Source organism: Struthio camelus, chromosome 10 (genome assembly GCF_040807025.1).
Source record: "Struthio camelus isolate bStrCam1 chromosome 10, bStrCam1.hap1, whole genome shotgun sequence".
Taxonomy (NCBI): domain Eukaryota; kingdom Metazoa; phylum Chordata; class Aves; order Struthioniformes; family Struthionidae; genus Struthio; species Struthio camelus.
Window position 1 is genome coordinate 20,581,166 of NC_090951.1, and position 71,889 is coordinate 20,653,054.

Genomic DNA, 71,889 nt, shown 5'->3' on the forward strand with positions numbered 1-71,889 from the left:
GCTGGTTCCAACACTTTGCCTCCCAGCCCTGCCCAAGCTCTCACTCCAGCAACTGCTGTTCGATCCATCCCCTTCGATAAGAACTTGCTTTTGTTCTCCTCCTCCTCCCGGCGAGCACCAGGCTGGGACACAGCTCATCGGGGCTTCTCGTCCAGAAGGCTCAGGTCCTGCAGAGCGCCTGCTCTCGCTGCCACAGCTCGGAGCAGAGCTGGGAAAGCAGGGGCGACAGCCGCAGCTCCAGGGACGGATGTGGGAGGGCAGCTGGAGAGGAGGGGCGTTGGAAGCTGGGCTGTAGCCGTTTTGCCTCTGCTCCAAGCTCCCAGCGCAGCTTCGTCCTCAGCCTTTCTGGCAAGGACTCTCCTCTGCCACAAGAGCTCCTCCAACAGCGACTGCAGCTGCCAAACCTGCGGTTACATCTTGGGCAAGACAAATTCCCCAGAACCCTTTTTCCCAGCTCCTGGAAAACCTGCACAAGTCATCCTGCAAGGGACAGACAGCGCCTGCGAGAGCTTGGAAGGATTACCCAAAAAAAAAAAAAGCGCTCCCTAAAGCGAAGGCACAGAGCATCAGAAGACCCAAACATTCAGCCTCTGGCCACCACCAACACAGACCTGTCCCATAGCAATCAGGGCCACAACGACCGGTCCCTGCCTTCCAGGCAGCCTGGCTCCATGGAGGAGCAAGAAGATGACTTGGTGCTTTCCCTTGGAGCCAACACCCACAAGTGCAGCCTTCAGACTAACCAAACAGGGTCCCCACCGTGCTGGTCAGGAGCGACCAGCAGTGGCCCTGAAGTGGTGATTGTACCAGTGCTTTTTGGGCTGATCTTCTTCCTGGGAATGGTGGGGAATACACTGGTGCTGGTTGTTCTGGGACGCCTCTGGCCTGGGGGACGCCCATCGCGCAGTGCCACCAACATCTTCATCCTGAACTTAAGCATTGCAGACTTCTCCTTTCTGCTCTTCTGCGTCCCCTTCCAGGCCACCATCTACTCCCTGCCAGAGTGGATCTTTGGTGCCTTCTTTTGCAAGTGGGTGCACTACTTGGCCATGGCGACAATGCTGGTCAGCATCTTTACTCTGGTGGCTATGTCCGTGGACAGGTACATTGCTGTGGTTCATGCCAAACGTTCATCTTGCATCCGCAGCAAGCGCAACGCTGCCCTTGGCGTGGGCGTCATTTGGCTACTGTCTCTCCTCATTGCCATCCCTGTGGCCCAGCACCAGGCTCTGGTGAGCGGCCATCAGCAAGCACCCAACAGCTCCTTCTGCTGGGAGCACTGGGCAGATGGTTCAACAGCCAAGCAGACATACAAGGTTACCATCTTGGTGGTGGGATACCTCCTGCCCCTGGTGCTCATCACCTGCTGCTATGCCAAGGTGGGTGAAAAGGCTGTCAGTAGCGTTCAGAGGAAAAGGGCATCCCCAGACTCTTGGTGGCTCAGATTTACACACTCAAGCTACTCAGCCAACACAGAATAGATCCAATCCTTTTGTATCTCCTTCTGGGAGAGATTCCTTCTCTGGGGCAGGGGGAGGGAGACTAAAGAAAAGAGAGAAGGGAGGGAGGGAGGGAGGGAGGGAACAAGAGAAAGAAGAAAAAAACACACCCAAAAACCTAGTTCCCAAAAAGGATTTGCAGCTACTTCTATTCAGGCACAAACTGCTGAACTGCTGCAAGTTCACCCCCAGCCTGCCACCTGAGTCCCTTTAAGGCTCTTGTTGTTTTTCCTACCAGTTTGTCCTCTCTTAATAACAAATGCTTGTTCCTGGTAGGATAACTAGGTGGGAGAAACTGTGCAGAGAGCATACAGAAATAGTATTAAAGACAGCTTCCCCCCCCCCTTTTTTTTTGTGATGTAAAGCTCAGTAAACTGGCGAAGAGATCTCAGCATCAGAGTTTTATTTGACAAGGGATCTTTTTCTTTCTTCTTGTGGATTGCTGTCATTGAAGTTTTTGGTCTTGCTTTACTGATCTTAAGTGCATTTGAGACTGACAGTAGGAGTGTATGAATTGTGCTGGCATACAGAGTAAATTTTCTGCAAATTTTCTATTAATCTCCTATTGGATATTGCTTTGGGACTGCCAGGGGTGGACTTCCAGGACAAGGCACTTACATTTAAGCTAAAAAACTCTAAGCCTCAGGCCTTGCTTGCCATGGGAGGATAAAGCCATGTGTCCTGCGTTGGAGGGCGTAACTCCCACTGCCGCAGCCTGAGCTGGCTCTGTGCCCCCCTGCCTTTAGGGAGCACGCCGGCAACCCCAAGGGGAGCCACATCTAACAGAGGCATTTTTTGTTAATTAATTACTTGAGGTAACTTAGACTTTTAGCTCCAAAGGTCCAAGTGTAATCTTTGTCGGGTTACAGCAATGCTGTAACCCGGTTCTGAAAGGTTTAACATAAACATTGCTAATGGAGAATTTCCCAGCAGCACTCTAGCATTTCTTATGACTCTCTCAGACATGCTGAGAAGTTCAAATCCTAACATATGCATATTCAGTTTCCCATTCAGTATATTGCTCCTTTTTCTTTTTTAGGTTTTATATCATCTCCATACAAAAGTAAAGAACATTTCCAAGAAGTCAGAGAGATCAAAGAAGAAGGTAAATATCTTTGATTTATTTCATCTGTGTACCAACTACAACGTAATAGACACGTCAGGTCTCTGGAACAACTTGATTGCCATCTATTGCTCTCTATAGACATGCCTGCTGGGCTGCCTTTGTCATTTATTGGGCTATAGACTGCAAAAAGATCTGGGTTTTTGTGTACACTTCAACGAGAAAAAAGGCAAATAGGTGAAGAACCCTGGAAGTGAAGTACCTCCGTTTTGATGCAGTTTGCATTTAAGATCTTTACTAAGGTCTGGTTCTAAGCGCATGGTGGATTCAGGACCTGCTCAGTATTTTTGATCCTTTTGTCAGCGAAACCTCAGGGTTATCCCTGCTCAAGCTGTCTGAAATCAGTAGAATTTCAAGTATTTACTGGGGAAAATATTAATCACAGATTTTTTTCCTTTTAAGAACAGAGTAGAAATTCAGAATATATGAATAAAAATTTATAATAATTTACTTTTGAGTAAATAAGCCATAATTAATAGAAGTTTTCAGGTAGCAAAACTCACCAACTTCAGTGATACAATATCAGATTTACCTGACATGAAAGTGCAAACTGTTATTCCAGTCAGTCATGTTCTCATTATCGTGCTTACAGTGATGAGTGAAACCACAGATTATCTGGCCAGCCAAAGACAGCAAGTAATGGGGCACTATCACTAGCTGCTGCTGGTGCAGCTCAGTCACAGCATGCTGGTGGCGCAACAACCGCACGTCCCGAGCACGCATGGCCATGATCCTGCCCATGACCAAAAGGAGGATCATTACAGCAAACACCGCCATTTGACCAAAAAAGGATGTGAGACATGGAAAGCATTGCAAGGCTTTGGTTGGGCTCCTGCAAAACCAGACACGGCCCCCACAGCTGCAATGAGCTGCGCAGGCATGGAGCCCCGAGCTGCCTCTGGGCACGATGGGCTGCAGCCAGGGATTATCCGCCAGTGGCGGAGGACTCCCCTGCGGAGCCAGGTCACTCACGAGATGTGGGGTTCAAGATGCTAGATTTGAGCATGCTGCAGCTAACCCTGCCTAACAACCTAACCCTGCACTTCTAGTGATTCTCAAGTCTCCAAAGAGACCTGGGTAACAAAGGCAGAAAAATTATACCCCTGAACAAATCACAACCACCTGTTTGCCTCGGAGAGCAACCAGTCTTAGTAACTTCACGTTTTGTATGTGGCTATGGTACCACAAAAGACATTTACAGTGCTCATCAACACAGACACCTTCGTGATCAACCTATTTAGGAAAAAGCATGTGTATTTTAGAATGATTCACTTTGCAATTTAGATGCTATGGTAACATTTCAGACAAAAAACCTTACACTTTTTTAATACTAAAACAATATTATCTTCCAGGTGTATCTGCTCTGTAACATTGCTCTACAGTTTTATGATCTGGTCTGCAAGACATGCTGCTTTTAGCTAATTTAGAGCTATTACAGAGAGCATTGCCAGTCTTTTACACCAATGAATCCCAAATAGATTAAACTATAGATCATATTTAGTTTCTGCTACTACACTACATTCAGTAACAAACTCCATTTTGTTGGTACAGTACTTATGGGAGGCGTGCATCACTCCTTAGCTGGTCACACACCGACATTGCCTGTAAGGATGGAACTCAGCTGGAATTTGCAATATTACCTTGCAATACAGAAAGGCTACAGAAGTTACTAATAATACACTATATTGCATACATATAGCATATATATATATATATAGCATATATATACACACACACTCTATACATACACAATATTTCACTGACGTGGGAGTTACTTTCCCCTCTTCCTCAGGGCGCTTTTGATCATGTTTTCTGTGCTGAGTTCCCGTACTAAACATATAAAGCCTCACAAATGTCACTTCACTTATCTGCTTGTTCCTGAACCTTATTGAGACTAATGTTATTAATCCAGCTCATCTAATTTCAAACAGCTTCCGATGTTTATTGGAATCGTATTGAATCAAATTGCCTTTTCTAAGGCAATAAATTACACAACAATTAGCTGCTGTGTGTTGCCTGCTGCAGGAGCACCAACAGAGGTAGGTGAAACAAATCACACTGAAGGATGCCATGTTTCACTCTGCCCATTGAATTTCTGCTGAATCCTAGCACTGTAACAGATGTTCTGAGAATTAAAACCTGAGCAACAAAGGTTTAATTTCTGGGCAGATAGGGCAGACTACAAGTGGAAAGCACAGCCGGAAGCTGGTGTGCTTAACAGAGACATAGACACAGCCTACCCTGACTCCAGCAGCTACTATGACACGAGGCAACCAGAGACCTGCCGATCGTTTTATTTATTTAAACTATAGCAAATAAAGTGCTAAAAAGCACTGTCCTGTTGCTTAGAACTATTTCAAGAGTTTACGAGTTTGCCAAGTTGCTTCAGATGCCAAAATCACCTACAAATCCCTAAACAATTTGGATGCTTTAAATTCCCCTCCCCTCCTTTCCTTACCTATATATGGAAGGGATGCTACCACTTGTCAAGTCAAAAATTGCTAGTGACTTCCTACCCGTAAAGCAGTAAGTTAGAAAATATCATTTCTGATATTCACTTTTTTGAATGTACCTCTCTGCATTATCTTCCGACTTGACCTGTAGTTAGGTGAAAGATAGCTCTACAATTTCCTCAGCTTTGGGTTTCCTGATTAGGTATAACTGAAAGAACTAATATCGAAAAGTATCTTTGACTCAGCCTGTTCAGATAAGTTAACAGCAGAGCACTTCTCCCCCCCACCCAAGTATTTCCCTGGCTGTAATTCTGGAGCCCCCAGTAACAACTGTTGTTCCCTCGGCACAGTTAGGGCTGGTTAAATAAGTGCTCGGTTCAGATTAAAGCCAATTCAGATACATCCCTCCTTATACACACATACATCTGTATGTATACAGACACGCTGTCTTCCATAGTTTGGTACTCTGCTCAGAACTTGCTCATCTAGCCTTCTTGCAAGCCAGGCAGTATATTTAGCGTCCCTCCTCCAACTATGTTTTGATTCAACCACTTCTCTCAGCACTTTATGAGCAGTGCTTATTAGGTGGGTTGCAGACACACAATTCCTGCATGCGCTTTCCAAGTATACTTGAAATGCATCAAGTGTCAATCATTTGGAGCAGACCTTCTTAAGAACACTTCACATTGGAGCCTAATAGAAAATTTGCATGTGTGTCAGTTTTGTTAAATTAGCTTCCTTCATCTGTGCCTAATTGGCTTATTAGTGACAAGTACTTCTGTTTGTTTTTAATGCATAAACTTCAGAGATAAAGTGAATAGCTTTTGCTTATTTTGCTCCAAGATGCTTGACAAGTGAATCTTGCTTGATGTTTGAAAGGTTAATTTAACGTAAACAGAATATTTAGCGCTATGAAACGCGTGCATGATTTCGGTGGCCAAACCCTAATTGCCTTAATCTCTCAAAAGAAAGCAAGATCTTTCAACACGAGGTGATACAGTTACCCAACACGCATCTGCTAATTCATAGTGTGCATCTTGACCAAACCAAGATGGCAAACAAAGTGTTATACTGGTACTAAAGAGTTCAGCTGGAAACTATGACAACTCAGCTTCACCCTACTTCATTGCTACAATTTCAATAAAATCGGACGCTTGAGCTGTTCTCCTCCCACCCAAAGCGGAAAGCTTTCTGTTTTGGTTTTATGATAAGTAGTAAATTTTGCAAACAGCTATTTGCACGCATCTCACTACCTTCAGCTGGGCTAAATATGTGAGTATAGGTTTCAAAAGAATAAAATTTCAAGCTTAGAGTCCTCATTGTTCAAGAGTCGCCAGTGAAATGGTTGCCTGCGCCACCGCTGCAGCAGTTTGTTCTGCCATTAGCGTCCATGGGTTCGCCAGCCCGAATTCCAGAACCTGCAGCGCTTGGTCTGCTTTGTGCCTGCAGCTTCCTCATGATCAGGACGCTTCAAAACTAAAACATGCTTCACAGACGAAGTAGGGTTTAGGAAAGATTTCTCCGGACAGCATTCCAGATGGTGGCTGAAAACAGCACCATTGATTATTGTCCATTATAGGCTGCTTCCAAAAACCTAGGGTTGTTTCTAAAAAGATAGCAATAGCATGGCCATGCTAACAGTCCCAGTACTGTGCCAGCATATACCTGACTTTCCTAGTCGTATTGCTGCAGCAGATGAAAAAACAGCCACACAATACTGGATTTAATTCCCTCTGAATACATGGAGCATATTAACAGAGCCCAGATACTTGGCACTGTAGTTCAACCTCTCCCTTTAAAGGTCACACCGTCACAGTCATCTGTATCAATGCACTTTTTACCGGAGCAGGGTGGGGGAAGGATTCACTGCGCTACATTACCAGGCATTTGTTATTCTATTTGTTACTCTCTTGCCCTTAGTTTCCTCCATCACTTTTTTCCGCATTTTCCTGGCACAGCGTGGGTTATTTGAAGATATTTAGGGGCTAGGACAGACAGTAGGGCCTTACTTTCTAAGTCCAAGCCAAGCTACGCGTGGGCAATTTTGGCTAAGTGATTTTAAAATCAATTATATTGCAAGGACCCAGAGAGCTGAGATAGCCCTCCCTACAACCCCTGAAAGTTAGTGTTCAAAGAGATGCCAAGCAGAACAAGTTTCTTTAATAGTCCTAGGGATGACTTACAACCCTCCAGGCTTCTGCACATCACAAAAAATAAACAGGCTTGTGCTTGGGAGGCTGGCTGTAAGCTTTTAACTTACAACACAATTATGTTCAAACTACCTCATCTTTTTCAATCTGTATACACTTGAAAGTTTTCAAAGATTTCGCTTGCACGGAGGTTGATACATCCTGACTCCATATTCTGCTATCAAAAGAGTTTGACCTTTAATTCAGATTCCTACTTTACGTATTTGTTGTATATGCTTGCCATCTATAATATCAGTGCTGGACATCCTCAATTTAATATGCTTTTCTAGTTATACATAATATCTATGCCTTAGATCAAGGGAGAAGTTTAATACTTTTTGCAAGTTTAGACTGAAAATACACATGAAGAACCAAGCTAGATTGTGCTTGCAGCAGCAGGAGAGAGGCATAAGTGTCAGTTTGCCCATTTAATTCCACGCCAGCTGCACAAGCTCACCAGCCTTAAAAAAAAGAGATGGCATGATGCTGAAGATTACCCTTTGCAGTTTCAGACAATTGTTTGTTGAGGCAGAACAGCAAGACCATATAATAAGAAATCCCATACACCTCTCTACCCCAAATATACCTTATCTCAGCTATTTCCTTTCTGCATTAGGCAGAGTACAGTAAGTCTATAATTTGGCTCCAAGGAAAATCTAACAGTTTCCATTCAGACAGTGTTGAAAAGCGTTTCATAACAGCCAAGCCCTAGGAACTCTGAACATATATTCGCAATAAATAAGATACTCTAATAACGAAAATGAATGCAAGCCAAGGTCTATTCTGATCATGAAAAGGTCCTGTGGTGTCTTACTGGCCTCCAAAACACACCAGGGTTCTTCACTGTTTACTTCATTTTGTCCTTTACCTCTTTAAAGAGCAAACAAGTATTGCAAACTGAACAAACCAAAATGTCTTTTTAAGTTTAAAAAATGGTCTGGGGATGCAAGTTTCACAGCTCTCTTGCACCCGCTTTCTCAGCGGCTTGCTTGAACTGTCCTGGTCTCTGCACTCCTACTGACTTGCTTTTGCCCAAAAGTCAGAGCTGCAACCCCAGTCTTGCGTCTTTACCTCCACATATCAGGATGCTGCAGCTATTATGGATTTACTGTACCTAAACTGATTATGAAATAAGTGCTTTGGTTCCGTTTCGGTGTTACATCTAGATTCTGTTACAAAGCTTATGATTTGCTCTTCAAATCTCCTGTAACTCATATGGTATCAGTTAAAAGATGAGAAATACTCCAGTTCAGACAGGATGCCCAGCTAGCTCAGCACCCTGTTTCACTGGCTGCCATTAGATACTTACAGAGGAATGACCAAGGAAACAGGGCAAGGAAATGCCATAATTCACCTGAGCATTCTCCCAGCTACCAAGTATTTTCAGGGTTTATTTGCTTGTTTTTAAGTATCTTTCATTGGATTCATCTTTCAAGTGTTAGCCCATGGATTGCAAGGAGGCAGCCAAAGCTTTCGCAGGCGAGTTCTGTGGGTTAAGCACTGCTTTACTAGATTTGAACCTGCTTCCTACTAACGTCACTTCTTGTATAGGAAGAGACAGCAGACAGTTGACCCACTCAGCCGGTCACCCTTTCCATCTCGCAGCTCTGTAGATCTCTTTTGCTCCCACTCGGAGTATCTTTTCTGGACTGAAGAGTCCAGAAATCACCTACCTAGCCATTCTTACAGGAGCTAGTCTGTGTCTTTGGTTCAGAAACAGGTGACAGGGCCAACCATTTCTAATTCAGATGCACCCTTGTTGATACAAGGGGATGAGAACAGCATGCAGCGTTCAAGACACGGGTGAACCATGCTGATGTGGTAGAAAAGGAGTGTTTCTTGCTTTGTTCTCTATTCCTTTCCCAACAATTCCTAAAATTAGATTTGCCTTATTCTTATTATTTCCCCCTCTCTCCTTCTGAGCACTACTTGAGAACTGAGCTGATGTGTTCACAGAACTCTCACAAGCCCAAGATCTTTCTCCAAAATTGCAATGGCAAATTCAAAACACATCCCCTTCTATGAAGCTAAGACTGTTGTCTCCCTCAGCTCATGTGCTCATCAGCTTTTATTTACCCAAGCAGAAATCAGTTGTTCATCGCTCCTAGAGCTAAGTAAACACATACAGAATTGATTTGGGACACTCCCCAGAGCAGTGCTTTTTCAGTCATATAAAAATCAACTATCAGCATGAGGTAAAACATACAGAAGTCCAAGGCTGATGGGTGCTCCTGAATATCTTAGGCCAAGAGAGGTAGATGAAAATTGCACTGCATTTGCTTCCTTTTATAGTGAACTACTTCATTAAACTTCACACAAGTGGAAGGTTTCCATACAGCCTTAAGTAATGAATGTGATATTCAAGGCTTCAGCACCTAACAGCAGTAACTACAGCAAAGAAGCATGGGAGATCCTGGGATCCATCTAGCAACAAATATTAATCAGAAGTGAAATCCTGCAAGCTGTTCTGCTAATGAGAACCTAGAGCAGCAGGAACAGGGAGCATCTTTACCAATTAGAAGCTAATAGGAGTATCATAATGCTCATGAGCAGTTATTAATACAAAGTGGGTGAGTATTAAGAGCTTCGGCAGAGGAGATTAGTGGCATAATCATAGAATTGGAGAAACGTGCAGAGCGGTGGTCAGAACACTGCCAGCAAGCTGCCAGGAAAGGAAGAGTCTATCTCAGCACACAATGCAAGTAGCCGAGTCGACTGGATAACTCACTGAAAATCTGTTTGTTTTTATCCCTCCTCTTCTTCGTGACAGCCATCTCCTATCTCCGATGGCAGGAAATAAAGTCCCCTGCCCGCCGTCTCTCCAATGTGGCTTTCAGATCGCTGAAGAGCGGCTCATTCCAATATGTGGCCATGTGTAATAAGGAAGGGGGTGGGGGGAGACCAAAGGGTACCAAAGCCCTTCTCAGGTAAATAAAATCATTTCATTACGGGCTCAACTGAAGCAAAGAAAACTACTTCTCTACATTTAAGTTGGTTAAAGATAGTTTAGAATCAGCTGCTTGAAACCTTCTGCATTTATCACTAAGCTATAAGCTTGTTTCTGGAGTTCAGAATACGCTTTGGGACCTTTCAGATGTTAAAACTTTATGGACCAAAAGAAAAAGGGTGTTCACAAATGCGGGAGTCAGATTTAACTGGGGGAGTCAGTCAAATCCAACAGCAGGAGTCAGATTTGTAAGCAAGGGAGAGAAGAACATGGTACCATGAAAGAAAGGAGAAGCTGGCAGCTTCCACGTTGCACCTTGGCTTAAAGAGAAACTCTGAGCAAAGGAACACCCTTGACCAGTTTCCGCACTCAGAAAACAGAGGCTCCCAGAATCGAGGGCCACAAACACCACTTTCCTTCAGAGAAGCAGGTAAGCGCCTCCAGCATTGCGCTGCTACAGCGTGCCGAGCCACACGTCCTCCCCGGGCGCTGACGCAATGTACCTGCAACATCTCAAAACAAAAGTTTAGAGCAGCACTGCTAGTTATACTTTTTTTCACTACTGCAAAAGCCCATTATACAGCCAAGGGAGGAGCTCTGTAGCTTATACAAATCCAAGTCTGTGGCAATCAAAACATATACCAGCTGTCTCTCAAACTTTAAGGAAAAGATGCAGGTTACAGACAAATGTAACAGGAGAAATGAATCCACCAGTAAAACACCTAACCAGATAACCTTTATATTAAAAGTCAAGAGAAAAGCCATGGCTGACGCACAGATGCTGAGGAAGCATGGTACGGTGCGAAGAAGCAGCAATAATTTTGCCTTTGGAGTCACAGCAGTACATTTATTGAAACTAACTTGAGGGAGCGAGGGGAAGGAAGGCTCAAAGCCCAAAACAAATACGTTGTATCTCCTGTCCTCCCACACAGCAGTAATAAAGGAAGGGTCAGTTGTTATTTGCTAATAAGCCAGCACAAAAGAGCAGGTACAAGCTTCTTTGCACTTCTTCCTTCGGAACCGTGGAAGAAAAGGGAAGGGAGGAGGGAAAAAAAGAGCAAAGGGAGGGAGAAAAAAAACAATTATTGCCCTAACAAAGCCCAGCTTTTCTGCAAACTATGAGAAGGTTTTGTTTAATGAAAACCCTACTGAATATTCCTTCCCATTTCTGTTTGACTGAGGTACAGAGTACAAACAGATGGTCTGATCAACAACAAAAGCATGCATGAACAGCTAGCTGTGTTAAGCTATGTCTAGACTGGGTCAGGAACGTGACAGGCTGTCTACCTTTGGACTGCTCTGTCCACTGTCTATTTGAATCATGACAATGCTTATTTATAAAATGCATCAGATAGTCCTGTTAATGATAAACGAACCCATGGAATATTCAAAAGACTCGATTCATTAGTGGACAACCCTCATTTTGCCCTCAACAAGTTGCCTGATAAGTTGAGGCAGCTTTATTGATAAACTTATCAAGAGTAACAGCTCCAAACACACATTTAATTAAATGCTAAAGACTTTATCATCCTCAAGAATGAGGCATCACCCACAAAAAGTGTCTTTAAACATCTTCCCCATTGCTTACTGAAGGGCAGATGAAGACTAAAAGTAAGAAATAGTTTGTCCAGGGCTGAAGATCAAAGGAGAAAACAGAAGTAGAAAAGCAGAAGAGCTAGAAGGGACAGTCAAATCACTTGGGGAGATGCCAGAAGAGTGTGCAAGTAAATGCTAGGCAACCTGTGCATGGAAGAAACAGTAAGGGAGAAGCTCATCTATATATCTATCTATATGTGTGTATATATATATATATATTTATGACTCTGCTAATCTCTATTCCCTGTTCTACCATTAATTCACCATATACCTTCCAAACATGCTTACTTTGTCTGTATAAGAAATAAAGCACTGTTAGCTCCTTTTGTGGAGCTGCTTGAAAGATTTCTAGGTGTGCAAAATATTAATTATCTGCCTTCAGAATAAGGGACAGTCAGATAATTCACGCCTAGTACACCCCCACTGAAACTTCAGAATGAACCAGATGTCTAGCGTTTACTGTCGCTTTAGCTGTGCCCAGTTGGTCTATTAACTGGGCAAGTTGTCACAGTCCACTCAGCTCAGTTCCCCATTGCTAGTCACAGGCTATATTAACATTAGTGTTAGCTTCAGAAAAGCTTCCATGCTAAAAGCCAAAAGTAATATTTTGTTTCGGTTTCCTCTTACTTATATATTTCCAAACTTGGAAAGAATAGACTCAAGAAACATGTTTTGGAAATGGAACTTGTGTCATGAATTATGTATATTACTGCTCTAGTATTATCTGTGTTTCCACCTGCAAAACCCCAGATAGCTGGACCTCAGGAACAGCTTTGTGCTAATGCATAGCAACTGCAAATCCACTCCTTTTTACCAGCTCTATGTCGAGTGTGTGGTTTGTTATTTCACAATAAAAGGGAAAAAGACCCTAGGTATATATCCCTTATTCAAAGAAGCTTTCAGTGCTTGCAGCCCTCTAATTTAAGCAGAAGAATGCTATGAAAGGTTGTCTTGGTAACAAGCCTAAGCTACCTAACACTGACAGAGGGGGAAAAAGAAGTAGCACTGTTATTACTGGGAGAGATAAGAATGGAACCTGTTTATTAATATTTCTTTAGTACCTGTCATAGCACAGTAGGGAGGCTCGTGCCCACACCACCACTACCTCTTTGTCTTTCAGTCTCATCAACTTCTGATCATACCAATACATTATTAAGGATATCACCTGATTCCCAACACAGGCAGCTTTAGAAAGTTGAGGAGAAGAGGTTGTTCACTCACACGGGAACATGCTTTGTCACCTTGTGTCACAGGCAGGTCTTCGGGTCTGTGAACCATATGTGGGATGCAGGTACAGGATGAACACAGGTTCTTGCCTTTCAAAATTAATACCAGCTTACTTGAGAGACCTATTTGACAGAAAATCCCTATGTGTTTTTTTTTTCTTGTATAGAATAGACGCTTTCTCCGATCTGCGCAAAAATCTCAATCTGATGCAACAGCATCTTCCTCGAGAGGTTAACAGACACAAACCCCGCAGCTTCCGCTGGCCCGTTCAGCTCTTAGTGCACAGTTAAAACAAACTAAGGTGGTACTTCTGGCTCACAGCCAAACATGTTTTTCTGCTTCAATAATTGTCTTACTAAAAGAGATCATTGCTGTAGGCCCTAAGCAAACACAGCAAAGACGGTGCCTGTCCCACAGAGGGAAAACCCCTCAAAACCCCTCTTCATCATGCAGCTGATTTTTCTGCATGGTTGAAGTGGAAGACAAAACATTTTCCAGGTAAAGCACCCTTAGCCCACGCTACTACTGTCATAGCAAGCAGAATATACTTTAAGCATTTCAGTGCAATTCATTCAGAAATAAGACAAGACAAAACATTTATTTTGAACAATAATTATAATTCTACTGTGCCCTCGTGTTCTGCAGGTTTTAATAACCATACTTAGAAAGGTCTCAACAACGTGAAGAACCTGATCTAACTCCAGCTGTGCAGAGGAAGTAGGCCCTAGCCAGAGATTTAATAAAGAACTATTTCTGAACACAAGCGTAACTGCTTCATAGAGCTGCAAGTGGCTTTTAGAGTATTTCATTACTGAAAAAAACAAATTCCCAAAACAAGAGGGTTTTAAAGTTCTACACAATCTTTGGAAATGTCAGGAGCATCACAGAGCTATTATTGACGTGAAACAGAAGAACCTGGAAGACGAGCGGATTCCCTGCCATTTCACCCTGTATCTCAAAGCCCTTTTTGCCATCTCCTAGAACAAGCCAGTTTACAAACATTTCAGACATATTTGTAAAAATTTAAGCAGCATCTCCCATGGGTTCTCATGTATGCGACTGCAAACAGGTTTTGGATACGGCTCCAGATGTTCTGCACCAGGATCTAGCTACCTTGTATTCTTTCTGCTCAGAAGCAGCATAGCTCTGCTTTTCCCCAGAGCACGCTGTCCTTAGCCCACAACACAAAACCCTCCCATTAGTCAGCGTACATTCACAAACACTAAACCCACTTCATTGATGTGGGAAGACGGGAGAAGCCTTCACTGAAGTAAAGGCTCCACACAAGTGAAACTTTATAAGACACTGGAAGAGCCACTGACTGACAAGGGATAGATTGAGAAAAGCTCCAAGGAGAAATATTTCAGTTGTACTATTGTCTTTTAGGACACCAGAGAATCCATCTAAGACACAATCCCTTAGGAAACCAGGCGCCATTTGTTCCGCTACTCAAAGAATAACTTCCATACTTTTCCCATATTGCATTTCAAACAAGACCAAGCACGTGCGATGTGAGGGGCAGACTTACTCTGCTGCAGTTACATGCTGCAGTTTCCATCACACCCAAAGCAGGCAGCCAGCGAGAGTAGCAGAGAGCAGCAAACCCTGATTAAATGCCCTCCCAGTTTAATAATGGGAGCCCACAGGCACCTGCCCTCAAGCCCAGCCCTACCCAGCCACCTGAGTCCCTACGGAAACACTGACTGGGAGTCACGCTTAATTTGGCAAGTTGTGTCAACTGTGCAATGCTGCAGAAAAGCCAGAGAACATACAGAGGTCTTGCTGGGGCTCTTGCATTAGCTGTATGTCAGCAGGGGGTGAAGAAAGAAGGGAAAAAAACCCTTCTATTTAAAGAGGTTCCAACTTACGTATTTTAGGTTTGTTAAAAGATGTTTGCAAGCCTGACTCCTTGTAATTTCTATTTATATATTTTAACATAACAGCTATAGTGTTAGAGAGTGATTTAAAATGCTGGAGATTAAATCCTGTGGTGTTTCTCTAGCAGGCAAAACAACTGGTAGATGCAGCCGTTATAACCAGTGATTAAATGAGTTTTTGTTCACTAGAAAAATTACCCCTCTTTAGGAAAGTAATTATGTGTCATTCACTTGCAATCAGGGAAATGAATTATTGATATAAGTGTTGAGCTAGACTAGTAAAGCTGTAAACCTTAAGTCGAAACGAAACCTAAGGCTTCATCCATCAACCTTTGACTTTGCTGCTTTTCTGCTGCTTGCCCAGCAGTTCACGTTCTCCTTATGAGAAGGGCATCTGCACGCTCACAAGTTGTCGCAGTCATTCAGGCGACAAAATAAAAATACTAAACCCTCGTCACCCCTTTACCTTCAGCTGAAAAACCACGCAGCCTGCTGCGAATCAGGGGAGGGGAGGGAAGTCAAGTCATGCCTTTCCTCTGCATCACCTACAGCATCCCAAGAAGGAGGGATTGCTTCTCCGTGCCCCTTACCACGACTGCTTGGCAAGCTCCCAAAGGTCCCAGCCCTGTAAAAACACGGGGAAGAAGAGTACGCTGGGCCCCAGCGGGGCCGGGCTGGCCCTGCCGCAGGCCTCAGGCGCCTCGGGGCCCTGCTGGGTAGAAAATGGGGGAAAGGCAACATCCGTACGCTGCCTCAGCTGGACAGGCGAGGGCCCTTTCTTGAGGGCCTCAGGGTCTCGCTGAAGGGAAGCCAAAGCGACTTCTGGCTTGATTCTTCTCGCCGTAACCGGCGGTCAATAAAAGTCATCCTTCGTCCTCTTCAAAGGCTCCCAGGAAAATAAAATAGAAGACGTGCTTCTGTTGCTAGACAGACCTGTAGCTCTGTCAGGTGGAGGCATTTTTACTCGAGAAGGAAAATATCTTTTCAAGGAAGGACGAGTTATTTCTTGACGTACACCCTTCCGATCCCCCGAACACGAGCTTTACAGCAATGTTAACAGCAAAAGGCTTTATCCGCGCTAGTTGGCACCTCCGTCTCGAGGGACGAGGAGGAGGGCACCGCCGGCTGCCCCGGGAGACCCCCCCGCCCCAGCCCTTCTCCCCCAGCAAGGGCAGCAAAAGAACAAAGAAGCAACCCACCAAACGCCACACCAAAACCAGGAAAAGAGCTCACGCCACCCGGCTTTCCCTCCAGCCTGCGTCTCTCCGCGCGGCCCTCGCCTTTCTCCGCCGGCACGCTGAGGCGGCTCCTCGGCAGCCCTCCTCCCGCCCGGCCCCTCGCCTCACGCTCCATCGGTGACATCGAACGCCGCCGTTCTGGGAAAACCTCACCTCAGCGCCCAACCCGCGCAGCGCCCCGGGGGCTCGCGGGCGGCGGAGAGGGCGAACGCCCGCGCCCGGCACGCAGGGCCGAGCTCCCTGGGGTAGTTGTCTGGCTAGGAATACGTTCTGTGGACGTTTCTAAAGGGAGAACGTTTCATACTTAAAAAAAGGCCCTCCGCGCATGGCTTGCTCCGTCTCTTCCGCAAGGGACCTTCCGGAGAGATCTTTCTCCTCAGACGCAGGCGGAGGCCGCTCTTCAGTAACTCCTCTTTCCACGCGGCCAAACACCGTTCTCCCCCGCAGTTGTCTGCAGTAGCCCTGATGTTCCTCAGCCTCCTCGTGTTATTTCCGCTCTTCTGTAGATCGTGGTTAGCGTTACTGCTCTGTCCTCTGTAATATTTTGAGGTTTTGTAGGCACTAACTCCATTGCCTACAGAATTAGCTGTCTGAGCCAAAACCAGGAAAGCCTGGTTCTCCAGGGAGATGGGTAGCTTTTTAGCATCATTTCCAGTCATAATTTGTCCACCTGGCAGTGGCCAGCGTCGCCTGTGTCACGTTGCCTTCCTTACCAAAAGAGGAAGACAAATTCCTTCCTACTGCAGACTTGCCTGAGCCCTGTGGCCATTTAACGCGTGATCTTGTCTTTCAGACAGCCCAGACGGTGCTTCTCGTGGTCGCTGTGTTCCTGCTCTCCTGGCTGCCCCACCACATCATCACCATGTGGGCAGAGTTCGGGCAGTTTCCCCTGAACAACATCTCCTTCACCTTCCGCATCATCTCTCACTGCTTGGCCTACGGGAACTCTTGCATCAACCCCATCATTTACGCCTTCCTCTCGGAAAACTTCCGCAAGGCCTGCCGGCAGGTCTTCGCCTGCAAACTCTTCCTGCCGCCAGTTCCCGCTGAGAAGCTGGCGAGGATACGCATGGAGAACTTCTCCACCACGCACTCGACAACTAACGTGTAGAGCAGGCTCACAAGTGGAAACGCATTTCAGGAAGAAGTAGTGGGAAAGGAGAAATGTCTGCAGAAAGCAGTTACGCAGGTGCCCTTCCTGGAGCGGGGGTCTGCAAGAACGTGGACGCTGACAGGTTACCGGCGTCGCGGGAGGCATTTCTCCAGCTGGCTGTTAGGACACTTGACACAGCTCGTACCATGGCACCTTGTTAGGTACTGGGCTGCGTACATCAGAAATGCCTGAATACCCTGCAGTGCACGTTAGGACAAGCTCTAATGCACTTGTAGTTACGCCCACACAGGCTGAGCTGTAGGCTCACACAGAAGGTAGAGTTTGGACAGACCAGAAGAGGGCAGCTCATAGTGTTTAAACGCTCGTTCAGATGTGGACTACAGGTGGTGCGACATTTAGACAGCACAGATAAAAGCAGTTTGGGAAAAGTCTTTTCACCAAGTCTTTGAATGTGTCTTTGTTTCATAAAAGTGCTCAGAGTTTGATCGTGTGTGATCTACACTTACTTTTAGCTCAACAGCTGTGATGGGGTCTCTAATCTCTTTGAGGGCTTTGCTACAGTGTTTACCCACTGGGTAGTCAACGCTTTCATGTGACTTACCTGTCAGTGATGTGGGTGTCTGCACTGGATGGCTCTGTATCAGCTTATGTACTTTAGGGTCTGACCGTCTTTGTGCTCCTGAATGTTATTGCTACCGTTAATCACAGTCTCTAATAACTGTTTCTTTGTGAACATCAGTAGGAAAGCGAGATTTCTCAATCTGTCTAAGAGAATTGTGATTTTTCTGTTTGAAAGCAATGTTTACAAAAAGTTGTGTTGGTAAATGTAACGTTCTCTGAGCATATCTACCCAAAGCTTTTTATTGGCCACTTCAGTTTATAAATGCCAACAGGCCCAATTTTGTTAGAGAGAAGTAGTTTGATCAACAGTGTCCTAGCAACAGTTTTAGGCATTTGTAGTGAACTTAAGGTTACTGTTTGTGAATATAGAGAGTGTATATTACTTCAAGTTTAAGCAGCATATGGCTGACAGAACTTCATTTTTTCACTGTGTTGTGTAACTTGTGCATGCTGTATTAAAAACCTGGTACGCTGCAATGCAGACCAAGCTGTCATGGCCCTAACCATAACCTGGCTCCAGGTTCATAAACAAACATCAATGTTTTGAAGTTAAGAGTTATAGAAGATAAACTACAAATTATATGTTGAAAAAGCAGAATAAAACATCCAAGTAGAATTTCATAGAAACATCTTCAACTTCTTTTGTTATGGCTGTCAGAACACATGCAATTAATTTCTATAACATATGCTTAACACTGCCATCATTTCCTCTTTTAATATGTGTATTTTTACACCTCAGTGTCACACATTCCCACACTGCCTTTTACAAAAACTGGTGCACTTATCAGAAATTAACCTTCCTCACATTGTCCTTCCCCATATGTCAATTCAGAAAAAAAGACTACTCTCTCATCACTGATGCCCCTCAGATAGTTACAGTTACTGCTACAGATTAAGTGGATGGATTAATTATGAAGGAACATTACTACAGTTTGACCATGAATCTTGAATCAGAAGTCAACGTTTATGTGACACAAAGCAACTCATTTAACTTCTGTAGGGCCATCTTCCCTCTCAGGGAGTCTGTGTGAATTAAAATGGGTTGCATTATTTAGTGGGAAACTGCGGTTAACAGAGCATGGTATTACAGTACACATCATCTGCAATAATCATGAGAGATCCAAGTTTGGCCCTAACAACAGATTGATTTAGGCCAATCTGCATAAGATCTGTATGAGAAGATAAACATTTAACCTTCAAGTTGAGATTCCCAGCAACAAAACCTCACTCAGAAACTTAAAAAGGTCGACTCTCCGTTGAGCTGGGAAGCAGAGTCACCAGCCACCTAAGGAGAGGAACACATTCTCTGCGAGGCAGCTGGTAACTGAATATTTATGCTAATACAGTGAAGTACAACCTTGGAAATTGCCTTTTATTAGATTAGAGTGCCTTGTACTAGACTTGTGAGATGGAGTTAGCCTCAAATTGCTTAGGGAAAGCCGGCAAGCAAATATTCGCATTTCTAACCTGGAGTTTCTTTCATGCGCTTTACTTCATCTAAAACAACGTCTATTGTTAAAAGGACTCATTTCTCAGCAGATCGCAGGATGCAGTACAACGTAAGATGCATATATCAAATGGAAATAGAACTGCGTAAATTATAATAGCACAGATTGCCCTCAAGTGTCTGTTTTAAGGCTGTACCCTACTCCTCCTATTCACGGAGAGTAGGATTCTGCTCGTGGACCCATAAATTAAATGATGGGCAGCATAACGAACTTCAGATGAGAGGCAGGTAGCGTCATTCTGTAATGAATGGGTCCAAAATATAAAAGCTTCCAGTCTGAGTGAGTTGCTATCCCACTTCACGTATACAGAAGTGGAGAGCTTTGTACTCTGCAGAATAGTTTTACTACAGCTTGTAACTTCCCCTAAGTCCCTTACCATCCAACGCGAAAAGAGTACATGTGTACAATTTCTAGCCTTATCCTAACTGATTATCTACGCAAGTTTTCTGTTTGTTCAGATTTTACTGTCACACTGAGAGTAGCTCCAATGGCTTATTTCCTTTGAAGCCAGTGATTCAGAGATGCCTTTTTCCGACCTTTGCACTTAACCAGCTTAGTACTTCTACATACTGAGTTTTAGAAAAGGCAAAAGCGGATAGCATGGGAAAAACAGCCACTAAAAGAAAAAGCTGCGATAAATCACTGCAACAAAAGTCAGAGCTAAAACATTATTCTTGCATGATTATTTACCATGGATACAAAGTGGCAGCTAGACATGAAATAACCTCAGCCCCATTTTAATCCTTTCGGTTTAAAGCAGAAGAGAACAATGACATGGTATTCAGAAGAAACCTTATGCACTTGCTCTGTTACAACAGAACCTGTGAGTCCAAATACTGGGTTTTTTCTGTCACAGGAGACATCTCTTCGATAATTGTTTAAAAAACATCAATTCATAAAATGGACATATCTTTAAAGTATGTTTTAAACAGCATCACACCGGACACCATATTTCTCTTTGCAGAACGATGCATTAAAAAGGTGGCACCTCGTACGTGCGAGGAAGTAAGCGCTCTGCCTAAGCTACAGACTACACTATGGTCTACAATAGAAAAAAACAACTGTAATTGAGACATTGGCTCCATTCCCAGCTCTACCACTGGCCCAAGCAGTTATTTTAGAGCACCTATACCTCAGTTTTTCCAACTGAGAGGTGAGGATAATCACAGTGATCTCCTTCCTCCAAGATACTGTGCATGAGGTAGATTGCTAAAACATTACAGTATCAACAGCTACTGCAGTGAAAATACAACTAGAAAGTTTAAGTTTGTAACACAAGAAAGAGCAGAAAAAGCTTTCAGGCTTTTTTCCTGTTGTTTTTATACAACATAAAGCAGCACAGATGCCCTTTCTCAGGTGAAAGGTAACCATAAAGTGACAAATAAGAGCTTGAAAAAGCCTTCAACTTTCTTGCATTCCCACCCAACTTTTGAAGTACCTTGCCTAGAATTCTCTGAATAAACCGCTATGTCACAAGAGGATCAAACATAATTGGTCCTTTAGTCTTTCCACACATAGCTATGGCAGGACCAGAAGGCAGGACCAGAAAGAATAAGCTATAACAAAGACAGAAAAACAATCTCATCTTTTTTTTCCTGCCACAGTAGCCATTTTTTAATAATGATGCTTAGCTGCTGTTGATTGGGAGCAATGAAATACAACAGAGCCGCACACCATACAGGCATGCTTTCACTCCAGTTTGAATTTAAGGCAAACGTCTCAGCAAAATCAAACAAAACCAACAGATGAGAAGAGACCATTCTTGGGCCTTCTCCAAGGGCATTCTCCTTGCCCATCATGTTCCTTTCAGGAAACCGTGAGTTGTAGTGCCTGTGAAAGTGACCACTGCAGCTTCCAGAACAGTGCACCAAGTTAACCTGTCCGCTCAGTTACACTTCTTCACTCCTTCAGCCCAGCTCGCACCCTTCAGGTCCCTGACTCAACAGCTCCCAGTTTAGTCCCCACAGGGCCATCTATTGCTGCTGGGCACCTTGAGTCAAGCCACTTTACGCAGAGGCTCCTTAATAGAGGACTCCATGCCTGGGAGATCAGTCTTTTTCCGGGCGGCAGTCTCTATCTTCCGCACCAGGTCAACATCCCACCGATAGGTGACAAAACTCACCACGGCTCCGGGCACCTTGCTGCCGACCCGCCCCACCCGCCCGGCACGGTGCAGGTAGTCCTGCAGGGTGGCCGGGAAGTCATAGTTGACCACCAGCTGCACGCCGCTGGTGTCCAGGCCCCGGGCGGCCAGGTCAGTGCAGACGAGGACGTCCGCCTCGCCCCTCTGGAAGGCGGCGAAGATGCCGGCTCTGGCGGCTGCCGACATCTGTCCCTGCAGCCTCAGGTGCTTGATTTTGTGGTCATCCAAGATGTAGCCCAGCCAGTTGACGGTGCTGGCGTTGTTGCAGAAGACCAGGACGGCCCCGGCAGCCGGCCGGCGGTCCTTGATGAGCTGCAGCAGCTCGGTCAGCTTGTCCCGGCCCTTGACGCGGACGAACTTCTGCGGGACGTGGGGCGGCAGGCAGTGCAGGCTCCGGGTGGCCAGGGTGGTGAAGCGGCCCACGTCGGTGAACTTCCCCAGCACCTGGCTCAGCCCGGCGGGGAAGGTGGCCCCCACCACCACCACCTGCGTCCTCGCCTCCCGGGGGCCGGCCGGGCCGGGGGCACCCGCGGCCAGCGGCGCCTGGGCCAGGATCTCCTCCAGCAGCGGGGCGAAGGAGGCGTCGAGCAGCGCGTCGGCCTCGTCCAGCACCAGCCAGCGCAGCCGCCCCAGCTCCAGCAGGCGCCGGCGCAGCGCGGCCCGCAGCGCCCCGGGGGTGCCGAGCAGCACGGCGGCGCCCGGCGGCGGGGCCCGCAGCTGCCGCCGCAGCCCGCCCGCCGCCCCGCCGCCCTCCAGCGCCCGCACCTGCAGCCCCGCCGGCCGGCACAGCGCCGCCGCCACGCCGCGCACCTGCGCCGCCAGCTCCCGCGACGGCAGCACCACCAGCCCGCGGGGCCGCGCCGGCCCCCCCGCCTCAGGCTCGGCCTCGGCCCCGGGCCGCGCCAGCAGCCCGTCCAGCAGGGGCAGCAGGTAGGCCAGCGTCTTGCCGCTGCCCGTCTCGGCGGCGCAGAGCGCGCTGCGGCCGCGCAGCAGGGCGGGGATGGCCAGGCGCTGCACGGCCGTGGGGCGGCCCACGGCCAGGCCCGGCAGGGCGGCCAGCAGCGCCGGCTGCAGCCCCAGCGCCGCGAAGGAGGCGCGCGGACCCGCCTCGGCGGCGGCGGGCGGCGGCAGGGCCGGGGCCGCCTCCCGCCAGGGCTCCAGCTGGAAGTAGTCGCCGATGGCTTTGCGGTGCTTCCAGCCGGCCGACACCAGGCGCGGCCGCTCCCAGCGCCCCACCGTCACGCAGCGCGGCTGGCTCAGCTCCGGCCGCCGGCTCCGCAGCAGCAGCTGCTGCCCGGTACGCGCCGCCGGGGGCGCCGCCGCCTCCTGCCCGCGCTGGCGGCCCCGCTGCAGGCGCAGCCGCAGGGCCCAGGGGACGCGCACGACGCTGACGCTGCCGCTGCCGGGAGGGGGCTGCGCGCAGCACGACCGCCGGCCCGGCCCCGGCAGCCACGGAAGGCCGCGGCCCAGCGCGCCGCCGCCCAGCGCCATAGCAGCCGTTCACGTGGCAGCGGCGGCGGCGCCGGCGGCGCCGCCTGATGACGCGGCAGCGGTGCTCCGCCCCCTTCCCACCCCCGCCCCAGCCGGAGCCGCGGAGGAGCCACGCGAGGAGGGTGAGCGCGGGGCGCGGGGGGCGCGCGCGCGGCCGTTACCCGCGGGCGCGCGGCCGTTACCTCAGGGCGCGCGGCCGTTACCTCAGGGCGCGGCCCCTCCTCCACCGCGGCCGCCCCTCAGCTGACGGCTGAGCGTCCTTCCCCCCCCCCCCCCCCCCCCCATGCCGCGTCCGGAGGGAGCTAACACGGCCCCGAAGGGCTTTGACAGGGCACGCCCGGAGCTCGTCGTCCGCTGCGGGGGGAGGTAGAGCGGCGGGGGGTCCCCCTGAGCCGGGGGAGGGGGCACGGCCGCCCTCGGGAGCCGGCGGAGCTCGGTCAGGGCCCCACGCAGCCGGCAGCAAGGGCCGCGGGAGCTGAGCAGCCGGCGTGCGAGCTAACATACAGCGGGGTCAGACCTGAGAGGGCTCTGCTCGGGACACAGCGTCAGCCAGGGAGGAAACGGTATTTTGTAACTTCTGCCCCACCGCGCCCTCCTTTTCGGGATTTTCTGTTTCAGAGAGTTCTGCGACAGGAATGACGGTGAACACGCCTCTCTGCTTCAGAGGAAAGAGCATCCTGGCTCCAATGGTGCGAGTTGGAACGTTACCAATGCGTCTTCTTGCTCTGGATTATGGTGCTGAGATAGTGTACTGTGAGGTATGAGGAATGAGCAGATGAGGCAATCTCACCTGAGGACGTGATTAATAAAAAATGAAAAGGATTTGTTTATTGTAACACTTTTTCCTTTTTGCATTTACCTTTCATTAGAAAAACAGGGAAAGGAGGATCTCTGCGGCTCAAGATATCTCCCTTTGAGCACTACTGAAATTCGGGCAGACTCGTATTTTAAGACTACGATTTCCATTCACTTAGCCAAAGCGCTCTCCGTAACAATTTCCTTGCATTTTACTGTTATTTTTTGAAATAGAGTCCTAGCGTTGAAGGCAGTCTTTGACTGACCTACCCTGTCACTCACATAGTTCTGCTGCGTTACCCCAGAGTATCCATACGTCTTGCAGTGCTGCTGTCCTTGCTGCTTGACCACTTTTCTTAAACTGCTTGAAGATGAGATTACTGTTTGCTGTGGTTTGCTATTGGTAGGACTCTGACTCAAGGTGCTTTGTCTTTACTGTTCTTATTGTTGCAGTTCATCAGTATCCCTGTTTTCCCATCAGTGATATGATTAGGTCTTCTCAAATGCAAATGCTGGTACCGATTATATAACTTGGCTAAATTTTCAGTGTGGAATTAGACATAATGTAAATTTGGCTTAAATACCGACCTTTCTAATGACTTAAGTAGTAATCTTTCTAGAAAATGTTTGATCTGTACCGCTAGAATGGGCTGAAAGGAACCGTCAGTCAGAATCTGGCGTTTCACGTGTTCCTCAGGAATCTATATGTCATTTCTCTCATGCTGACTTCCCTTCTTGGGCAGAAGAGAGGATCTTGGATTAGCTCTTAGACAACATTCTGTTTTTATCTAGTTCTTGGCCACAGGTCGCCTTTTATCTCTGTCTTCTAGAATTACAAATGAAGTTTAATTAGTTGAATCACTGATCTGCTCCATTTGGAAGAATGGCTATTGCTGAACGAGTCAGAAGAAATCTCAAAATCCAACAGAACAGTTATCACTGGGTGTCATGAAAACTGGAGATAATGAATTTTTTTTCCTGACAATTTTTTGCACTATCATACTGGACTTTTATCTCTTTTACATTGGATTAAGTCAGAATATATATATTTTAATTCTCTAAGAGGCCAACTGTAGATCATATATAGAGGAATCACAAACATAAAATTATGGGGAGAGCGTCCAGTATCTCTTATACCAAGCCTGTGGATAAAACATGCATCTTACCAGTAACCAAGATCCTCATTACTGGCTGCAGATTTGACAACACCGTTGTGTGGGAAATTTAAGTGAAAATAGTGATGTAGGAATTATTGGGGTTCTTTTGGGGAAAAACAAACAAACGAAAAACAGCAACCCACAAAGGCATTATGCTTATGACCAAAGTCATGGTGTATGAGAAGGTGCTTAATCCAGCACGGCAAACTATATATCAATATACTTTTCCCCGCTCTCCTCCACACACACATTTCTTGCCATGATCCCAGAGACACAGTATCTCGAAAGAGGCTCTCAAACTTACTTAATGAGTTGCAGCATGTAACAAAACTCTTATTCCAGTTATTCCTGTAGCCAAAAACTTGTTGCAGTTTTTGTTGTGTCACCAAAAATAGTCGCCTACATTGTCTTTTTTTTTTTCACGTTGCTAGTATTTAAAAAGATACAGGAGATTTAAGACGCCTTTGACATGGATTAATTTTTGCACTTAGAGAGCAGTTAGATCTCTATCTTAATACATTTTATCAGGGAAATTCTACTATATGGTTTTTTTTTTTTTTTAAGAACTGACCAGATAATATAAAAAAAAAACATGTTTTGGGCAGTTACACTGTAGTTGCTTGGCAACCGAACAGCATAGATAAGTGCATTTTATAACTTCAGTTCTGTATGGTTAAACTTCAAAAGAAAAGCTTCATTTTCTGATTTATCCCTTTCCTCTTCTCCCCGTAACATTTCAGAATTCAGAGCTGTTTCAGAACTTACCATGAACAGTACCAGATGAGGAGCGTGAGTTAAAAATTTAAGTTAAATTAAAAGCACTTCCGTTAAGCTCTGTAGTATGATGCAAGCAGATTGAGATTAGACTGAGTCTTGTTTTACTTGCCAAAACAGAGAGTCTGCAGTAATCTGAATTTCTTCAGTTAGTTAGCACTATGGCAAGTTCTTTCTCAATGTGTGTAGCAGTTGAATTTACAACTGCGCATTTATTTTAGCAGCTAACAAGTTATATTAGCTCGAGCTGTAGCCCTCTGCCAAACAAGGGCAGTAAGTGTGACTTAAAGCTCACCTATACTCAAATTAAGGAGCTATATTTGAGAAAAGGACTCAAATGTTGTCCTTTAATGAACTGAAACTCTTAACTCTGAAATTAGGCTAATATGTGCAGATTGGTATTGGGTTTCTTCTAAAGAAGACCACAAATACAGAGAACCCTTAAGATCTTAGGATAGATGTCTTAAATGTCTTAAAACGTAATCTTATTATTTTGTTCACTTATGTATTTGGCCAGTACAAATCCAGATCAATTCTTGAGGAAGTCCTGTCACTGTAACATTGAGTTATCTTTCCTTTCCACTCTTGATAATTCATCCTGCTTTTTGTTTCCGGCTTGGTAGATAGATGTTTGAACAAAACTTTTCTTCTAGGACTATATAAACACTTCATCTTTCTGTTCATGTTATGAAGCTTTCATTGAGCATTGTTGTGTAATTAAACTCTTCATTTACGTTCTTTTTCTATAACTGATATTTGGTATCTCTAGACAGTTATTTTTGTTAAATAAAGTGGGACAATTATCGAGAACTGGATAGCTTACATACTTCAACTCACTCAGCTATTTTTATTCTTTGTTCTCAGGAGCTGATTGACATAAAGATGCTGCAGTGTAAGAGGGTTGTAAATGGCAAGTACAGCATTTTTTGTTAATATCTTTAAGCATTCTTTTATTCCAGTCAAGAGAAAAAATAAGTATTTTTCTGAAATAATTGTATAGTGATTACAATGAGGTATCAGTACATATAATCTCCCTAAACGGTGGCTAGATGCTAGAATAAGTTTTTTAAGACCCGCCTTACACCTGTCTGCTGCTCTGCAGTTTTCCACGTTCAGTTTCCCTTCTTAAGGGATTTCAATAGTTTAGCCAGTGTCCCTCAGGAAAGCCAAAAACCTTTTCTCGAGGGCAGAGCTAATATATTAGTAACTTACAGTTTGGTATTCTTATTTGGATCCTAACACACAGTCTTCTTTCCTTCCCCACCATCTCTAGTATTTTAATATACTTGCTGCTCGAACTTTTCCCTCACTCTAGCTTATCTTCTAGACCTATTTCTAGATTTCAGCAGTAAAAATTCAGAGGGCTAAAAAAAGTGTCTTTGCCTACTAAGACTCAGTCATATATACCCACTGTATGTTATCTGCTGTTTTTTTGTGTGTGTAGGACTACTCCTTTGTAAATCCATCTTCATACAGGCTTCGCTCTTTGGAACTCTTTTTTTCCCCCCTAGATGAGTGTATATGTCCTTTTTTTCTGGAGCTTTTTCCTTCATTAATTCTAGTCTGCTCTGACTTGGTTCTAACATTGCTTTTCATAGAATCAGACATCCTCTATTTCTTCTCCTTGAGAGGACTGCCCATGGTGGACAGGACTTGCCAGTTATACGCTACTGATTGGCAACTCATCCCATAGTCTTAAAACAAGCCCACCTGTCTGAAACTTGACTGATAAGATTTCTAATCTCAAATTATTTTCTCATGCATCACACACAGTTATTTAACTGATTCAGACTGAAATATTAAGACCTAATTTCCCCCTCCCAGCAACAAAATAGAAGAAACGAGGAGCAGAAAGACAAGAGTTTGAAGAGGGAAATTGGGGAACATCAGACTAAGGTTATGAGAACAAATTAAGCCAGCAACGTTAGATCAAAAAATTTCAGAACTCTTTCAGAAAAGAGAGTTCATATCAAATTTCTGTTAAAGTTTCTTTTGAAAACCTGTTGGATTAAGATCACTTATTAAATTCTGTAGACAGCGTTGGCCCTTTAATTCTTTCATTTTGTTCAACCTGTTCTACTGAGGGTAAGCATTAGGCAGCTGTGTGAAGCAGAAGTTTCACACTGAGATGTGTTTTATTTGCACTTAAAATTAAAAAACTTAAATTAGTGGTTGTTTCCATTCTCTACTGCTTCATTCATATAATTATGTTAAATACCAGTTATATGTTTTGTCACTACGTATTAAAATTCTTTAGGGTTAAATGAGCTTTCCCCTCAGTGTGTTTTTTTTTTAGAGGTCTGATAAGCTATACTGCTTATGTTCTTAATCTTCTGATTTACAAGTATTTAAGCAGAAATTTTATTCAGGGATTAGTTTGACTTTCTTCAGAAGTAGCTAGAATCCATCTTGAAATGCATGCTTGATCATCCACTCGAGGCTGTACGAGCTAGTTGATTCCATTTGTGAAATAATTTAAGGGACTCCTTAACAGTAATCTTCACAATAGTACTTTTGAAGGTTAAAAATTGCCATCTCTGTATTGTTTGATTTATAGAAAACAGTGATCTAGCACAACCAAGAAAGCATGTTTTATCATTCTTTGATGTGTGGAGGAATCACACAGCAGAATAGTTGGGATTTTCTTAATGTTTCTTACTGAATAGTCTGAGTAAAATAAGATAGCTGACATGAAGTAGACCCATTTTTAGGTTCCAGCACCCATAAGCAAAGAAGTGATGTCCTGCCAAATGCAGTGCCTCATGCATTTGGACTCTGATTTATCTGGCTTTCAGATTTTATCCACATAAGTGTTAAATGGCTCATTGAGCACTCTAAAAGCAGATGCAGTTTGATTCTAAAAATTTTTATCCCCAGAGGAGTGAAATTTAACTGAAGTGTGAAGGGTGCAGAGCACCCTTTGGCCCTTCATCTGCCCCAGAATAGTTTAGGGAGATTGCCAGTTTCATCAGACAAAAATGGTGATCACAGGGGCACAGAGGTTAGGTATTCTTGGGATGGATTAGTGTGCTTTGTTTAATATTTAGTCTCATTTTTTTCTTCTTAAAATATGGAGCCCATTTACTTTTTCTGGAAACTGATATGTTAGATTTATGTAACTGTTGATGCCAGCTGCCTGTCTGTTCTAGCTGTATTTATAAAAAGGAACATTTGGATGGTATAAGTGGTATCTGCTAGCCAACTACATGATAGTTGTTCCTGCAGAATTAAATTTATTGACATTCCAATTTAACTTTGAAATTTGCTGGTCTTTGTATTAACAATTATTGACTGGAAGTTTACATTGTTTTCCAGCAAACAGTATTAGTCAAAATGTTCATTTTAGACATACAGTTATTTTCAATCCTTCAGGCTGTAGTAAATTCTTACTAAGCCCCTTACACCTGTCAGTGTTGTTCAATAGCCTTCAGTTGCAACTCTGAACTCAGTTCCTATGGAACTGGCACAGTGTTTCATTGATTATTCTGGCATTCTTTTAGTATCTAAGGGCATTTTGCAAAGCCGGGTGAAGACAGAAGAAGGGGAATTCTTTGCTTGTAGCTTAGGCTGTTCCCAGAATCACAGAATGGTTGGGGTTGGAAGGGACCTCTGGAGATCAGCTAGTCCAACCCCCCTGCTCAAGCAGGGTTGTCTGGAGCACGTTGGCCAGGACTGTGTCCAGACAGCTGACAACCTGTTCTGGGCAACCTGTTCCAGTGCTCTGTCACCCGCACAATAAAGAAGCTTTTCCTTATGTTCAGACAGAGCTTCCCGTGTTTCAGTTTGTGCCCGTTGCCTCTTGGGCTATTGCTGGGCACCGCCGGGAAGAGTCTGGCCCCCTCCTCTTGGCACCCTCCCTTCAGGTATTTATACACATTGATCAGCTCCCCCCCTCAGTCTTCTCTTCTCCAGGCTGAACAGGCCCAGCTCTCTCAGCCTTTCCTCATAGGAGAGATGCTCGAGGCCCTTCATCATCTTAGTAGCCCTTCGCTGGACTTGCTCCAGTAGCGCCATGTCTCTCTTGTAGTGGGGAGCCCGGAACTGGACCCAGCATTCCAGAGGCGGCCGCACCAGGGCTGAGTAGAGGGGCAGGATCTCCTCCCTCGACCTGCTGGCAACGCTCTTCCTAACGCAGCCCAGGATAGCACTGGCCTTCTTGGACATGGGGCACATTGCTGTCTCATGGTCAGCTTCATGTCCACCAGGACTCCCAGGTCCTTCTCGGCAGAGCTACTTTCCAACAGGTCAGCCCCCAGCCTGTACTGGTGCATGGGGTTATTCCTCCCTAGGTGCAGGACCCTGCACTTGCCCTTGTTGAACTTCAGGAGGTTCCCCTCTGCCTATCTCTCCAGCCTGTCGAGGTCCCTCTGACTGGCAGCACAGCCCTCTGGGGTAGCAGCCACTCCTCCCAGTTTAGTAGCATCAGTCAACTTGCTGAGGAGGTGCTCTGTCCCTTCGTCCAGGTCATATTCAGCCTTTTGAAAGCAAAATGGGTCTGCTCTTAGAAAAACTGTAGCTGAATTAAGCTGTTCTCTTTCAATTAGAAAGAAACAAATTAGAGGGATATAATCTAGCTCAAAGGGATATAAAAACCAGTCCATTTAGAACACTAAAATTTGTTGATATATTTGATATGTTGTGTCCTATTAAAATACTTGCACAGAACAGAAAAAAATACGCTGTTGGATTAGTTTAATTACAAGGATTCGATGAGTTTCCTGTTTAACTCTTTGACAGGGTCACTGGATGAGCAGGTATAGGCCTTGTAAAGTGAAAGATTTTATAGTTCTAGCTCATAGAATTATCTGTTTCGCATTTAATTAAGAAAAATGGAATCAGTGTTGGAAAACATTACTTAGGTTGCAGCATCATGCTTCCTGACAGTAGGTGAAAGAAAATATTAACTGGAATAGACAAGACGTTAAAATTACAGTGCATTGCTTAAAATGTTGAAGCTTTTTGTTTTATGTGGGTTACAAAGACAAACAAGAAAATTGTAATTAACAGATAACCCTCCTCAAACTCTGTATCTTTATACAAGCTCCAGCCTCTCCTTCTCTAACGTCTTTGTATGGCATCATAATAACGAATAAACAAACCAAAAAATCCTTGTTTTTGCAGAAGAATGGTTTTTGCATGTATACATGCTACTATCAAATCTAATTTCCTGAACAAACTGCTAGTACTAGTTTTAAAGCCTTGCAGTTTTTCCCGAAAAGTTTGATGATGTCCAAGAAATCAATTCATTTCACTGCAGTGGAGACAGTTTTCAAAGATGAGTCTTCACAAATGTTAGCAGTTTGTGAGATTATAATATACATGCTTTTTAGACTACTGCAATAAGGGAACAAGATATACACAATTTCACTGTTTGCCATTCTTTCCTTAACTTGAGGTCCGTTGGCTATATGTGGCCTAACTTGTTTTTCAGTTTTTACAGGCCAGTTCTTACAAGGGTGTCTTTGAGACCTCCACAAAGACAACAACTGAGTGGGATGAGACTTCTGTTCCTTACAGGAGAAGAAAAGTCAGCTATAAATCCATTTTCCACTCCTGTCCCTTCCCAAAGATGATACCAGTGTGTTCATTCTGGGTGATTAATCTTCAGGCTTATTCTGGTGGTATTGCTTGCCCACCAAACAGGCTAGGGGATGCTTCAGGGGTACTATGGGAGAGAAGCAGCGATGTGCAAGAAATGTTCTACAGAGACATACAGCAGGCAGGGTCCTGTTAGTTCTAGCATTTTATTTATATAGAAGTTATGTAATCGTGTGGCTTCCTTTATGATTACAAATGTGTGTTATTTTTGTCTGTTTTATCTGTTTCTCATTTCATATAGAAATACTTGAAACGGTGGACTTTGTTGCACCTAATGAAAGAGTTGTTTTCAGAACTTGTGAAAGGGAGAGACACTGCGTTGTCTTTCAGATGGTAAGAAACCAACAGGAGGTAGTCTTCTGATAACAACACGGATTAATGTTGCCAGCACTACATGGTTTAACGAAGTCTAAATAGCTGTCTGTATTGCAGATTAGCCATTCGCAGATTAGCCATTCTCTGATGTTTCGGGTGGAGATATAATTTCACACCAAATGCGCTGCAGGAATTCAGATCTATTTGTATGCATGTAGCCGACATGCTAAATTAAAAGTTCTTTCTACAGCTGTTTTCAGAAGAGCTGATTAAAATGAATTCTGTGCTCTATGAAAGCTCCTTGTTTTCTCAGCAGACATTACTAAAATTCCGAACATACAGGTACTGAAGCTAAATTATACTGATGCTTGTTCATACTCTTAAATCTTGCACTGTGAACAGTCTCACTCCAAAGACTAAAAGCAACGGCATTCTTTAGTCTAGATAAGAGAGGATCTGTGTGTGTATTAACATTGCACAAATGGATTAAAGGCTGCTAGAGAGAAAAGGGTGATAATATGGTCTTTGAGAGTGCTGGCTATGGGATGAGATAATGAGGGAAAAGTGGTACAGACTGTATTAGACGTTGGAAAGGACCCTTTTAAGTAATAACAACTCTGGAAGAGGCCGCTTGTAAAGGCTGTAGAGTCTTTGTCAGTGGAGCTTCTTAAGAACAGGATAAATAAATATCTAAGGGGCTAGGAACATTTGATACTGCTCTAGGATAAGAGAGTGGACTGACCTCTCAAGGTCCGTTTCTGCCTCACGTATTGTCATTCAGTGGATAGCTTAATATATGCTTTAGCTAAATGTTTTTGCTATCTGTTGTGCTCTGAACGGGTCTCTGTCACTTTCCAATTATGTGCACTAATTGCTTAGAGCAAATAGTTACACACCTCTGCAAGTGAACACAGTTTTTATTCACTTAATACTATTTTGTAAATACATCTTCTTCTTTCACCAACAGGGTTCAGCAGATGCTGAAAGAGCACTGGCAGTAGCTAAGCTTGTGTAAGTTATCTTCTCTCCCTGCCTTTTTCTACCCTGTGTTGGTTTGAGTTTTTTGTACAAAGGAGTTATCCTGGAAGACAAAATACAATGATTAGGAGAGGGTCAAGATGGATCTTGATAGGACCTTTTTTAACAAGGTCAAGGAAAGTTCTGTATGCCAAAGTGTTGCAAGAGGTGCGCAGTAAAGCATAGCAGTGATCTGCCTCTAAAAAAGCCGATAGTATAATGGTGTAAACTGTCTGTACTTGCAACTTCTATTTAAAGTAATTCTTTCTCAAAGCAGCAGCTGCATGGTTGCTTTACTGGGATTGTTGGCTGTTCACTAGAGGAGCTGATGTGTCCTTGATCTCTGCAATATGTAATTTCTCTTTGTATTGCAGTACCTGAAAATAAGACCAATATGCCTAAAAATGTCTCTTATTCTTTCTGATTTTAAGCCCTCAAGAAAGGATTGTGCAAAAATGAAAAGTGCTTCTCAAACCTTTTTGAAAGGTGTTATTTAATTTAAGATGTTTCCATTTTAAATAGATGGAAACTGAGATGACTGGGTTTAGTGACAGTGGTGAATCTGCTGCATTGGATATATTCACATATGGTGAATATGACTTAATCCCATACAAATATATTTTAGATCAGTGTTTGCAGCCTCCGCACAGCACTGGCAGTTGAAACCTGTGGACAGACAGGTGTTTAGATTACCATTAAGACAGGTACTTAACTTAAATAAGTGAGAAGCTAAAAATTCAGAAGTTCATATGGAAATTTAACATTAAATTCTCATCTAAGCCCCTTGACAATGAAATAGGCTTCCTGACAAGATGTGTATTTCCCGCTTGTTGTTCTAACATGATGAAATACATTTTTATTGTTCGTTTTGTTTCTTTCAGGGAGAGTGATGTAGCTGGTATTGATATCAACATGGGCTGCCCAAAAGAATATTCTACTAAGGTAAGTGGATTTCTATTACTCTTAAATAATCTTTTTCTTCCTTAGTGGCATGGAGTGCCAAATGCGTGTTCTGGTTTTCTGGGTTGAACAAATAGAAGCAGTGAAACTTTATGCGGATATACTATGCTTTGTCTTTGTGAAAAACAGCAGTGTCTTGAAGGTACTATGGCCTTAATCCAATGAAATAACCTAGTGTGACAGAAATCTCACTTAAGAATAGGGCTGATCATGTAATGAAACCTACCATATCCTTCAGTGGGTAAGCATCTGTGGTGTTTCTAAGTGAAGGTTAGTCTGGACATTTAGCATTGAGCAAGTGGTGATTGCATTTTCTGTCAAGACAATTGCTGAGTATTGAGAAGAACTTAGTAAGGTTGTTAAATTGTATTATTGTACAAAGTTAAAACTGAAGTTATTTAGAATTCTGAAAATTCTAACAGGCTATGTTGTATTTTGCACTTAAAACTTCATTTAATCCTGCCTTGCAGAACTTAATTTTATGTTTTTCTTGAGGTTGCTAATTTGTTGGATGAGTGAAATATGTTCTGCTTAATCTTAGAAAACATAGGAATCACAGTTCAGTTCAGTGTCTGAGCAAGAAAATATTCACAACAAATTTACAATGGTGAATTGAAGAACGGATCAATTTTAACTAGGAGCAGGGTAGATCAGTTAATACTCTATCTTGAGGCAAGCATATGCAACACTAAGCTAGTCCTGTATCGTCTGCGGCCAAAACGCATTAGTCCAACCGACTCCTAGCACTGTTAAGCCAATTAGTGTATGAATAAGTAAATTAGACCATGTTGCTTCATCTTTATATCAAACAGACATGCAAAAATAACTAGAGAAAATTTGCAGTTATTGTTAAAGGGAAAGAACTTCACAGAATCTGGGAGTAGTTGGTTTTGGAAGGAACATCTGGAGAACTTCTGGTCCAACCCCCCTGCTCAGTCAGGGTCAGCTAGAGCCTAGTTGCCCAGGAGTATGTTCAGCTGGTTTTGCAGATCTCCAAGGACTGAGACTCCGCAATCTCTCTGGGCAACCTGTTCCAGGGTTCAGCCAATCTTAGAGTAAAGGAAGTGTTTTCATTTCTTCAAGCAGAATTTCCTGTGTCTGAGTTTTTGCCCATTGTGTCTTATCCTTCAGTTCAGAAGACTCAAAACTTCATTCCAGGGAAGAAGCCTAGTTGTTGCCTGTAAATTTTCTGTTCTCCTCTCTTTGTAATATTGGCATTTCTAGCATTTGGAACATTTCTCTGTCATATACAACTGTAATGCTTCACCCTTCAAACAGAAAAAACAATATATCTATATAGGCAATACTTTCAACTTCCTGGTTCTGTTTTGCCTTCTATTACATTTGGAAGCTTTTTACTGTCCTCTTACTAAAGCACAGGGGCAAATGTAAATGGTAACTGGAGATGTGCCCTACTTCCAAGCATCAATCCAGATCGCCTGTGGACCAAGTGAACCTTGGGGGACCGACTTGCATCTTGGAGTTTTGGAGCAGAAGAACTGAAGGGCCCTAATGACTGTACATAGAATATGTAACAGACAGCTGATGTTTTCCTGTGACAGATTGCTTTTCTTTTGGAGCATGTGATGAAAATAAGAATGTGGGACACCTTTTAGGTATCTAGTGTTTTCACTTTAATAGTCTAGGGTTTCAGCCTGGACCTGGCAATACTGAATGTTCCAGGAGATGGCGCAAGAAAAGCATAGACTGGATCCATTTATAGGGAGCATTTTTTATTTCACCACTTTTACTTTCCTCGGCTGGCTTGCACTCTGAAAAACAATGACTTACGTTTCTTCTATTATGTTTTATCTAATGTGACTTATGAATAGTGTTACCATATACATTTCTAAGGTTTTTCTGTTTTACTCCATTAACTTTTTTGTTTCAATGATAACTTCTGAAAATGACAAGGTAAATGGCATATGGTGAAAACAGATGGTTGGGGTCTTTCTAAAGTCAACATTTAATTTCTCCTTGTTTGGAGCTTTTTTTTATGTCATATAAGTGTTTCCACATAGTTAAGTTCAGCAGTTTCTAGACTTTCATTTTTTTCCAGATAACTTTTGAGATAAAGTGGTATCGACCAGAAACTATAGTCATGCTGAGGACATGTCATTAAATTCATAATGGTTTGATGATATTTCCAGTGATATTTTCTTTAGCCTTTATTATTTTATTCTATATTGTAACTAATTACATGGAAAATGATTTTATCTTTCCAATGAAATCATAATTAAGAACAGAACACCAACACATTCATCCTGTACTGGGATGAAATATAAAAAATTCAAATGCTGGTGAGTAGTTATTTTCTGATAGTAATATTGGGTCAAACAAGTTCATACTTACCAGAACTTATTTCTTACAGTTGCCTGTTGGCCTCAAGACTTATGCATGTAGATGAGGTAATGCAGAAAGAACAGCTAGATTATTAAATAAAATTATTACAGTATTCGGAATTCCTGTTTTATACAGCCACTTAATTTGTATTAGACTGTTTTGCTAGGTTTATAGTGTAATGGCAGAAACTACTGACATCAGGACCTCTCAAAGAGCGTGTCACGCTGAAACAATACATCCGTTCTGCTGTCACTTAATAAGTAGAAAACAGATGATTACAGTTGCTAAAAACAGCTTTTTGAAATCCCGTCTGCTCCTTAAAATAGTGGGAGCAAGTTGTGCCCTGAGTTACCGCTTAATCATTCTGATGTAACTCTAGGAAAAGTGTTATTTCACCAGAGTGTTAGCTTACATTCCTGCATTTCAGATTTTGCCATTTTCCTACATTAATTTTCTTCTCTTAAGGCTATTTTTGCTGTGGTCTGCTATTAGGCAAAATAATTGAGTTGCCAAATTGTTTGCATTTTTCATGTTTCTAGTGTGTAACAGTTTCTTTATATTTTCCCAGGGAGGTATGGGAGCAGCACTGCTGTCTGATCCTGACAAAATAGAGTCTGTAAGTATCACCTTAAAGTCTTAAAGTCTTAAAGTGCCTTGGAAAATATAGTGTGCAGGGCTCAAGTAGTGGCTCTATTAGAAGCAGAGATGAATGCATAGAAGACAGAGTTGTAAAAGATAGAGTGAAATAATCAATTATGAATATTAAAAGTAAGGATAAATGATATTCCTGATTTAGTAGTTCTTGTCATTGCTTGGACTGTAAAATTGCTATTGTCATCCTTTTCAGTTTTAAAACTTTCACAGTGTGGTGCCATATTTGCAGAGGCAAGAGTTATATGTATATTCCTAAAGGCTTCTAAGTCTCCAGATATTAAACAGAGTCCAGATATTGCTCTGGGTATCTAGGAACATTTTCAGCGTATAATTCTTTTATTTTCTTTCTTTTTTAATAGATGAGACTTCATAGTTCAGAGGAGTAGATTGTGAACTGAGTCTTGCTTCCCCTCAGCTTTTAGTCCCTTGCTATATCCTTTTCCAGAGTTCTTGGGGGCAATTCTAGTTTAGAGTTTGCCTCCCAGTAATAACTGAATCCTGGTAAACAATGGCAAATGTTTCAAGGCAGTCATTCTTTATTTCTTTCACTATCTAATGTATGCAGATCTGGACTAAGCACAACATACCATATGCATTTCTCTGCCTGTTTCCAGATCAATTTTAAGTGTGCTTTGTATTAAGGGTTCTTTGGTGTACGTCAGTCTTTTGAAGCAACTAGAATTTCTTCACTCCTCTACATGACTCTCTTTCCTGAATAATAGCGTGTCACTTTCTGACCCTTGCATTTCACACCTTTCCCTTCTAAGATGATGAGACAGTCTTTCTTTTCTAAACCTTCCCTCTTAGTGTGATAGTGCCATTCAGCTATGCAGGATAATCAGACTTCTCTAGTTCCCACAAGCTGATCCGTTGCTTTAGTTACTGTTCATCATAAACGCAGACATGAAAACAGGTTGTTCTATGTCATTCGTCATTCTCTGAGGATGCGTTGTTAGAAGCGCATGTCATCAAAGTTAAAGCCATCACCCAGTGTTAGCCTTTTGCCAAATGTAAGAATCTCCTCACACCAAGAGCTACAGCATCAACCAACTTCATGAACAGACCATTCTTACACTTGAAGCATTATTAGTCCTACCAAAGCATAATGTGTGATAGACATGGTACAGCCTTCAAATAGTTTTGCAGTTTTTAATGGCATACATGTTAGCAGAGCTCTGAAAGAGCTGCTATATAGCCTTAGTGTAACTGCTGTCAGTCTGAACCACGGTTCTCCCTTAACTCTGTGACTGCTTACCAGTCCTGGCTGATGTATTTTACATTGGTGTCCCATATGAAAACTTATAAACCAGGGTCATTCAATGACTTTTGAATACCATGTAGGTCTTCAAAGCATATGTGCGCGATTCTTACTTGTTTGATGTCTGGATGGTGGGCTTCTCTTTCCTCAATGTCAGGAGAAATATGTTGCATTTAGATCTCCAGAGTAATGCTGAGCAAAATGTGATGGTGGGGTAAAGAAAGAGTTGCTGGGATTCTTTCTGAAAGTTAATGTTGTTCTCCATTTCATCTTCCTTTTGAAGACAATCTTCACAAGTCAGGAAACAGGCTGGAAGGAACATCTGTCAAGCAGGTGGATAGTATCCACTCATGCCAGGCAAGATTTAAGTGGAATAGACCAGACCTGTTTGTTTACTCTCATCAGCCAAAGGGAAAAGTCTTGATCTTAAAACATTTTTAGAGAAGGTCTGTATCACTATCTCTATTTTTCCAAAAGAGAAAGCAGAATCAGGTAAGTGTTACCTGCATTAAGTCAGTTAGCAGTACAGGCAACGGAACTGGAACTGGAACCCAATCTTTGGAGGCCTATATGGTAATCCATCCAGTAGGTGAGGTAAATGATACTAGCAGAAATTGAATTGTAATGGATGATACATGAGGTGATGAAGACTGAAAGAAAAATTTTAGGAATGCAAATAGAGAGGAAAATATTTAGCAGGCTGGAAGTAAGTCCAGCAAAAACATCTCTTGCAGGAATGAGAGGCAGTTGGAAAGATGATTGTTAATAACTTCTTTTCTCCCCTACCACCATTAAATTTTGCTTAGATGTTCTTCAGAAGAGCAGGGAATTAGATGTTCAGAAACTTAGAATCATTCTTTTCAACTCCAAGAGTTAATAGGCAGGAAATCATAGGCACAAAAATTACTTTTAGCCAACTGCAAGGGGGTGACTAAACCTAGAGCCTGAGAAAACATCTGAAGTTATAGCTACGAGCTTTTCATAAGGCTAAAGTGTAAGATTTGGTTCTCACATTGGAAACCTTAATGAGGCTGGAACCTATAATAACGTTTGTTTATGATGGTATTACAAGAAAAATATTACAGTGGATATGTTTGGTGGAAAGTGAAGTCATTTCAGTCTGTTTTATATGTAAAAATGAATTAATTAAAAATACTAAAGAGAAGTATTAGTTTTTAGATAATTTTCTTGGACGTTACTGTTTTAATCAAGAAAACACCACTGAGAAATGATTTGAGTAGTCTGGCAATGCAAGGCAACACTCATTTGCTTGTCAGCTGTCCTAAGCATAAGCACTTGAGAATGCTATCTATAAAAGCTCATTTCTGTATTGGTAACCTAATAAGTACAGTAACATTAACAAAATTTAAGTTTCTTAATATGCACAACTCTGAATGAAACAATTTACCTGTAATTCCAGCAGTGTTACACAAAGGCAGTGGACTCAGAATAAAAACATATGCAGGATAATATCTCAGAGAAACAGTTGAAAAATACAGTATTTTTCTAATAACAGTCAGGATCAGCTGGTTTCCGCTTTCTTGTTTAGGGAGCTATTGGATATCTGGTACCATTTTCCAATAGGCTCTGATTAGTCGGTTTGTAGTCCTGTGTTGACTAATCCATTACTTGCCTCTCTTGTTTAAATACGGTCTGTTGGGTTTAAATGTGTCCTGTGAAGAGGAGATTCTTCCCCTAGTTCAGTTTTTAAATGGCTAAACTAACAAATGCCCCTTTCTCTGCTTATTCTGAGTTTGTTTTAATGAATAAAATATGCTTTGTGTTAAGCATGGAATTCAGTTTACAATTTTTGTTTTCTTTTAGAAAATTCACTGGCATTGATGCTTGATTTTTTTACTCTGTCATTTTTTCCATTTTGAAGGCTTTTTTCTCTTTAAAAAAGCTCTTTTTAGTGAGTAATTAGATTTAGTTTTCATAAGAAGCTTGGAGTTCAAATACGAGAAAACTAGGAAGACAGTTGTATGAAAATGAAAAATTTTTGCCCTTCTTTTTGGAAAGGACAGAATTTACTTGTCATCTTAGCAAATTGTAAAAGCAGCATTAAAACTTTAGCAGTTAATTGCTCTATAAAAATCCAGTTAGAAAAAGGAGTGGAAATAAAAATGGCTTAGACTAGAAATCGGTTCACTTCTCTTAGCTGAAATGAATTATATACTCAATTATAGACTGTGTGTGTTCCTCTGGCATGTAAGATAGTTTACAGAGGTACAATAATTAGTATTATATTATTCTAATTTCTTTGTGTATTCAAGAGAGAAGGAAGGAGAGCTTTATTCATGTCACTTTTGTGATGACAATTTTCTTTCCTTTTTTTCAGATACTGACTACTCTTGTTAAAGGGATTTGTAAACCAGTAACCTGCAAAATCCGCATTTTGCCCTCAGTAAGAGCATAAATCATTATGCTGAAGTGTTTTACTTTTAAGTTTAATTTTGTGATTTAAAATCGGTTGGTATATATGGCATCCTAATATAGTGACATTTTAGACCTGTTATTTTGGAATAGTATTTGGAATTATAATTTCTGTTTGGGATGCCAAACTTAGATTCTCCTCTGTAATTTAAAAGCTTAAGAAAACAGCAAACATTAAATGTCTACACGTGTCTGATGAATTCCACATGTGGAGTTCTGTAGTAAAAGTATCTTAGTTCTGTTTGTCTTGACCCACTGAGTTAATCCCAGAGCTTTTGTTGGTGGACAAGCACTAAATGAAAATAAAAAAGGAAAAGAGACACTCTTATTCTAGAAAAAGTTTGCTACATGTGGAATTGATTGTGAGTAATATCGTGTTTAGATAAGAACAATGCGATGAACTTTGAATTTTTGGACAGTCCTCTTGAAGTTTAACCAAGAGGAGAAGACCAAGCCCTAAAATTACTTCTCCAACTTCTGAGATTCATGGTAACAATAAAGATTTCACAGATTAAATTGTGTTTATGAAAGAAACTACCTGTGCTGTATAAACTACTTGTATTCTACAGATCTAGGAGATTTTGCTTTACTTGACTCCTTACTTACTGTATGTGCGAAGAGAGCAGTAATATGACACATTTAAAATAACTTCTGCAGCCTTTTGGGAAAGTTTTTGATAGACTGAAGCACTACAGTTGCGGGCCTATGCAAAGAGATTCATAATCTTCATTCTCAAAAGCAACATCTTCATCACAATTTTAGAATAACTTTTTTCTGGATAGATTGTTACGGTCCTTTGTTTGATCTTTACTTCTCTGAAACGTGCAGCAGAGTGAATTTTTTTAACATACTCCTTATATGCAAAGAAAATATTTCTATGAATAGAGGGAAAACTTGAGAGTAGTAAAAACAAACCTTTTTCCCTTAGTTTAAAAGTTTGTATCAGGAAATTGGCTTTTAAAGGAAATTATGGTAGGACTGTTGTTTTGCCCAAGTGGTTATATTTTGTATTGTCAATATTTTTCTAAAGTGTAATTATTAAGAATGTAATAAAAATATATGGATTTATTTTTTTTATAGCTGATGTAGTTTCTTATCAGATTTTCTTTTCAGTTGAATTCTCTACATATATTTTAAAGCTCCAGGAGTTGTTCTGTCTTCTCTTTTAATGACCTATTATTTTGCAAATGTGTTTTTAATTACCTGCATAGTTACTGTGGTTGCAAATGAACTGCTTCTGTAGGTGGATGAACTGTAACTAGCTATTGTTCAAAAATCATTTATCCATCTACTTAAAATTATTATATAGACAAATGAAGCCTGTGTGACAAGATCATTTTGTTTTCAAAGTGTTGCCTAATACCATTAAATCGAAGAACTGGCACCTCTCCTTTCTATTTTCTACAACTATCCTAGAATCTCTTCCTTTTTGTTTCAAGCTGCTTTTGCGTAGCATGTCTTCCATCAGAACAGCAGGTGAGCTTCTATCTCTCTGTCCATGCGAGCTGGTAGATGTTACGTTTTTCAAAGACTGAATGTGCTATTTTCTAATGAGCCATAGATCACTCTCCAGCTTTTGAAAAGAAAATTGGCCTCCTTTTTTTTTTTTTTTTTCATTTTTTTCCTTCCCCTGCCAGAAGCTGCAGAGCTACATACAGCAGGCTAATCCTGCAGAGTACAAAATTTCTTTCTGCCTTTTGTTAACAGCATTTTACTTCTTTAAGAAATACTGGGAGCTTTACCTTTCAATTGATCAATTGGTCATATATGAATACCATTCACATTCTTTAGACACTAGTTAACTTTTTAAAGACCTGTCTGAGAGGAATATTTATGGATGTGAGATTGCATGTGAGGTTGACCTCAGAAGGCATCCTCTTAATCATCTATCTAAGATGCATTTTAATTACAGTTTATGGAACAGGCATTAGAGAGGACATGCTAATCAAGTGTTTTCTATCACTTTCAAAAGACAATCTAAAAACCTGTTGGAAAATATTCTCCTACTAGAAAGTATTATGTTCCCTACCTCAAGAAAGTTCTAAATTTATGATTTCTTAGGGAAAAGTATTGAAAATGTATTATATGGAGTTTTATATGCTATTTTTTGCCATAATATGTAGTTCTTTCATTGAAGTATATATTGAAGAGGTATGTAGGTTGGAAATTACTGTTGAAATGCAGGGTTCGTATGCCTCTTGATGAAGGAAAGGACTTCCTGCATTTGTTTGTGCAGTTATCATGTGGTAGTTGTTTTTTTTTCTCTTTGAACTAAAATCACATCATTCTCTTTTATCCCTTAGGTTGAGGAGACTGTGAATCTGGTAAAGAGAATAGAAAAAACTGGTATCGCTGCCATTGCAGTCCATGGAAGGTAAATGTATTTCAGGGAAGAAAGATTGTTACATTTTTATTACAGTTTACTGGCAGATGGAGCACAGTAAGGTGGGAGCTAGGGTGTGGTCCACTGTTAACATGTGGTTCTGATTTCAGCTGCTGGCTAAAGCAGTGTTTTAGAAAATCAGGCCGGTAATTAGGGAATAGAATTTTTGTGCTGCTATTTTTCCAAAATTGTAGTCTCAATAAAGACCAAATAAAACTAAATCTACTTTGCATTAGATAGTTTAGTGACAAAGTCCAGTCTGAATTGAGTGATGTGTAAAACTTTACCTTCTGTATCTAAAAAACATTGCTTTGTCTGGATACAGAATTAACAGTAACAAAGTTTTTTTAAAATCTATTTGATATGAAATAATTCTCTTGTAAAAAAATGTATATCAAGCGTGTAACATAATTGAAGGAAAATATGTATGTCAAAATAATCTCTGAATTACGGCTGCTGTGATCTAGATGCGTACAAATTCCATAGGAAATCTTTGATCTTTGTCTTTATCTTTGTTGGAAAGGAAGAAGGAGGAGAGGCCTCAGCACCCTGTCCACTGTGATGTGATCAAAGCCATATCTGAAGCAGTCTCCATTCCAGTAATAGCAAAGTAAGTTGGACTGGTTAAGCTGGTTATCGCAAGATGCTTATACCTAACAGCAGACAGGCCTAGGAAATGCAGCTAGAGCAAAAATGTGCAAGTGCAGGAAAAAGAAGGTCCTTCATGTAGAGCAAATGCAATGTTACCTGTTACTGAAGATCAAATATAAATGGAGATAGTACTAATAAGAAGTTGGTCACTGTGCTTCAATTTTAATTTAAAAATTCCATAAATTTTTCAAAATGTGTTGTTTTTTGTGTGTCACAATCTATCCTAGACAAGTTATTTCTGACTGCATCTAACAGCAGAATTCTCTGTGTTTTTTAAGCCATGTGCAGTGACTGGTGGCCCTGTCACTGCATATGTCACTGTATATCTTGAACCCTTGCACATTAGAGATCACCTGTGCCACTGCTCAAAACCAGTGTCATATCCTGTTGCCTGAGCTTTTCATTAAAACCTCCTTAGCCTCCAGGCATACGGATAGATTCCACTGAGTATGGTCTCCTTGTATTGATAGATCCTTCAATAACTCTGTGATAGTAGAATAAGGAACTCAGTCTTAGAAGACCACAAACAATTGATTTTTAAGAACAGTTTCGAAGAAGTTTCAGAAGCAGATGTAAGGAAAACCAACAAATTGACCTGAAATATCTTTTCTATATCTTTCTGATCAACTGTTTATTGTTGGCAATAGAATTGTCTCTTGCCCAGTGAAGCAGTGGCCTTAAATAAAGTTCTCTCCTTATTGATCTTGAATTTCAATGAAAAAGCTGAATCTCAACAAACCGTGTGCTTGAATCAGGGATTTAAGAGCCATCTTCCTGCTCACAATTCTATGTAGAAAATACATTGAAAGTTAAAGTTTTTGATCTTAGAAGACCTGTTTTTCTACTAGACAGAAGGTATATTTCATGCTGATAGCCTTTGTTCACCTACTTTTCAGTGGTTTATCCACTTTCTAGTTTTCAAAATAAATTTTTAAACAACATGGAATTCAAAAATCAAGCAAAATTTACTGCTTAGGCATTGCAATGAATCCTTTGTTTTCCTGGATAAAAGATGAAGCTAAAAATTTGTCTTAGATTTTATGCATATCACAGAAATGTCAGATTGCTATAGATATTTTCCATGATGTAGGAGAAGTATGCAATTAAAGTATACAGACATGAGAAATTTACTGTTGATAAATTGCTTCTAATTAATCAGTATATCAGTTTACTTCTTTGCAAGTCTCCCAATGTACTGAAATAACCTCTTCAGTACTGTGTTTTCAATCCTAAATCCCAGTTCCTTGCTAAAGAAAGGATATGATCGATTGTTTAAATCCACTTTGTGGAACTTTTGCCTCTCTAAAGAAATGTAAAGGTGCAACTTGGAGTCGTGCTTATTAAATGTAGTTGATCCATAATACTTGATCCATGCTGTAACTTTTTGCCTAAATCTTGAGTTGTTCCTTAGAATTTTAACCACCGTTACCTCAAGCTTGGTTAGCAAATATACAAGAATGAAGAATAAGAAGTAGTTTTGCAAAAATAAAGGGGGTGGGGAGGGCAACAAAATTTGAATTCATACTATGTTTTCTAAAATGGTACTGTGCTCCTGGAGTCATCTTTCAGAATGCAGGAAGCTTTCTTGTGCTGTCTTCACAATCTAAATGTCCAGTTTTAAAGTAACTTACCATTTTTACATTATGTAGCTTTCTTTTGTTTTGAAATTGGCAGTGATTTTACTTTTAAAAGGGATACAATCAAAGCTTACAGTCCTAGTTTTATTTTACTTTTAAAAAGAGCTATAAAAGGAAACTTTGGGAGAAAGAAAATGTGTTTTAAATGTTCTGTTTGCTCTCAAAAGCACCTGATTTTCTGACTTGAAAGCAGAGGCAGTATAAACTTATTTTAACTTTGAAGCGCTTTGTGACTGATCTGTAGTTACCCTCTATATGTTAGTGCCAGAGCAAAAAGGGAATGATACTGTCCAGATGAAACTTGTTTTCAATATCACTTGTGCCAATACCGCTAGCATGCAATTGAAGGTTCCAGCACTGGAAATAATTACAAAGTGTCATTTTTAAACAACATGGAAGTGATTCCTTCTGGGCCCCATCCACTAAAAATGGTGTAAAAGTTCATTTTACACAGACTGTATTCTTTCTTAAAAATGGAAGGCTATTTTTAAGAGAAGTATGCAGATAATTAAAGAGTGTATATGTAATCAATGTTTTAATCAACCATTGCTAATAACACTCAGCCCTATTAATTCTGTTAGATTGGAGATAACCACTTAAATAGATTGGACCACCATTAATAATGTAACATCACATTTGAAAATAAAAGGCTCTGCTGAAGTACAAGTAGTATCAAATAAGACTTTCTTGATCATAACAGTGATGTTCATTTTTAGTGGAGGATCTCATGACTTCATCAAGGAATATACGGACATTGAGACCTTCCAGAAAGCAACAGCTGCCTCATCGGTAATGATAGCTCGTGCTGCCATGTGGAACCCATCTATCTTCAGAAAAGAGGGTCCTTTCCCCTTGAAGAAGGTCATGCAAGACTACATCAAATACGTATGTTTATTGGAAGATTTTACTCAAAGTTAACATTATTTAGATTTGTTAATCCAAATCTTACTATAGTGTCTTAACTCCTCCTAATTTCAAAAGCTTAGGCTCGGGTGTTATTTTAACCTACTGCATAAAATGCAAGTCTTGCAAATTGCCCCCACTTTCCTTATTTTACTGTGTTCAGCAAACAGTTTTTAGAAATCGGAAATCTGAACCTTTTAGAATTTGGAAAACAGTTTTTCCTGAATGTTCTTCTCTTATGTACCTTGCCTTTTAGAGCTAGCTTTTTGGAAACATTTAGGAGTCTTACAGGATTACTTAAAAATGTGTAAGAATTTTCAAAGCTAATGATACAGAAGCCATCCTATTGATGCTATGTCAGTGACAGTAACAGAAAAGTGAATGGTACTACATACTCAGTAGCTTGCTGGGTTCATTTTTAGCAACTAATTGCCTATCAAAAACATTGTCAAGAATTTTAAACAGCAGGGAAACAAAGGGAATGATTTGTCAGTCACGTAATGTTGTGTCGTGGTATTATAGATTGAGTCATCTATTATTGCTGGATTATGCAAAATATATTATGTTAAATAAAATAGTAGGAAATTCATTGGTCTTCTGGGGCTTTGATCGTGACATCAATTCAGATTGGTTTTTAAAAATTTGGACAGACATACACTAGTTACTTTCTGAAATAGCACTTCATCACTAGTTGGTGAATTGGCCAACTCTTTATTTATAAGTAAATAGATACATTGAACTTCTTTTCATGAAAATGTGCCCAAACAATCAGATTATGCTCATGTTCTTGAGTGTTCTTGAATATTTTTGAGAAATCCGTATGTTTCAAAACACTTTTGAAATTCATCAAGAAACATGTGATGATTACATATGATACATTCCTGTGGTATATTTTTATGTATTTTGTCTCTCTTCTTCAGGCAGTGAGATACGATAATCACTATACCAATACGAAATACTGTTTGTGTCAGATGTTAAGAGAACAATTAGAAACTACTCAGGGTAAGAAGCTGCACGCTGCGCAGTCCACGCAGGAAATCTGGTAAGCATCTACTGCAGAAATGGGAATTACACCCTGTATCAGACCTGTAAACCAGTACTCTGTGGCACTGTCTGGCATTTCAGACCTTCAGAAGAAGTTGCAAAAGCATCCCATTGGATGTGGAATAATACAGTAACCCTTTCTAAGTTTCCTCCGAGCCCCCAGGAGTTAAAGCTTTAACCCTGGAATTGGAATTGTCTCTATATTCAACATACTAATCTGAGTGTTGCTTACTTCACTGAGTGACAGGCACTGATTCAGTATTTCTATTATCTGAATTGTTCTAAGAAACGTTTCGCCATTCTCTGGTGGTACTTGGAGGATAATAGAATAGAATTTGTTTTCTTTCAGAGTGTTTTACCTTTCCATGTGCGTGTGGGGTTTTTTTTTAGAGGGATTTTTATGACAAGATGCTTGTTTTAAATGAGCACTTAGAGAGGAACTCAAAGTATGAAGGTAGCCTGTATGATACCTAGATGGGATTTTTTGTTGCTGTATTCATACCTGAAATATGCTAACTATATATAACAACTTCGGGAGGGAAATATATTAACTTTAATGAATGTCTTCTTCCTGGACCTCAAAACCAACTAAAATGAAATTTCTGGAAGGAGGAGAGAGAAAAGGAAGAAGGAAAAATTTAGAGAAATCATAAAATAAACGTATGATTGGGGAATTCACTCAGAATGGAGGGGAATTCAGGTTCAAACCCACCTCAAACTGAACAAAATAGAGGCCTGAGCTTGCATGTCCCATATCCAGGTTGAGCGCTGTGATTTTAGAGAGCCTCTTTCTCTGTTTGTTTTTATAAAATATGGAGTCTGAAACCATTTATTGTCTTACATGTACAGGAATGAAAAGAAATATTGAAAGCTTGAAATATTTTGCAGATGGAATTACTGTATTCTAGCAAGCCCTAATCAACATTCTGTTCATGTTCAAGATGAATTCAAGTGCCTGCAATCTTCTGTCAGTTTATTGTGATTTACCAGTCCTGGCTCTCTGAATGTTGTTGCCCACAATTATTACATTACAATAAGCAAGACTATAAACAGCATTTACATTTTGCAAGTTACTTTTCACTTTTGCAATGGAAGTATATAAGATTTTTAGTATAGTAATTTCCTACATTTTTTGCTCATATTATTCTAATTTGGTTAGAAGAGATGTAGTCTTGATTGAAACGAAAACATTTTTTACAGCTTAAAATAAATCTTAGCCAAAAGAGTGCTGGTGTTCTCTACTGAGTGAATAATAATGTATATTATGTAAAGTAAAGAAAAAATTCTAAAGTTAGAGTCAAGCCTTTAAGGATTACATTAGAGTAGACCCAGTTTATGCGCATAAACAGTGAATGGAGGTCTGATGTATATTTTTTGGTTTTATATACTATGCCTAGCAATTCTTTAAGGGCTTCCAAAATTGAACAGAATGATTTTTTGTAAGCGTGATGCAATACCACTTTGAAATTTGGGCTAAGCAGAGTGTGCGCATGAGAGAGGGAGAAAGATCAACTTAAGAAGCAGTTTTGTAAATGTGCCTCGGCAGGCTCAAAGCCTTCTAACCACTGTTGGAAATAGCCTGTTTAATCTCTGTATAACTGAGTAACATTCAGTTATTTAAAGCAAGCCTACATATCCTCAGACAAAAATGTTGCTTAATACTGCAGCCTCGTGGTGGTGATGGCATGTTACTGCCATTTGAGGTTTTAACTTCAGTATAAAATGCAGGAGAATAGGCTGCTGCATTTCAGACAAAAGAGTTTACATAATGCAGTACATAGTTAGTGGTGGTGTCTTCGCTTGGAGGCATCACTTAAAGCATTATTCAGCTTCAGCACTTTTACGTGTAGAGCACTGTAGATGATGTTGTGCCCAGAATTCATTTAGTTGTTGAATGGCCTCATACCAATGAGTACTCCCATAACATTCAGCAAGTGAACGTTTTTCCACTGCTGCAGGTTTTATTGTTGTTCTCACCCATGGAAAATGAATAGTCTCAGTTTTTCAAGGTAGATGCAGCCTGCCAGGGATCCAGAGTTTAAAATATTTTGGGGCACTTGCCTCTGACCCAAATCCTAGTTGCTTTGTCCCTCATATTGGGCTGTGAGAATAATACTCTGAAATCAAAAGGTCACAGATTTTGAAGTATTTGCCTGCTCTAGTAATGTTAGTGTTTACTGCTTAATACTAAAATTAGAAAGAGAACCAATTGCTCAATATATCTGTTCCCTGTTTGTATTCAGAATCTTTTTCGCTTACTCTTTTTTAGTAATTATTTCCTAGTTTTTGCTTGTATAGCCCTTGTGGAGTTGATGCAAGAGTTGGTCACTCAGAGAAGTTCTCTGCCGATTCATCCACCTGCAAGTTGCTAACTGAGTTAATAACTGGAATGAACATTGCAGGACCTGTATTTCTGATGGATTCTGACTCTTGTCATAATGGGATACAAAAATTTGTAAGCTGATCTGTAATACTGAATTCTGTTTGAATAGTGAGGTCTTTGAAATGGCTGACTTCTATGAAGAAACAACAACAATTTTCGCAGCGAAGAAAACATCTTTAGAAACTAAGATACAAGATGAAGATGACCAGATGGAAGATCCAGATGTAATAAAAATGGCTGTTAGATTTGACAAGTAAGCATAAAAATTTAGTTTCTCACTCTCTTACAACTGTAAATAAAAGCTGAGAATCTGACAGTGCCTTACAGTTCTTGGATAACACCAGTTCACATAATAACAAGCGCTTATTGAGTGAATTTTTATGAAGCTATTTGTGTACATCATTCCATAATTGTTAGCATCATCGTTCTTCTTGTGCTATTTAGATATTACAAGGAGAAGTTCTTTAGTGCCAGGCAGCAATTCTCGATTCTCTCAGTCACTTTACTAAACATGCTGTGTGATTTTAAAAAGTTTCAAGCATCTGTTCATAAAAGAATGCAAGTGTATAAACAGAGCTATGGAGTTCAGTTCTTTTTGGTGAAATTTAATTGAACCACCTCATATTTTTCTATTAAAAATGTCCCCAAACAAATTTCATAATACACAGTTCCAGGCAGATAACATACCTGCTTATCTGCAGTCCTCTAAACACATCCCCATCATCAGATATTCTTTAAAAACTAATTTGTGGAGTTATGCACAATATTATTTTAAGTCATCTTTGGTTATAGTCTCTGAAGCCTACAGAATTGCTGTTGCTTTCCATGTTGTACCCACTTTACTGATACCTCCATCAAATAGCTCAAGAAGAGCATTATATAAAATGCTCCTTAAATTCAGTCATAATGCTTTAATACTTAGAGGGCATATTACCTGGCTTCCTGGTGACTGAATGCAGTGTCTTTACAGTATTTCTATTTTCTGCCAGGTATAAGAAGCTACGCTTCCACTTCAGTAGTTGAATCAATGCCCACTTTTCCTACCCTTGTCTAATAGTTAACTCTATTGTCTCATAACAAAGCGACTTCTGTTTTTTCTTTTAATGTTGAATTTTGTGCTGTTGCTTATCATAAACAGTGCCAAAGTGTATCTCTGTTCTGTAGCATATATTTAGCTAGAATCTCCTTTCTAGCATCTTTTCTATAGCTGTATTACTACCATATGTTTGCGGAAGAATGGTTAATAGAGACATTTATATTTAGATTTTACTTCAGATGCCAGTTCAGACATGCATTATTTGAACCATCTAATAAGAAAGAGGTATTTATCTCATAATTTGAGCTGTTTAATTAGACTACAAAGAGTAAGTAGTAGAAGTAATATAATGAACAGCACTTCTTTTGTTGAGACACTGACCTGCCTGTTTTAGTAGAGATCCCTTTAGTAGGTAAATTCTGTGGAAAGTTGCTGATCATAAATTTTTCTTTCTAGGAGAGAATATCCACCACAGATTACTCCAAAAATGTATCTCTTGGAGTGGTGTAGGAAAGAGAAGCACCCACAGCCCGTTTATGAAACTGTGAGTCAAGCAAGAAACCTTCTCAAACGTCTTTCTCTTCCTCATCTGTAAAATTAAGTTATTTTAGGACTCAGGGTAGTGAGTAATTCAACTTCCGAGTCTGGCATAGCTATTGAGTAATCTGCTTCAGAAATGGCAATACATATATGTATGAAAATAGCAGCTGATTTTATTACAAGACAAAAATGTAAAAGTCGGACTTTCAGTCTAGTTTTGATTTAGATGTGAAAGAAGTTGCCTTAATCACAGGTCACTACACAGTAGTCCATGACTGAGTTTCTTTTTTTTTTCTTCTATGAAGTAAAGAATTTGGAGCCAGAATATTTTCTGTGTTGCTGGCTACTGTTACAGGTAGAATCTAGACTGGACAGGAGCAACTGCTTGCTTGGGTGGGGACATTGGTTGTTTTCTGCAAAGCAAAAATCTGTCCTGTTTGGATAATTTCTTACTGTTTTTAATCTTAAATGTGCAAAATTAAATTTTCAGTCTGAATTACAGTAATTTTAAAGGTGCTACTTGACTACGGTGTAAAGACCAGTAACAAGGCACCTTCACAGTGTTGTTTGTTCTGTAAATTACATGGTGGTTTGTTCTTTATTTCTCCCCCCTCCCATTTAATTCTTTCTTATCTCTAGGTTCAAAGACCACTAGATAGATTATTCTGTTCAATAGTGACAGTAGCTGAGCAAAAGTACAAATCAACTCTATGGTAAGTCATCCTTAATGTCTCTTGCAGCTATACTGAATTTTCTGAAATGTTAGCTTAAAACTCACGATGACAGGGTGCTTAGGCCTACTCCAGTTTACTTTATTAAAGTTACCTCAGGGAGGGAGAGAGTGTTAAAAAATTCTGAGAAATGGAATGTGACAAGAGAGACTAAGCTCTAGGCTAATCGAACAGTTACAGATTTTAATTAATTTAATACATTAATCTGCAGATTGTAGTGGAAGGGGAGCAGATGCGTGGCCCTGTTTGTTTGTGCCTCTGAAGAGTGCAATAACTAACCAGAGGCAGAGTGGAGAGTTGGAGGAAGTGGTCTCTTCATCTGCTACAGCAGACCCCATTCTCAATAACGAGTCAGAGATTAGGTGTCTATGTACAGTGAGGCAGAAGCACAGGACAGTTTAGTGGCTTCTCAGAGATCACGGAGTTAATCAATAGTGGAGCTCTAAAGTTTTATGGCAGCTTTTTATGCAGTCATCTGCATCAATACTGGAGTTGACTTCAGGCATTTGCACCCATGTTGAACTTGATTCAACTGCAAAGCTAAAGCTCGGCATTGGACGTTTTAAAGAGGATAAATAAAGGCAACAAATATTGGTGTTTCCAGCACTCCTATTTAGAGACATTAGGAAGCTGATCTCAAGCTCAGCTGATAAGAAATTTTGAGAAGAAAACATTTTCAAACATTGTATTTCTCAAATCTGTAATCTGCAGTCCTTCTCAGAATTGATGAAGTTTTAATTATTGTGGAACTATTCCTGCTTATGTCAGCTTCAAAGAACTTGTACTCCTACCAGAGATATTTGAGCCTGAGTGTCTTTCCAGAAAACGGTCCGTCAGACTTCAGTTAGCTTTGTTTAGTAATCATATTTGAAATGTTAGCTTACCTGAGGATTGCAGCCACTTGGCCCAAACACATATTGACTTTATACCTTTCAAATGAAGAGTGTTTGGAACACAAGACTTGACCTAATATTCCCAGAAACCCTTTTTCTGTCAGCAGTGACATATCAACATTGACACCTAGCAAGATTCAAATCACCTCTGGAACTGACCTCTTTTGTTCTTCTGCTGTCAGATGCCTACAAATGCTGTTTATTTCATGATGTTGCATCAGAGACAGGAAATTGATTGTGTTTTGTTGGCAGTGTACAGACTTCAGTTTCTACTTTTACCTGTGCTCTGTCTGCTTGCTCTTCAGGGACAAGTCAAAGAAACTAGCAGAACAGGCTGCAGCTATTGTCTGTCTGAGAACACTGGGTGTCCCAGAGGGGAAGTTGTGTGAGGGAGAAAACCACCTGATTAACAAACGCAAGAGGGAAGACCAGGAGCGCTTGAATAACAGAGACCACGGAGACGATCTTGCTGAGCCTTCCCATAAAAAAGCTAATTTTATTGAAGGACCTTCTGACATGAATGTGCCTGAGATGCCACGATAGCATGAAAGTTAGAGATGTCATGACTGTGCAGCTACAAATTAGCTCTCATTTGTATATCTTGCTGTTCATATTTCATTTGGATTCTCTCAGAGACAGATAAATTCCCCAGTCGTGAGAACCGCCAATGAGAAATGTTTACTATTCACCGCTCACTATCCCCACGGTGCCTTTCGGACAGGATAAATTAGCAACTTGATTTTAAAGAACATCATTGAGAAGACTATCCCAAATAATAAAATTTTTTTAATATCAAGTATTTTAAAAGCAATTTCATCATTGGTTTTATTACTTACTTATTTATTTTAAGAAGTCTGTGGTATGCTGGTAAGAGATGCCTGAATACTACATCATCCATAAGCAGATGGATTCACTTCGGAATTATGTATTTAACTTAATCAGAAAAATTCCTGTAAGAAAATATTAGCAGCTAAGGAGACAAGGTTTTGTCAAATGAGTTTCATGTATGACTTGCAGGCTTTATTTACACGAATCATGTATCAACAAAAAATGGTTTTGAAGAGAGAAGGACTTGGAAAATATAATAGTAAACATGAGAATAAAATATTTTCTTTCATAATATTTACTACGTGTTACCGTCCAAAAATATGACAAGAACAGAATGAACCATCCTTCCTTGGTCTTCAGTGTTACACATATCTCTTTCCAATAACAAAATGGAGCCAGGCCTGGCAGCCCTGAATATTTTGAATGAAGGCATTTTGAGTTAAGTTTTGTTCTTTTGAACTTGGAAGTTCTAGTAAATATCTGCATCTATATTACATGCAAGAGCAGGCATCCAAGTGTAGCCTTATGTATTTGTTCTTGAAATGTGATCTAGTTTGTCTCAGTATTTAGTCATTAGTGATATTGGTGGTCTTAATCAAAGACGCATGTTCTCTTCTTAATTTACCATTATAATTTCCCGCATGCTGTCTGCCAAGAGAGGATACAAATCCAGTCAGATTTCATGGCAATCCAGCTGATCTTGTCTGATTTAAATTAGAGTTTTGAGTCCCCGAAAGAGAGTCTTCATAAGTTGAGAGAAAATTCAGAGATTTAAATTATTTACAATTTATCAAAGTGGTGGCATAGTTTACCTCAACAGGGTGATGGATCTTCAAATTATTAGCTCTGGTCTGAAAATAAAATGACAGGGATATCAAGCCATGATCTCTGAAGTATTTTGTATAAACAACATACAAAGTATAATTCATTTGGATGTAGTTCATCAATAGTCTTCCTATGCAAAACTTTGAATCTATCTTTCAAATGACAGTTTCAGCATTAAGCCATTCTTTTGTAATGGAAGAGCAGTATCCCACCAGATGATGTTTGGACTTTTAAAATTAAATAGATATGTGTGCGTCTTTAAAATGACAGCTACTTAGATCACCAAATAATTCATAATAGAACTATATAGTCTTAAGAAGAGAAAGCTTTATTTCTTGCTTATTCTGCAGGCTGTAGTAAATACAGTTAAATATACTTAAGTTTAGTGCTAGAATTTTTCCTTCTCAGCAGCAAAAGAATTTACAATATTGTTAATCAACCAGAAGTTTCAAAATTAGCCGTTTCCCTATTCAGAGTACTATACACGTATGTTGTTTTTGTCAGGACTGTTTGGGGCCACCATGGAACAATCAAGAAGAAGTCATTCTTTAGGTCCTGCTAGCGGAGTGTGGATTGCAAGGTCTAATAATATCATAGAATCATGGAAGGGTTGAGATTGGAAGGGACCTCTGGACATTGGCTAGTCCATGCTGCCTGCTCAATGCAGGGTTACCTAGGGCAGGTTGTTCAGAACCATGTCGTATTGGGTTTTGAACATCTCCAAGGGTGGAGACTCCACAACCTCTCTGGGCACCCTGTTCAAGTGTTCAATAACCCTTACAGTAAAAAAGTTTTTTCTTACGTTTAAACAGAATGTATTGGGTTTCAATTTGTGTTCATTGCTTCCTGTCACTGAGAAGAGTCTGACTCTATCTTCTTTACTTTCCCCCACCAGGTATTTATAGACATTGATAAGACCCCCCCCGAGCCGTCTCTTCTCAAGGCTAGACAATCCCAGCTCTCTCAGCTTACTCCTCCTACATCATACACTCCAATCCCTTAATCATCTTTGTGGCCCTTTGCTGCACTCGCTGCAGTATGTCCATGTCTTTCTTGTACTGGGAAGCCCACAGCTGGATGCAGCACTCGAGATGTGGTCTCACCAGTGCTAAGCAGAGGGGAAGGATCTCCTCCCTCAACCTGCTGGCAGTGCTTTTCCTCCTGCAACCCAGGAGGCTTCTGGCTTCCTTTGCCACAGGAGAGCATTGCTGGTTCATACTCAACTTGTTGTCCACTAGGACCCTCAAGATGGTCAGCCCCCAGCCTGTACTGGTGCATGAGGTTATTCCTCCCCAGGTGAAGAACTTGGCATTTCCCTTTGCTTAGCTTTGTAAGATTCCTGTTTGCTCGTTTCTGCAGCCTATTGAGGTCCCTCTGAATGGCAGCACAGCAATCTGGTGTATCAACCACTCCTCCCAGTGTTGTATTATCTACAGACCTGCTGAAATGGTTTTCCAGGATGATTTGCTCTGTTACCTTCCCAGGGATTGAGATGAGGTTGTCCTGCCTGTAGTTCTCTGGATCCTCCTCCCTGCTCTTCTTGAAGATAGGAGTGATGTTTGCTTTCTTCCAGTCCTCACGAACCTCTCCTGATTGCCACAGCCTTTCACAGGCAATTGAGAATGGCCTTGTAATGACACTGGCCAGCTCCCTCAGCACTTATGGGTGTATCCCATCAGCTCCCATGGACTTCTGTATGTCCAGTTTATTTAAATATTCCCTAACCTGATCCTCCTCAACCACGGGTAAGTCTTCATTGCTCTGGGCTTTCCCACTAGTCTCAGGGGCCTGGGATTCTTGAAGGCAAATCTTATTGATAAAGACTGAGGTGAAGAAGGCAATGAGTACCTTGGCCTTTTCCATATGCTTTGTCACCAGGTCCTCTGCCCCATTCAGCAGTGGGGTCACACTTTCCCTCTTCATTCTTTTGCTGCTGATACACCTGTAGAAACCTTTCTTGTTTCTCGTCACGTCCCTTGCCAGATTCAATTCCAGGTGGGCTTTGCCTTTCCTAACCCCATCCCTGCATGCTTGGACAGTGTCTCCTGGGTATACCTCCTGGGTTACTTGACCCTGCTGCCACCTCTTGTATTCTTTTTTTATATTTGAGTTTTGTCAGGACCTCGTTCATCTGTGCAGGGCTCCTGCGGCCTTTGCTTGATTTCCTGCTCGTTGGGATGGATCGTTATTGAGCTTGGAGGGAGCAATCCTTGAAAATCAGCCAGCTCTCCTTGACCTTTCTTCTCTCCAGGACGATGTCACATGGGATTCTTCCAGGCAGATCCCTGAACAGGCCAGTTTGCTATCCTGAAATCCAGGCTTGTGATTCCGCTTTCTGCCTTGCTCCCTCCTCTCAAGATTCTGAACTCCAACATCTCATGGTTGCTGCAGCCAAGGCTGCCCTGACCTTCACATCCCCAGCCCGTTCTTCCTTGCTTGTAGATGTGAGGTCCTGCAAAACATCTCCCCTTGTCAGCTCCTTGGTCATTTGCGTTAGGAAGTTATCATCAGTGCATCGCTATGAAGCAGTGCAGTGTGTAATCCCCTCCCCCCGCCCCGAATAAGGCTGTACTGAGGAGCTTAGCTAAGAGAGAAGTGTCACTGGGATGACTAGTTAGATCACTGATTGAATGCATCCTTTGGATACCTTCTACCAGTTTGCTTTTTTTTCCCAGATACAACATCAGTTTCCTGACAAGAAGTCTGGTGCCATATTATTAAACCATACCATACCATTAACTTTTCTGATGGGAACTGAACTGATGCTAAATGTGGTTGGAGAGTGATTTGGCTGTAGTGACCAGTAGCTTTCAACCAGCCACAAATCTGTATCCCCTGTTCACAGTCAGCTGTGATATTTTTACCATGTAGTTTTCCTCTTACTGTAGCTGTGGAGATTGAAATCCAAAGAACATCCTTTCAAAGAAGAGAGCAGTCCTAGCATAGTCATTGTTTTTGCTATTTTTCTTTCTGTTTCCTGATCTTTATAGTATGTGCTGCTTCATAAATTTCCCTTAAAAATCTCTTTTGTTCTTGTGAAGGTTAGTTAGTTTTAAATTTCAAGTGACCTAATTTTGTCTGGAAGTCTGTCTAAAATTAAAACGGAATCTTTGGGCAAATCCCAATAATTTAAGGTGATGGTGTCCAAATGCAGTGCATGCTTGTATGGCAGTAATTACTATGGATTGGTGGAATATTGGGGCCAAATTCTAGATAAACCAACCACGGGGAGCATGGAATTTCTGCCTTGGCTTGTCGAAAAGACCAAAGAAAAACCACTCAGGAGAAGTTTTGTCACTGCAGAAATGGACCTCTTTCAGAAAAAGTACAGGATCATTCGGTATAGGAGCCAAGGCCTATATAACAGTACTTATTCCTTTCTTCTTTTCTCCTCATGGAAAAAAAGGGTCCTCCTTTGACCAGTGTGACATGAGTATGCATCCTGCCTACCTCCTTAATGAAGCTTAGGATTTGGAAAAAAATTCTGTGTAGACTTTTCGTGCTGTCTCTTTTCAGCGTTTAACTTAAAAGCTATGTATGTGCCTCCAGTGGCAGTTCAGAATGTGTAAGGTTTGGTTTTACATTGAAAAGCTGAGCAGATTTCTGTAGCATTGCTGTTAAAAAATTCACATGGAACTGCCATTGAAGATACTCTAGCATATAGATGTTTTATTAGTCATCTGTAACAGAATGTGTGTGGTTGATGGAGAGAATTGGACAACACTGAATATATATTCCTCTATGAGCTGAAACAATACTATATTAATGCATGACTGAAAAGTATCTGTATTGTATTTATGTTAAATCAAATATATGCTTAAAGAGTTTCAGGAGGTTATTTGTTTTCTAATAAGTGCATGTTTTCAAATCATTATTTAAATTTTTACCTGCTCACCAATGCTTACATTTATTCATCTTAACTTATAACAGTTGTATACCTTAATGAGGTTGTCCATGCTGTAATTATGGATGGATATAGCTAGTCCTAATAGTTACAGCATCTGTAAATGAGAGTGGAGAGTCATTCTGTTGGAATGAGCATTTGCTGCTAAATATAGAAAAGTGCTGTAAATTCTGGTAAATGGCCAGAAAGCATAGCATGTGTTTGACACCCTTGACTGGTGTCTGAAAGAACTAAGGAAGAGTCACAATTGTGTTTCTGTGTGCATGTGTGCATGTTTTGGCTTAGTGGCGTTTTTTGTAACGTGCCTTCATTCTTCTTTACCCTATTGCAATTCATATGTGACTTATTATACCCCTTCCGTCATTCAATTCACCCTAACTAGTTCTAACAGTTAGGAGAATTTATATTTACTGTGTATGTTCCCTTGCCACCACTTGTTTAAAAGCAATTATTTGGTGACCATACCACTTTCCTTCTAGAAATTGTTTTGTGCACATTGGTATAAAAACAGCAGACTACACTGGCGACTCATCTGTGTGACAGTTTCTCCTGTTTCTGTTTTCTGCTGTGCCTTTCATAAACAGAAGGTGGCAGATTTTTTTGCATACAGCTATGCTGAATTCTACTGTAGTTAACAGTACAGCCGTTGCACTTCTGCATTCTTGCGTAGGGTGGCAACTGAGACCACAGTTGGTTTGGAGGAAATTTAGCCTCACTCTTAAGAAATCTTCTTTTAAATTTATTTTAATGTGGTGTGAATATGATACTTTGTCAATACTAACCAAAGCCATGCTCTATTTTAAGTATTTGTTTGGTGAAAGTGTCTCAGTATTAATCCTATGGAATTCAGTGAAGCAACTGTTCTTTTCTGTCACAAGGCTAAAACGAACAAGCAACAAAGCATGTGTGTTTGATTCTTGATACTGATGCCACAGAAAGTGTTCACAACAATACCTGCCAAAGAGTGATCTCTGTTTATAGGGAGCGCTGTAACTTCTCCTCCATGCAGCCTTCATATACTCTGCTTATTAGAAATGTGAATGGGAATGCAAAGATATTTTTACTAGCCTTTTAGCGTGGATGCTCTTACTGTGGGGACTACCTCTGGGGCCTTGCTGGTTAGAATGCTTTTTGGAATGTCCCAGGCTCCAAGCCCAACCCCGCCCTGGAATGCGAGGTTAAATGTTGGCGGTACAAATACAGCGTTTGAATATCAAAATCATAAGAGTTCCCTCGTACTGCAATTTTAGAAAGCTGGCAAGTGAACCACATGTCAGCTCAGCTGCTCTCCAATTCAAAGAGTAAGCATGCCTTGGGTTGCTGGGGGTGGAGGGAGGATGTTTTTTGTTTTGGTTGGGTTTTTACTTACCCGTTATGACCTGCAAAAGGGCATGCTTTTCAAAGACTTTTAACTAGCAAGATTGCAAGAGGCCCCAAACAGGTGCTAGCTTGAAAGAAGCCTTCATTCACAAAACATTTTATCGCACTTCTTTAATCAAACCTACAAGTTCAGCATACTTGAGAGAGCCATTGCCTTATTAAACTAGGGTGTGCTTATATTGGGATTCCGAATCAGAAGATATGTTGATGAGATGGCCTGTAAGGCATAAGCTTCCATCTGTACCACAGTGCAGGAGGCTCATGTTTAAGGCCTTTATTTAGAGTCTCTGATGACAAAGCTGATGAAAAACAGTAAAAGCAACATGGAAAGCCTTCGGTGAGGAGGGAGTGCCTTGTGTGTTGTTAAGCAGCAGTTGCCTAGGTCAATTAAGGAGAAGAATTGATGAGCTCCAGAGGGAGCCTAGTCCAGTCATCCTTACTCAAAGGAATATTAACCTCACTGGTTTTATGAGAGGAGGCTGAAAAAATATATGGCATTTGTGGTGTTCACTTAGCTCCGAAAGAAAAATGTCTGTGTCGCAGGAGTTAATGTGAATCTGTCATGTTAAATATCTATTAGATAAATAAATAAATACTTCTCTCTTGCCTCAGCATGCTGGGAGAGTCTCAGTTTTCCTTTTTTAGAATGTTCTTGTCTGACAGATATCCTCTTGTGACAGTTTACGAAGCTCTGTAGTACAAATTTGACATTTTACTCATTTTGACTTAATTTTCCTTGTTAGTCTCCATGCATTTTTTAATACTTCAGCTTGACATTGTGTTTGATATGAAAAATGATCTTCCTGTTTAACTGCCTTTAAAAAATCTTGCTTGCTTGGTCATTGTAACTAAAAAGGTTATAATCTTTCTGTAATTGTGAGCATGGATATTTGATTGGTATTCTGATGTGTAGAGCTGACAGAACTGGATTTGAGTACAGATCTTCAATCTGTGCTTTTAAATCCTGTTGTAGAGCCATATAAAAATGTTACCTTTCCTTTAAAGGCATTTTGTCGATTTGTAAAATCACCTATGCAATGTTAGGATGCTGCCTGTGCATGCCTGGGATACTTGCCTCCATGTATTTTTGTAGAGGTGTTAGCAAGGATTGTTAGCATCTGGTCATAGATCTGTATGTTAAACTGCTTAAAGGGAAACTGATAAAACGGTTTCCCACGTTGGGGCCTAAGAGAAGACAGAGTTATGAAGGTACTGAAATAAAAGCCAATACCTTATTACCTTTTTTTAAAGTGTTGGAAAACATTCTCCTTTTGAGTTAGAAAAAAAAAAGCAGTATCTGATGACACTTCACTGGGAAGCTTCTCAGTGACTTTGTGATTTGATTCAGTGCATGCTTATATACTTAAGAAATTAATCACTGCAGTTTTCTTAAAGTTTCTCAGGTAGCAAAGACATGAATGCCATGTAGTACTTTACTGTTTCACTAACTCTCTGAATCATTACAAGATTTACAGCAATTTTCTTGGTCATCTGTGTTATCTTCTCTAATTAGTAATTCATATAAGTTCCAGGCACCAACCAAATTAAAAAGTTGAAACCATTGTCGTTGTTTTCTTCTCACTCGGCTGAAATAGAGCCAAATCCTGGACACCAGACAGAACACAATAAACATGTCTGGGTAGAGGTACCTATACGAACCACAAAACCCATGAGATCTTGAGAGTGTTAAAAACAATGTGGGACAGTTTCACTTCAGCAAAAGCATACATTTGTTTCCTCTACATGGCATACAGTGTTTATTTTGTTGGATTTTTTTTTTTTTTTTTTTTGCAAATTAGTTGAACGTTAGGTGTTCTGATCTTTAGGTGAGAGGGAATGGCAGATGGATTGTTCCGCTGGGGCATCAGAATGATAGGATTTTGGAGAGCTAAAATACCGAGACCACAGGATTAAGCAAGTAACTCACTGTACAGTTAGATCATGATGCCTACCTGCCAGATCAATGGCATGGGGTTTCTAGTTTACTATCTTACTGCCCCATGACATTTTCTTATTACAACTAACACCAGTTTTCTTTATTTTGCACTACCTAAGCATGGGAAACAGTTACAGTACTTGCAGTGATTATAGCCCGTAGGCTGTATAAATACTGCATTATGAATACCAAGTTAGCAGAGATTTAATCAATTATTTTCTCATCAGGTGAAATGCAACAATGTAAATTGTAAAATCAGTGGTAGCTTGCCAATAGTACGAGTGAAGATTCACATGTGAAGACTATACAGTGTGACCTGAGATGTGTGCATATCCTATAATGGCAGTGAGGCTAGGGTAAAGGGTTGAGTACGGCGAGAAAAATGAGAACTAATCACGGACTTCTGACTTCTTATCACACAGTAATAGTGGTTCAGTATTTACCCATAGATTCTGACTTCAGAGTTGTGGTAAGCCTTTTGCTTAATGTTCACATTCAGTACTTAAACTGTTGTGACGATAGTACAAGGATTCTCCATTCTTTGTTAGAGACATGCTGTGTTAAACACCATTTATTTCAAACTATGACCTATGCAACTATGACCTATGACCTATACAGCTCTAAGTATGATGGACTATGATGGACAGAGTTTCCATTTCGTTTCTTCTTGCAAAGAAAGATACGCTGAAGACAAACAGATATACTCCACCCCCACCTTGTTCATTTTTTCATATATCTTAATAAAAAAAGAAGGTAATATAGATTAAAAGGAGGTTTTCCAGAAAGGGTTGATGTATTTCCATGAAAGGAAGAGCTAACCTCATCCTGTTAAAAACATCTTGCATCTTCACCTATCACTGCTAGGCTACCATTAGGCTTACCATTTCCCTTTTGGCCCAGCCTGTAAATTCAGAAGATCACCTGGTCGGAGAGAACATTTCGCCCACACAATTCACACTCTTCTCACTTCCCCTGTGCTTTAGAACCCCACATGCTGACATCCTATTTGGCCCAGTAAGACAGACAATAATAATGTTTCTGTATGAATGTATGTACAAAATGTGAACACTCTCCTTAATAAATTCCACAGGTTTTATGGGAGCCAAACCTGATCCTCAAGCCATGAAATCTTCCCCTCTGGCAAAAGGAGAGGTAACGTAGTAGCTTTCTTGTTTTAGGACATTCTAATCCCTCTAATCCCCTAATTATATTCTTGCAAACAAGATACCTGGGGCCAGTGGCAAATGCTTCTGTTCCAAGGCCAGAACTCGCACTTAGGTCTGTAGTTTATTACTGCTAGTTGCAATTTTTTTTCTGTAACACGTTATGTGGTCTACTTTTACTCTCCCCTCTGTGATAAGTTTTCCCAGGCAAGCCCATGATAAAAGTGCCTTTAAAAAAATAGGAGGGATATCCTTCAGTTTAGTATGGAATCATACTCCATTTTTCACAGTTCTGAGATCAGCTTCCAAACAGATTCATAGATAGTAGCTAATTGTATTACATCTTGCATTAAGAAGTTTGGTTTACTTTTTTATAACTGTGACTTAACTGTTTTTCACTTAATACAGCTCAGCATTTAGAGAATGAATCTTCTAGACCTTTTTAACAGACTTTGGGATATTGAAAAGGGCTAATCTTAGCTTATTGAGGCTACTCTTCCCTCAGGTCAGTGTGGGAGTGGGAGAAGGGGATCTTCAAAGGGTATTTCAGAATAGTTTCTGCTCGGAGTTGCTTTCTTGAGGGATCCTTAGAGATGTAGCCTCACTAATTTAAAGTTAGCTTTTGTAAATACCATCCTTTTGTTCTACCTCAGTATTCAGAGCAGGCATGTCAAGCTGAACAATCCTTGTATCTGAACACAAATTAATAGTCTTCTTGTTATTCCCCCAACTTCTGTGACCAGGCTTTCTTGCATCGCTAGGTGATGTGTGTTGTACTGAATGCTCGTGCCTGAGTTACCAGAACAGTATTGTGCACCTGTTGACTTCCATTCAAGAAGGGGATAATGAAAGAGTAAGTACAGCTATCTATATTTTCTTGGCAATGATTGCTTCCATAGTAGAGCTCAGTCAACAGCACAAATATCTCTTCCTTGACTTCTGTAGTGTATGTACAGCCTGTAGCATTCCAGTGTTCTCACTGCTGGTTTTTGTTATATTACTGCATCATGCTGTAACTGGGGTGCTCAAGAGCAAGCACATCTCTTTGACTTTTTAATGCAACTTAGCACAGTCATTAGTGAAATGAGAAGGTACAAACTTAACTGGATGTGTAGTTGTCTGATCAGCTTCCTTGTGGGTCTAGAATGGAACTGGGAAATATCTAACATACTTCTATCTAATATACTTCCTAGCTATTGACTGCTCAGTATTTTGTGGTCAAATTCATAACCCTTGCATAGCAGGTAAAACCTATCAATCAAATTTATTCTGTTAATTTGTATAGATTAGTCCATTAATGAACAATATACAGTATTGAGCTCTGTCAGCAACTTGCACACCCACAGTACATCATGAACTCTTGTAGTTCTACATAAAACTAGCACCAAGAGGATCTTCCTTGATGAGTGAGGAAGTGGCATGTTCTGTCATTAGTTTCCTCCTAACGAGAAACAAGTATCTTCAACCACATCGTTAGACTCCCACGCCACTGTGGATATCAAGATGTTAAGCTTGGTTTATTTTAAAGGTCATCATGTGAGATCTAACACACAGCTTCTAAACTATAAACAAAACAAAACTCCACAAAGGAAAATATATATTATCAAGAGTGAGTGAAACTTAATACCAGTGTCTAAAAATAGACGCTAGCATTACTTTTATGGCTTAAAAGCATTAGCAGTTATGCACAGCGTTTGTTTTTGTTGCAAGATGAAGTTCAGGTTTGTGTGAAGTACAGTTTTATAATCTATTTTATAGTAACACCTAAAATAAGCGAAGCGTTAAGGGTATATGGAGCAACCACTATGAAGAATTTACTGTGTAAGAGAACAAATGTGAAAGCTAGGGCGACAGGATATACAATATACAAAGGGTGGGAAGGTGGGGAGGAGCACGAAGCTGACTGACCCATTTTTCAAAAGAGTAGAGGGGAAGCTGGAGTGCATCTAGTAGGCTTTTTGTGCTCGCTGTGACACAAGGAGATGGATGTGGTGAAGGAGAGACTCAAAGAGTGGACTCAGGTCCTAATCATGACATGGGAGAAAGACAACTTTTATGTATAGCATCTTAGAGAATGTGTTGCTGGGTGAACTGGTGCAAAGGTAAAATAGTCAGGGATCCAGAAGTGGGGTTACATGAAGCCACAAAACGTCATGAGGTAAGATTATTTACCATCTCCCTGACTGCTTAAACTGATGATTGGTGCACATCCTGTCTGTGGAGAGGTTCGCCAGCATTTTGGTCTTTAGAGCTCTTACAGGATTTTCTTAGAAGAAAACAATTCTATTTATCGTTTCTACTGTCAAACTAAAGGATGTTCACATGAGAACTTGCTGCTTCACTTTTTAAGATAAAGATAAGGACACGCAGGTAGTAAAATCACCAGTGCCAAGTGGGAGCTGTCTACAGGCTCTTCTGTTATAGTTACCTGGCTAAGTTTATCCTGCATCCAAGGGATTGGTGCAGCAAAGCACAGGCTTGAAGACCGACCTATACCTGCAGCGCAGCACAGCACAAGCCTGTGCCTGCTCAAGTTGACTGTTATGTGGATCGCTAACTCCTTGATGTACAATAGTCTTCCAGTCAGGATCACCCACTTCACATATGGGAAATAGTGACATAGTTTCTTATATTTTATTCCTAACAACAGATTATTCAAAATGGAGATAAGCATTGTTTCAAGTTTTTGCTAGCTGACTGTAAAGCTTTAGAGTGAATTACATATGAAATACAAAATGCTGGATAAATCAGATGGATTAAAGTAACTTATTTTGGATCTAAGTTCTCACAAACTTAAAAGCTATTTAGGCTTGGAATTTTGCCTCAAGCCTTTTTTCTGTTTGAAATTTTAAAACTGTGTATTTAAAAGGAAGGAATTGGTATTCAGTACTTCATGGGGACTGCATGAGATTGTTTGTGAAACTTACTATACTTCTTCTGAGATGGAGATGAACCAAAGGATGCCCAAAAGGGGTATTGAATGACCATCAACTAAGGAAGATGCCATCTATCCTTGATTCTCATAGGTGTACTAGAATGACATTGGCTGTGCTGCCAGTATATACTTAGGACTAATTATTCATGAAACATATAGCACACACTTCTCAAGAGATTTTCAAAGCTGCCAACTAAACCACTGTAGCATTAAATTCAAATAAACATGTCAAAAATTTCTTTCTTACAAAAGAAGAGGATAGAGGTATAGTTAAGACAAAGGACTGAGACTTGGCATCCATTCTGAGCACTTTCATTGACTTCCTGAAACTCACCAGTAATTTCATCTCTTTACAGTTCCAGTTCCTTTAGCAGCATAGTATGTGGTATGTTGTCAAGGCTCACTAATAGGCTGTGGTTCAAATCAATTTGGCTTACACCATCCTTGCCTCCTGCTTCTCAGCGCAACCTCCGTTGCTCATTACCTCCTCCACTGTGGCAGTGCAGCTGCTTATTTTTCAGAAGAATCCTTTCCCTGATCTGATTCACTCTGGGCTACACAAGTAACAGTGGTGGTACAACAGCAAGCATGGCACCTAGGCAAGAATAGGTACATGGGAATGGAGAGCGCCTAAGAAAGGGAAACAAGGACTGCTGAAGCCAACATTCGTCACCTAGGAAAGGTCAATATAGCCACAGCCTCACTAGCTTCAAGCCTACCAAAATATCTCTTTACAGCCTAACCTTTGCATTTGTAGATCTTGTTTATATGCAGAATTCATATTAGTAAAATCAGATCTGTAATTCTGCATCAACTTATTCCTGCAAATGTTGAGAATCCTGGAAGCAGAGCTCTCTAGAATAAAGAAGGACCATTGTTCACTGGGAAACAGTTTGCTCTGCAAGTTCTGTGATTTCTGAGAGCGGCTAAGACAAATGTTGTTTCCATGTAATTGAAGCTGCATTGTTGGAATACCAGTTAAAATGACTGGCTACTGGCAGAACAGGCAGGCGAAAGCAGATCTCAGAGCTGGCTAAACTGCTCAAGTATTTGTTCAGTTTTATAGGACGTCATGCACCCCTGCAATGAAATCTCTGCTGCAAGGGTTCTGCTTGCAATAGCTAACATAGCTACTTTAAAGCCAGGCTGGCTATCCCTGCCTGAGCTGAACCTCTAAAAATGCCTACAGTGTACTCTCAATCATGGCGGGAGAAACTGGTGGGAAGGTATTGGCATTATTTGACTGTAAAATAGCTGTGATTCTGACAGAGTACCCATCCCTTTTGATAGATATAACAGCAATCTGAGTTTATGAAGGAAATCTCCATTTCTGAGGATAGATTGTGATTTTAGGAAATACTATCATTTAAATCTTGGACATTTTATTGTCTCTTGCTAGTCCACATTAGGGATCATGGGAGCAGATAAACAATTCAGTTAAGTGTGGAATCCAAATTAAATACTTTTTTTTTTCTCTTTTGTCCTCCACCTATCAAATCCTGAAAAGGAAGAATATTTTGAAGTAATTATTGAGTCCACAACACATTTGTAAATGTTTGTTTAGGGAATTCATACCTGTGGAAAAGGTTTGGATTAGTATCTGTGTAGGTTGAAGTCCTCTGCTTATGATTCAGATACAATGCAGCCATTGTTTTACAAATGTGTCTTGCGGAGTCAATTCTAGACAGGTAACCCTGGACTTCTCTTCCTGACCCTGCATCGCCTTCTCCGTTCTTCATGCGTCGAACTGCTCGACTAACTTGACTGAGGAACTGATGCAAGTTAAAATTAACACAGCAAAATACGGTGGTTTTGTTGGGGGGATTTTTTTTGATAGTGAAGGGCCACTGCCACCAGAAGAAATGGTCATGAAACTGCACTCTTATTCTCATCTTGGATGACTTTGAACCAGGCTGTGTGCAAAATGAACAGTTCCTGGGCTGTCCAGGGCCCTATGGCTCACATTACCAGATGCTTTGGACAGTATCTTACTCTTAAATGAGAAGATGAAAATAGGTATTTTTTCAACACAGAAGGGGCAGGTGTAAGTATTTAAAGGGTAGATACTGGCAACTACAAATGACCTGAAATGGAAGCTAGGTAGATACTTGCATGGCTAGCAGAGAAATAACATTCTTTGTACAAAGTGAGTTGTCTTTCCTGGGAGTAAGGCAGTCAGAGTTGTTTCTTGACTATATAACTCAGATGCTTTGCCTATTCTGTATATACATAAGATAACCAGATTTACTATTTTTGGAGGGGATCAGTCTGCAACAAACTAAAGTTATGGCAACTCAAAACACAGACAAAAGATCTAATATATTTAATTTTGCAGCAGTTTCTCACTTAACTGTTTTTAATTGTAAAAGATTATTTTAAAATATATCTGCCAGAGGCTAAACTTTACAGGTCATTAAAATGTAAAGACTTTTTCCAAACAGTCATCAGTTTCTCTCTTTAAAGGATCTGCCATATAGTTGCCTTCCCCTATGATATTCTGAGGGACTCCTAGTGAAATTTTACTCCTTTCTTCTTTAGCTAAATCATGGTATTCATTCATTCTGTTTCAGGGTATTAATAGCCATGGTAACCAACTGTCAGTGAAAACCTTGTCCAGTCCCTAAAGTAACAGGAGCCAACAAAAAGAAATACTTTTTTTTAATTCCTTTCCTATGGTTGTCTGATCACTTGCCACAGAAATCATATTATTTTGACAGAACCAGGTTAGGGAGGGGCTCCATGGCCAGTCACACTGGCCCATCTGAGGGGACCTGGCAGCTCTGGGCCATGTGAAGGAGTTCACCTCGTAATACATATCAGCTGCAAAAATCTGATCATGTCCTGAAATTCAGCAGCGCTTCTTCTCTGTTCCCTTTTACTTCAAGGCAAAGAAGACAGAAGTTCCATTCTGAAGATGACCTGTCATAACAGTTCTCCTTCCCAAAAAGAAGAGGCCAAAGAAATATTCAATTTATGGCCCATATGATATCTGAACAATAAGCTTGAAGTTCTGATTACTCTAGACAGGAAAATGCCAAGGCTTGCAGAGAGATCCTCCACGCTGGACTGGTCCCAAAGAGCACAAGGGATGGAAAAACGTAGAGAGAAGGCAAAGGTTCAGGGGAAAGAACTGAAAGAAAACTTATTCCAGAGTGCACACTAACCTCTTTTCAGTCCTCTTTGATCTTCCTCCTGAGGATCTGTCATTTCCCAGACTACAGGAGGTGATGACATCTTCTCCAGCATGTCTTCCTAATGAATCCAAGTCCTTCCTAGAGCTGCTGGCATAGGTGGCAGACAAACTAGACATTGCTATCTATCTGTGGAGCATATAACATATCTTGGAAAGCATATAAACTTTTTGACATTATTCACTCTAACCTCTAAGGCAGTTTGGCAAAAAAACTATGGTTGGCTGCAGTCTCTGTGTTCCTACCACATCTAAATAAGCCTTGATAAGATAGAAGTTCCTTTAAAAGGATTTATGCATTTTAGTTTTCATTTGACTCCTGGCTCCATACTTTTGTCTATAGAACAGGGAAACCCAAACACAAAGGATTGCCAGGAGTCATTTCTAAGGGGAAAGATTTGGGAGGGAGGAATAAAACAAAAATGTCTCTCTGTTTCCTAAAACAAAAGCATATTCTTTGGAATCTCTTTGACTGCATATAGATTGTTCAGTATGTGAAAGGTATTCATTCACTCCAGAGTCCCACTGCCCTTCAGAAAATTTACCAGGCTCTGGCAGTATCACAGGGGAGGCAAATGTGACCTGTAAACAGACTGGGAGTTAGGGATTACCTCCTACCTTATGCTAATACAAGAACTATATTATATGGAGTAATAACTTAGCTCAGCATTCATAAAAGTGGAGAACGAACAGCTGCTTAACAGTTCTTTTCCGAGTGTTATAGAGCCTTTAAAAATCCGTCTGTGAATTTTTCCCTACAAATGCTTGTATTGTGTAATCTGATTTGGGGATAGGCAAGCATACTGGATCTTGGAAGTCTGTAAATTTATGTGTGGTTATAAAATAGTCTGCATATTTTAATTTTTAATTTTCCAATAAACTGCAAGAGTCAGTAACAACAAGTTTGTTCATACAAAACCAGTATGCAACTGCAGCAGCATCTGTGGTGGGAGGGAGGAGGAGAGACCCCCTTGAAGACTAAGCAGAGTGAGTTTACTGTAACGTGACCTCGACTATGTGGGAACCTTTTTAAAGTGGATGAATCTTTGGTCCCCGTAACCTTCATAACACAAGTCTGAATTGTAGGTGGATGTTCTTTGTGGAAGAAAAGGGCAACATCACGTGGTGTGTGCACAGGTAGAATTCCAACTTATTTCACTAGGAGTTCTGAATACCTATCATAGAGAAATTTGACCTTTTAAAAAAATTGGAATTTTAGTAAGAACTGCGTGTACCACACAAGCTCTGTGTAAAGAAGCCCAGTTTTGCACATTTAATAAATACGAATTTGCAGAGAAGCCAAAAGTATATATTTGCAAGCAAGTCACTGAGTTCTGCTCAGACTATTTAAATGGAATCCCCATGGTTTCAGTTTAGTAGAGTTTTATCATTTAAAAGACAAATTCCGTTGCCATCTTTAACTGCTTTCCAAGAATTACCCTTTAATTGCCTTCCTAGAAAAGCAGCAGACACATCTGTATGCTCAGAGAGTGATGGCTGCTGGAGTTTGATGAACACCGTTTTTGGTGTCAGCGCTCCTCAATCCCCAACCGTTCATTCCCCACATCTGTGTCACTAGTTCAGTTGTGGCAGTTCATGGATTTTGTGGTAAAACAGATTATGGAATTGATACAGGTTAAAACCAACCTTGCCGCCACACACCCCACCCCTAACCATACAAACAGTTGTTTTGGGGGGAGGAGGGAGGAAGAGCAAGAGAAGGAAGGGAACAAGCAGCCAGAGGCAGGGGGGTTAAGTCAGCTTTACTGACAAAAGAAGTATTTGTCAGACTACGCCCTGTAGATATTTACTACCTGGTTGACTTGGATGTCTTTGCTATTAGAACTCTATTAAAGAATTGCCAGTACAGCTAGTCCAAGAGAGTGTAAACCATACCCACTTGTTCCAGCAATAAATACCTCATCTGTCAAAGGGGAGATTTGCCATTATGGAAGTGATGTGGTGTTTCTGTAGCTGGCCTTGGTGAGATAGAAGCAGTCTGTTGGGGCTACATCATGAAAACTTATCGTGTGCACGTACACCGTGGCCTGTCCGTGTGAATACATATATTTGTAATGTAGAGCTGTTGGTAAAAATATTTCAACAAGTCTAAACAATCTGAGAATTGAAGTTCTATTTTGAATAGTAACATTGCAGACTAAATCCCACTGATTTATAATGAAAGACTGACAAATTTGTAAGGCGTTTTGGAAATGAAATTTATTTTTGAAGTAATTTACATACTTTAGACAATTTTACTTTGCCTGTAGCTAAGGCCCTAATCCTGCAATGAGCTGTAAATAGTCAAGCTTCATTTCAAGGCAATGCCATAAGAACTTGGTGGTTGTCAGGGTTATCATTCGGGTTAATTAGGAGGAGCATTTTGGAGTTAGGGCATTGTAACTAAAACTCAAAAGTTGTCTTTGATGTGGAACTTTTTTTTTTAAACTTGCCAAATGAAAACTACAATTCTTTCTTTAGCTGCTGCCTGCCAGTTTTGCCATGTCGGAGAGGGAAAGATTATAGAATCAGTGACTCAGATGTAATGTAAGTCATATTATTTTAAATAAATTCCCTTTGCCTTTTTTAAAAAATGACAACTCCTGGTAAGTGTTTGAACTGCATACAGCTTTTCGGTTTTCACCAAATTTTACTTTACCATTCCATTATCTCTTTCAGTAACAAGAGGCAAAGTCAGTTTACCTAGGAAAAGAATCTCACCATAATCTTCTGGTTTTAGAACTGAACTTTTCCCCCCAACTTTAAAAGACAAAACACCATGTGAGAGGTTGACTACTCTCATCATATTCCAGCTAAGAACAGAAAGAAAAGTGCTAGCAACATTGCAAATAAACCTTTTTCTCACAAGACTTGCAGCACATTTTTGTTCTGGCAGAAAGCATTCAGATAAATATCCAAACTTTTAGATGCTTATTTGAACTATACCCACATTTTTTTAACCTTTTGTGGCTCTTATTTATATCTGAGACTAGAAAACGCTCATCAGGTCTACGGCTTAGAACAACAGTCATCTCTTGAGGATAGGCTGTTTTCAGTTACTAGTGTGAATTGTGGGGAGGGGGATAAATTGATGAATTGCTGTCCAAATGCTTTCAAGAGTCTCTCAAAGGGAATAAAAACTTTGTTCATCAAAGATCACCTAAGCTTCAGTCCATTTTCCTGATGATTTACTACTG

The 71,889-nt window shown here is 40.9% G+C and overlaps 2 protein-coding genes across 3 annotated transcripts; both read left to right on the forward strand.

The window, feature by feature from the left end:
• The first annotated feature begins 671 nt into the window (after window positions 1–671).
• Window positions 672–17,260, forward strand: LOC104146307 (galanin receptor type 1). Its single transcript, XM_009678276.2, has 3 exons — window positions 672–1,379; window positions 2,539–2,604; window positions 16,943–17,260. Exons 1-3 carry the CDS (start codon window positions 672–674, stop codon window positions 17,258–17,260), a joined length of 1,092 nt encoding a protein of 363 aa, XP_009676571.2.
• A 5,411-nt stretch (window positions 17,261–22,671) lies between these two features.
• On the forward strand, window positions 22,672–53,327 carry DUS2 (dihydrouridine synthase 2). 2 transcript variants are annotated; one of them, XM_068955508.1, is made up of 16 exons: window positions 22,672–23,148; window positions 23,645–23,784; window positions 26,617–26,662; window positions 31,592–31,683; window positions 32,633–32,676; window positions 33,564–33,624; window positions 36,554–36,601; window positions 40,236–40,301; window positions 42,634–42,704; window positions 43,237–43,323; window positions 45,718–45,886; window positions 46,825–46,946; window positions 49,441–49,584; window positions 50,824–50,911; window positions 51,547–51,620; window positions 52,837–53,327. In XM_068955508.1, exons 1-16 carry the CDS (start codon window positions 22,713–22,715, stop codon window positions 53,072–53,074), a joined length of 1,926 nt encoding a protein of 641 aa, XP_068811609.1. In that variant the 5' UTR covers window positions 22,672–22,712; the 3' UTR covers window positions 53,075–53,327. The 2 variants fall into 2 exon arrangements, with proteins under 2 accessions (XP_068811609.1, XP_068811610.1); XM_068955509.1 differs by having other exon boundaries at window positions 23,140–23,392.
• Window positions 53,328–71,889: the final 18,562 nt, after the last annotated feature.

Bases quoted from the DNA above. Each gene is read 5' to 3' on its own strand.
- LOC104146307 (XM_009678276.2), top strand. From the start codon at position 672: ATGGAGGAGCAAGAAGATGACTTGGTGCTTTCCCTTGGAGCCAACACC. The intron at 1,380-2,538 runs GTGGGTGAAAAG...TTTCTTTTTTAG, and splicing joins TCACCTGCTGCTATGCCAAG to GTTTTATATCATCTCCATAC. The intron at 2,605-16,942 runs GTAAATATCTTT...CTTGTCTTTCAG, and splicing joins CAGAGAGATCAAAGAAGAAG to ACAGCCCAGACGGTGCTTCT.
- DUS2 (XM_068955508.1), top strand. From the start codon at position 22,713: ATGGCTTTGCGGTGCTTCCAGCCGGCCGACACCAGGCGCGGCCGCTCC. The intron at 32,677-33,563 runs GTAAGTTATCTT...TGTTTCTTTCAG, and splicing joins CTGGCAGTAGCTAAGCTTGT to GGAGAGTGATGTAGCTGGTA. The intron at 43,324-45,717 runs GTAAGTTGGACT...GTTCATTTTTAG, and splicing joins TCCATTCCAGTAATAGCAAA to TGGAGGATCTCATGACTTCA.